We start from the raw sequence: 72,089 nt of genomic DNA, 5'->3' as shown, positions 1-72,089 counted from the left end.
ACATTTTAACATCTCCACGAAGAAAGCAAAATTTATCAACAAGCAAGAGATGGTCCAATAGTTAAATGGGGTATTCTCAAAAACACCTAAGTCCAAAATATTTTTTACAAAAACACTATATCTTTTTCAAATATTTTACAAAATACCAAATATTTAAAAATATTTGCAAAAATATTGTATACAACCACTTGCGAGGCCAATTAACTAAACTTAAATCTGGTTGAATCTATTTGCAGATCGTTTTTTTGCAAATATTATCTAAAAAGTTACTCACTCTGTCCCATTTTTGTTTGAGCTCGTTTGAGCAGCGTGATTTTTAAGTAAGGAATGATTGACTCATTTTCAACCACACAAAGAGAGTTAGTGGATATATATTAAATGAGTGTAGTTTATGAATGTGTGGTTGTAATAATCTTAAAAAGATGTTGTAAAATAGAAGGTTCATTATTTTTATTTTTGGGACATCCAGAAAAGGAAAGTGGTTCAAATAAAATGGGACGGAGGGCATAATATTTATGCATATATTTTTAAAAGAAAGTAAAATCGCAAAAAACCCCTAGAAAAAGTGGTAGTTTTGGTAAATTCCCTAATTATTAAATTTATTATTATTTAAAGTATGAATATGGATTTGACTAATAATATTAATATGAACTCCTTATTTTTTGAATCCTGAAACATACTAGCAATTTTATATAAGTGTTTCGTAAATTAAATTGTTCGAGTTTCAAAAAAGAAAATGAATAATTTTATTAATAATTTAATTTTGTTGGTGGGAAAATCGTTACATTATAAAAGTTTAGTCAATTTGGAAGTCAAATAAAATTTTTAGGATAAATAACTTCAATTCAAAACTAATTTATTATCAATTTTTTTACAATATGATACAAGAGTCAAGACTACAACTATTTTAAATGCCCATTAACTTTTTTATCCTTTACTTAATCTTCCTCTCAAAATCATCTTTCTCTCTATTTTCTGTCTACAAGTGTGACTATGAATATTCAATATACAAACAAAATCTGATAATATAAAGTGTTTTTAATAATTTACATGAAAAAATAATCGTATGTATTGAAACAAGTTGGACTGCAAATAGAAATTTGAAATGAGTTCTGGAGGACATTTTACATGCTGCTCCATCTAGAACATTATCTTATTCACAGAATGTAAAGTTTCCTCAAAAAAAAATGGGGGAGGTGAAATTCTTTGACCGGTCACACAGAATGTAAAGTTTCTTTGACCACCGACATGCATGCGATGCAGGAGATGAAGTGAAATTTTACCTAGTTGAGTTCCCACATTTAGTTTGCCTTTTGGAAGCAATCCAGCTAATCATAATATGAGTACAATTTCCACAGAATGACTTGTTCCATCGTTAAATAGATGTATTTTATTAGCATAGAATTTCAACTAATTTGTCAATTTATATCGGAAGATTTTTTCTGACAATGTTTACAATGTAGTTGACTTTCCATGTTATGGTTACAGATCTTAAAGCCTCCTAAAAATTAGTTTATTCACTAAGAGCTCTCTCACCATGATTAAAGAAGCCTCATTTTCTCATGTTTTCTTGAGCTTCGGAGGGGAAACTCGCAACAAGTTCACATGCTTTCTACATGAGCCTTTAAAGGCTGAACCGAAGGCTTTGTAGCTTTCATGGACAAGAGTGACATACGTGTCGGAGATGAGGTGTATTCGACAATCAAAGAGTGGATCAAGAACTCTATAAGCGCCCATAATTGTGTTTTCCCAGAATTATGCTTACTCTACGTGATGTCTTGATGAACTTGTTCTCATCTTTGAACGCAACAAGAACTCCAGGTATTTTATCATACCACTTTTTTTTTAGGTTTAAATTCGCGAAACACCAGCGAAATTAGGGACTCGCACTAGAAAAGCATAAAGCGAGGCACAATGCAAGGTGGAGAAGTGGAGAGAAGCCCTTGTAGAAGTTGGCAATATTCTTAGAGAACATGTAGAGGGGTAATCTTATTATCCAGTTTTTCTCAATTATTCAACGTTTCATGCTATATAATACCATGGTTTTCTCGGGTTGCGCTCAAGAGAGACCTCATCCTTGAAGCTCAAATTTTAAATAGATTTTCAGGATCTAAATCTGAATACATGTTTTTTGCATTGGTTGTGTATGTTCAAAAATAATTTTAAAATATTATACATAAACACGAAACATTTTACATGTGCAGTTTGCTGCATAACCCTTATTAATACCAGAAGTTTCTAAGGATTCTTAGGCCAAGGGTTCTAAGAGGAACACGACCCTAGTTTTCTGATATTAGCTTTCTTGATTGTATAATACCATGGTTTCTTTTGGTAATTAGTTCAGGAATCCTATACTTCTCGACATGTCAAGACATATTATTGTATTTATGGATTTATGGATGATAATGTATTTGGTTTTCCGGTAGGCAACAGAGCACTTTCATCCAGAATACTCTGAAATTGTTTAGGGAAACACTGGCTGCCAAGTTCCTAGAATGCTGGCTCCCAGAGCCTAAAAGACTAGTTTTACGAGGCAGTTCTTCATCCAACGTCAAGGTGAATCGCAGAACCAAACTCCATTGGGCATTAAGCTTTTCAATTTTAGGCGACGAGTTTGAGCTGCAACAGAAATGTTTAACATATTAAAGTTGTTAAAGAAGTTTATGGCAATGACATATATACAGTTCTAGTACAACATTCTTATATTCTAGGTTACTTACCTATACGCTCACGCTGGTTATACTTACAGATCACTTTGGTTAAAGTCTTCCGTGTCTCTTTTCATTTGGCCCCTTCCACAAATCATGCAGCGCCAGGATGTATTGATTGGCGATGAACATGAGTACGATGAACTTTATGGTGATCTTAATATTGGAGAGGGTTTTCTTCAGCCTCAGCCGTCTGAAGCGCCTGGTCCAAATGGGGCGGTGAATCTACTATCTACGCCAGTAAATCTGGTGCCAAAAGATCGAGTTAAACTTTCCTCGAGGACTAACGGATTGAGAAGTATACAGATTCTGGAGTTCCATTGCCAGACCCAGCGGATCAGATAGCAGATGGAGTTCCACAAATCATGCAGCACTGCCAAAATGAATCCTCTTTCGGCTATTACCTTCTCCATTTCCCCTGCTAGCAGGATGGACAAAACCAGTTACCATAAAGAACACTCTATATAATTGCAAAAATGAGACTTATCAAAATGTAACTTAATATGAAATGAGGGGTGCAGATGAGACCAAAAATTTGTAGGTGATCCACCTATATATTCAAATGAAGCTAAATGATCTAATTAGTGCGTTAACCCTTTATACATATACATGGTTGAGCGTTACGTACCATTGACTTTGATATTACTTTTTCTTGGCCAACGCATTCTGAACTGATCAACATCATTAAGAAAAATGCATGCAGACCTGATTACAAAACGAGTGCTTCAATTTTTCAGTCACGTGATATTCGGGTTAGAAGACAAGTGTACACATGAGAATCAGTTAAATGCTTACCTTGAACTTCATAACCCTTGCATTCAATTAGATGCATAACTTCTTTAACCATTTCGAGTTTTGTAAAGAAAATCACATCTTGGTTGACTCTGTAAAAGATATTCACAGATCACTTCTATGTGCCAAACAAGAAAGTATTACAAAGTGAAAGGGTCTGCCAACATTCCTTAACTGTAATATTTATTTGTAGTTATGCTATAATATATTTTAATGAAAACATTGTGGTTTAAAGATGAAACGGTGAAATAAAAAAATTTAAAAAACATTAATGCTTAAATAAAAATAGGGAAAATTAATTCTAAAGTCCCTGAACTATAGGAACTTTTTTTTCTAGGTCCCTGAACTATAAATGTTAATTCATAAGTAATTCAACTCTTGATTGTTTCCTATCTAGGTCCTTCCGTTAGATCTGGTTTGACGCCGTTAGTTCTTCTTAAGTTCATGAGAATCAAAGATAACTTTGAAGGTGATTCCGGTATCCAAATTTGAAGCTTGAGTAATCAAATTGCTCGTTTTTCAATCCCCTATCCATCTATACCATCAAAATTTAGTTTGGTAATTTCCGAATTTTGAGTTGAATATTAGTTTTCATTTTAATAGCCTTTATTCGAATTATAATGATGTAGATTGATAGATCGTGTGATTATGAGCATGTTTATATAATTTTCGTGATTTTTAGTGTTCAAATTAGCCTCGTTGGAAAATTCGAGCTCACCGGATTTGAGTTTTTCCGACCAAGTTCGCCGGAAAAACTAACGGCGTCAAACCAGATCTAACGGGAAAGACCCGGGTAGGAAAAAATCAAGAGTTGAATTACTTATGAATTGACATTTATAGTTCAGGGACCTAGAAAAAAAAGTGCCTAAAGTTCAGGGACTTTAGAATTAATTTTCCCAATAAAAATATATATATTTCTTTACCAATTAAAAACATAATTATTGCCGAAATAAATTCATTGATTTAAATTTTTATGATAAAATTTGTAACAAGATAATGTACTAAATTTGAAATGAATAACTAGTACAAAACATTAGCTACCATTAAAAATATTACCTATTTAGTACATATGTCAAGGATAAGGACGCGGCTTTCAAGTCATACTGGAGCATTTTCTTCATTATTTCGGATAATTCTTCCCACAAATACTGAAATAAGATGAACATCACATTAAAGTGTGTCACATCGAGTTTTTCATGTAATTACATTCATCATGATGATTGTAAAGTCTAGGTAACTTACATATACGTTCGCGCTGTTTGCACTTACAGATCACTTTTGTTAAAGTCTTCCGTGTCTCTTTTCATTTGGCCCCTTCCACAAATCATGCAGCGCCAGGATGAATTGATTGGCGATGATGATGAGTACGGTGAACTTTAATTATTCTGAGCTTTAGCTGCATCTGGAAGACCTACCATCCAACAAATATGTATTGGCTGAAGGGTTTGGAGGAAACTGGTACCATTTCAGGATGCACTCTTCTGAGTGATCGCTAGACATGCCCGGAAACAGCATTGCTTTTCTTGTTTGTTGGTTTGAGCCTTGAAGCAGAAACAACAGAAGAAATCTTGCTTTTAATTCTAAGTTTTTCGATTCCTTGGGCTTGGATTTGACTGACGTCAGAGATGCAACTCGACAATGCTGAACTACTAATGTTGCCTACAGACAGCTTAAAATTGTCACTGATAGCATCCCAGTCCTGAGTAATTCCTAGATCACTTCACTGTGCCAAGCAACAAAGTATTACCAAAGTGAGGATCTGCCAACATTACTTAATTGTAAAATTTAAATATATTATAACATATTTTAGTGAAAGCATGTGGTTTAAAGATGAAATATTGAAATTAAAAAATAAAATTTCAAAAAACACATTAATGCTTAAATGAAAATGTCCACTTGTAAAAAGGAGTAAATTTATCATGTGACATATGTTCTATTTGATGGATTTAGAGTAACATTTAATACTCATGAAATAATAACAATATTTATACATACACTAAATATTTATAAGTCAGCACAATGTAAAGATATAAATTTCTTAATTTTAAATCTTATAAGCCAAAATTTGTTTTGATAGATAATTATAGTCAAAATAGTATAAATATTATGACCTCATGATACATCCTCCCGGCACATAATATTTGGAAAAGTCATAAATATTTTGTACCTAAACGCATAGTAACTAAAAATCTCTTACAATACAAGAAGAAAACGATGTGGTTGATAAGATATGAAAAGAAGAGGTGGTTGCATGCACAATGTCACATTTTTCACATCACAATGTTACTTTAAAGTATATAATATACTTGTAAACTATAATATAAAAATAACAATATAAAATGATAGAACTTACATCAATATTGTAATTGGAAAGTATGAAACATATTATAAAAAAGAGTGATTGACACTTTGCACCCCTTAGGCGCTTTTTCGATTTGGTCTCAAACAATTATTTTGGGCAGTATGCACCCTAAAGTTTGAAAAGCGCTTCGCTTTGTACCCCTTTGACCACTCTCCGTTTAATTTACCGTTAAAGTTAACAGATGTGGGGTTTACACTTTGCAACCCACAATTTTAATTTTTTTTCATGAGTATTTGAAATATATTTATTCATAAATGTAAGTCCTCACCCTTTGAAGCTGATGGCGCAGCTGTAACAGAATGCCTCTGTTGTGAAGCAGGCAAGCTCATCTACACAGTTACCTCAGCCTGAACCTGTTTTTCATGATGCTATAGGAGAAAACATAATTGGTCTAAAGCCACTTCCATCAGCAACAGAAGCAATTCAGCCAGTACCTGGTCTACACAATATCCGTGGAAATAATGGAGAGGACTTAACATCAATTTCTGCAGCTACAAATTCAATACAGCCGACGCCTGATGTGGACAATGTACCGAAAAATAAAGAATGTGGAGCGAGGTCGATCAGTTTCCACAGTTATACCGTTAGTCCAGCAGGCTTCAGGTATCCAAAATGTATTAGGAAACAATGGAAGATGCTTAATCAATTCAGCCAGCTCCCAGTAAGTATGATATGAAAAATCTTTTAATGGAGAAAGCTAGGAATATGATTCTTGTTAGAATTCAAACTCGTATTAATTATAATAACTAGGTGATCCTGAAATTATGGTAGGCTGCAAGAATATATGCAGAATAAATGGTTGGCTATTAAGTGAGTTATGGAGTTCAGCTTGTGTGTACCGGATAACATGGAAGACCATATTAGCAGCTGATATAAATGCAAATGTTATCCTGTTAAGCAAGTAGGACTTAAGTCATAAATAACAGCTGGGTGTTTATAAGATGTACGATGTAGTAGTATCAACGGAAGAAAATAAAGCAGCTAGTTACAATGAAGACTTGAATGTATGGACTACAGGAGAGATCAAAGAAAGAAACATAGCTCCTGGATATAAGGTGGGCTCTCTTTAACACAGGCTGGTGACAATCTGCAGCATTCTCCAGGTCAAAGATGGCAGGCTGATAAAAGTCTAGAGCAGCAATAAATATGTGTTACAAGTTGTAATCTGTAACCTATATATAAGGCTGCTAGAGGAGGAAGAAATAGAACACACTGAGAAAAACTACAACAGCAGTTGTAGAGAGAAATTATATGAGCCGAAGCTTTTGAGAGAAAAGTAAGGCTGAAGCCTAGTGTGTGTAGCAAAATTATAAGTATTGTAGCTGCGTGTTACATTAATATACAAGTTGTTTGTTTGCATCTTAATATTATCGAAGTTTTTGGTTTAAGGCCCATACACGTTTCCAACAATTCTCAACAAGCTCCATCAACTTAATGATGCTGCTAGGGATAAAAATGAACACAGCTCTGCAGATGCTATAGATGATGCAGCAACAGAAGGTCCCAATGATGATATAACGAAGACTATGGAGGTTCCAGAATCACATTTTCATGACTTTGACAATGATAGAACCAAAGAATCATTTGCAGAGAACCAATTAAGTCTGGGCAGTTTACGACGAAGATGATGGAATGCCTTAACTATATGCTCTAATCCGGAAAGCATCAAAGAGGTCATCTAAGCTGCAAGTCAGTTGGCCCTACTCTGAAAGCAACATGGAGCCGGAATCATTAAAATGGATCGACTCTCGATTTCACAAAACCTGCGGAGACTTCAAAGGGAAAGTGAGGGCTTACATTTATGAAAAATTATATTTCAAAATACTCATGAAAAAAAATTAAAAAACTATGGACGGAGAGTGGTCAAAGGGGTGCAAATCGAAGCGCTTTTCAAACTTTAGGGTGCATACTGCCAAAAACAATTGTTTGAGACGAACTCGAAAAAGTGCCTAAACATAAGGGGTGCAAAGTGTCAATCACTCTATAAAAAATTATAATATGTTTATTGATGTATTTATCTCAAAAATAGTTGGCATGTTAATTGAAATTAAGATTCTCACCAATTGAGTTTTTATATGATATCAAATTTTTTTTTACCAATTAAAAACATAATCATTTGTCGAAATAAATCTATTAATTCAAAATTTTTATAATAAAATTTGTAACAAGATAATTTACTAAACTTAATGAATAACTAGTGCAAAATATTAGTTACCATAAAAGATATTACCGTAGTACATGTCCCAAGGACATGGATTTCAAGTCATACTGGATCATTTTCTTCATTATTTTCGAATAATTCTTTCACAAAACTGAAATAAGATGAACATCAAATTATTTTTGCAATATAAAATTTTATGGACTAATTCAAAAATACAAAGATGAATACAATCTATGATTTTAAGAAAAAGATTATACTAAAAGATTAAATATGATTAAACTGTGAGACACCGAGGCTTTTCATGTAATTACATTACATCATGATCAATTTATGCTTCATCGGAAACTTTATATCTTATATCAGAATTCAAAGATCAAAACTCAAAAATTAATTAAATCCAACTTTCAATTTAATCCAAATATGTACAAACAAAATTAAATCCAAAATAAGAAGTAAATATATGATAATGGCTTACTGATTAGGCATGAATTGTACAGGAAATCAACAGATATATGATATATCGAAAAGATCAAAACGATGATTGTTGTGGATGGTGGTGATATAATTTTACACTAAAAAGATGATAAGTTAAGAAGAGAAGCGGGTGCGGAAGGTAAATTAGGAAGGAGAGACTGATGCGGAAGGTAGAGTTTCAAGCGGAGATAACAAGGAGAGGAAGGATGATCGGATGAAACTAAGAATGTAGTATAAATTTTTGTTCTAATAAGATTTTATCCCAGAAATTGTCATGGGTCGTGGCAGACCCGCCATTTATAAACCATCAATATGGGCTCATTTAGTGGATATCACAAATTCGTTGGGTTTACACTTATGATGGATTGCCCTACATAGATGGGCTGCTAGTATGAGAAATTATCTAGCCTTCCCAAGGAGAGGGGTGGTTGCTAGAAATGATGTGGCATCCAGGGATCGCTAGCAATTGGGGTCGCTAACCCAGGCCTTGCTGAGGGCACTACATACTTGGGCTCTTTGGGACCGTCTAGCTTCCTCACTTCAAGATGACCACGATTGGAGAAAGTATGCTTTATACACTAAGTTCTTTGTCGGCTCTCCTAAAAACTACTCCCTATATTCTTCGATCCCCTCACTCCTTAAGAGGATGAGGCAGGATTGAAGACTCACGACCAGTCCTAAGGTTAGATCACAACCGAACTGAAACTGAAAAATAAAACCGGATCATTTAAATTCTGTCCGATTCGATCCTAATTTTTGAAAATTCAGTCTATTCGATCCGGACTAAATACACCTATATAAAATTCGGTTCGTTTTGGTTCTTAAAAAAATATTTCGGTCTCGTCCGAATAGAAGAATAACCCAAACAATATATAATATTAATTTATATTATATAAATTATATATATCTTACTTACAAGTTATAATGATAATTTTTAATTTGTAAATTTAATTATATCTATTTTTGGTGAAATGGAGGTGATTAATTAATATTAATTTATTTATTAAATCACATATTTTAGCTTTATTTATAATATAAATTTTTGTTTTTTAAAATGATTTTGTTTCTTCTCGGACATACCAAACAAAATTATTTCGGTTCAGTCTATAATAATATTTCGTTCCGGTCTAGTCCGGAAAAATCGAAGTTCGGTTCTCGGTCTATTAAGTCCGGTTCAATTTTGGACCGAAATGACCAAATGCTCACCACTAGTCCCAGCTTGGACCACATGAGTATAGCTTTCGAGGTCTATACCTTCTTTTACTAATAGATCGCTATCCACTATCTAACCCGCTCCATGTCAGCCTTCTTAACCATTAAGACCTGGGTCATGCGAGAGTTATGGGCTTTGTTATTTTACACCAACTATGAGAATGATTGTAGAGGGGGGGATTGAATACAATCTTTTACAAATTAAAAGATTCAAGAACAAGAACACTTAAAACAATAAAATAGAAAAACACCAAGTATTAAAAATACGGGTGGATTGAATGATCCACTCGTGAGATTTTATATTGAGGAATCTGTGGATTGATTACAATTCGCACAGCTGCTAGTTCATCACTTGAATGGTTTCTAACTCTCAGATTTTTCTCTCAAGTATTCGAACACTTTCAACTGATACTACTAACTTGGTTATATACTCCAAGTTTCACAAGGCTTTTAACTAGAATACAAATTATGCACTCTAATCTAAACCATGCTGCACATCTTTGTCTTATGCAAGCTTTCTGTGATGTCTTCATCTTTGACCATCATCTTGATTTGATCCAGATTGCATTGCATGAGATAAGAATGTTTCTGCTTCTTTATTGTCCTAATCAGCCTTCCATGTCTATTTTAGTGTAATTCGATCCATGTGATTTGTCAGACTTAAGCTCTAGTCACTTTCAACTGCTCTTTGTTTCATTAGTTGAAAGCTCCTTCATTAGTTGAACGAATTACAGACTTCATCAGTTGAATGCTGTTCCAGTCTCATTAGTTGGATTCCTCAGCTTCATCAGTTGAACACTTTGTCTTGAGTTGAAAGCTTGGTTTTCATCAGTTGAAACATGATCCAGTCTTCATCAGTTTAATAGTTACATCTTATCAGTCGAATATCCTTCACTTAGATAGAATTACATGGCATTGGATATTTACAATTAGCCACCCTATTCTATCCATCCGTTGATAATTCTCAAGGACAAGAAATATAACAATTACAACTGAAATTTTGATAAAGATTCTAAATAAAATATGTTACAGAGTTTTTATGTTATCATCAAAATTATTGATTCCTAACAGGCTTCTCGACGATAGCTTTCATGGTCTAATGGACCTCGGCCGTAATGGACCAAACAAAATCTAGCCTATCTAGATATTTGTTTTCAAAGAACTATGTGATAACTTGAACCCGTACGTAGGAAGTAGCTAGCCCTCTTGTATAACTTCTATGATTTCTTGTCTAGTAGCTAGAGATCAATCTCGTACTTTCTCAAGGATCAAATACAAGATCAACTATACTTTACATCCCTTTCAGTCCCGTGTTCTCCATGATATTCTTTTTACATTCAATTAAGTTTCCTAATTTGTTGTTAATCACTTTCTCCCGTTAAAATAAGAGATTGAGAAAAATGTGCGAAAATAAGAAAAGATGCCCCAGAAATAAAAATGCGGTGTTTCGATAAACTTTGTATAAAGTATATACTTATATATACATACTTTTATATGATTTTATTCCTATAATTTAGTATTTTGTTAATAAAGAGGTATTATTAATTAATTTTAAGTGTTTAATCATAGTAAAAAATATTTCTAAAGTTCGAATAAATTGAGCTAATTTGGCTTTCTTTTTTTTGTGCGGGAGCTAATATGGGTTAATATATATTTTCTTACTGAATTACAAATAACTTATCCTCAATTAGGGGATTAGGTGGTATTCAATAATTTCATATGTTTGTCTCATAATATGGTGATTCTTCTTGTTTCTCATACTTTATCATTGAGTTTTGAACATAATTGAAAGAGACACGAACTTTTAACTGTATCCACAGAAATTATAATGAATAGAGGTACGTTAATTATGAAACTATAAATTCTTGAATCTTAATAGTAAGTACTGCATTGTATTTTGTGAAAGGAAAATAAACACAGCAAGAAGAATTATTTTTACCAAGATAAATGAACAAGATATAACATAAGTAGCTAGACATTCATAAAAATCAATTGAATAATCCTTACAATTAGATTGCTACGTAGTTTTAAATTCATGTCAAGTAGTACTCATTTCCTACCAATTTATAATAAATATTTTTATAATTATTTAGGTGCAAAAAAATAAGTATTTCCTACCATTAGGAATTATTTTTACCAAGATAAATGAACAAGATATAACATAAGTAGCTAGACATTCATAAAAATCAATTGAATAATCCTTACTATTAGATTGCTTCACATTATCAGTACTATTAGATTGCTTCACATTATCAGTATATCATACGTAGTTTTAAATTCATGTCAAGTAGTACTCATTTCCTACCAATTTATAATAAATATTTTTATAATTATTTAGGTGCAAAAAAATAAGTATTTCCTACCATTAGGGTTTTTCGGTACCAAGTTTGGTAGGAAATATATAATGTGTCTTTTATATCAAAATATATGTGGCGGTTTTTAATTCCTACCATGCACTGCCCATTTCCTCCCCGTTTATGGTAAATATTTTTTTAATAATTATTTAGGTAAAGTATAATAGACAGTTTGTGAGGAATTGCAACATTCATTAGTTAAATAGACACTTGTTACTTTTCCTACCTTAGTTTACAAATATTATATCTGAACTTATAATTTAATACTATAACTGTTATATATTTTAAAAAATTATAAATAATATTGTTAATTTTCCAATATAGAAGAGCTGGTTGGTAATGACAAGGTAAGGTTCCCGAAGGTGATTGTGAATGGGAAGGACTTGTGCAAAGCAGAAGAGGTGGACGGTTTAGATGATTTTGAGAACAGGCAAAAGCTTATATCAGTACTGAATCATCTCTATCTTTCTGCAAAAATAATAGAAAACCTTCATGACATGTTTAGTAGGAGTTTAACATTTCAAAGTAGTATTCAGGACCATTGGATCAATCGGAGATACTCTTAGTGGTTGTGATACTTCTTTTTCTGTTTCTTTACCATGATTTTTTTAAATAAATGTGACTAGCTCTCATTCTTTGCCTCTTCACTGTAGTGGAATATCAATGTGTTATAGCAGAGAATTAAGTTACTACATATATAGCAGCTTTATGTACATTAAGAGCAAAGATATAAACAGTTAATGTTTTTTTTTTTTTTTTTTGCTAAATAGTTAATGTTAGTAGTTTTGACACAAATCTACAGCTCCAAAACACCTCCTTTGTCCATGCCGACCCATCAAACTTCGTGCTATGGTCAAAAAACTAACGAGAGCCACAGCTGATCCACGAGAAGCTGCCCATCACAGTTCCTACCGTCCATCCATTTCTAAACAGAACTCCGTTGAAGTTGGTCCCTTAAGTTGATCATTCAAGCTTCAAGAACGAAGACAAAGCAATAGAAACCTCACAACACAACTTAACCAAAATTCACAAAGTAGCATCTTGTTACTAGCTAGGATTCTGTAGCTTGTTTCTTCGGATGTATGCCCACACCTAATTTACAGTCTGAAGGCACAAAGTAGAAATTAGCTATATTCAAGCATGACTGCAGGTTATTTTAAGTTACATCTCTGCAGGCACAAAAATATGAACTCTAATAGAACTGGAATTTATAGCTAGCCACAGATCTCAGGAATGCTGGTTGACCAAAAATAACCTGGAGTTCAGGTGTTACACCACATACTCTGTTTAATTCCCTCAATCGTTACAGAAATGTTTAGCATATTGAATTTACCTGTTCACAAGTTGAATCTCAGCACCAACCTCCATTGGGCATCAGGCTTTTCAATTTTAGGTGACGAGTTTGAGCTACAACAGAAATGTTTAACATATTAAAGTTGTTAAAGAAGTTTATGGCAATGACATATATACAGTTGTAGTACAGCATTCTTATATTCTAGGTAACTTACATATACGCTCACGCTGGTTACACTTACAGATCATTTTTGTTAAAGTCTTCCGTGTCTCTTTTCATTTGGCCCCTTCCACAAATCATGCAGCGCCAGGATGAATTAATTGGCGATGATGATGAGTACGATGAACTTTATGGTGATCTTAATATTGGAGAGGGTTTTCTTCAGCCTCAACCGTCTGAGGCGCCTGGTCCAAATGGTGCGGTGAATGTGGGATATGGCCAGACACCAGAAACTGTTGTTCCTGAATCTACACCAGTAAATCTGGTGGCATCAAATTTTGAAGAAATTAAGACTTGACAGAAAGCAATAGCTCCATATGTGAGTCATGATTCTCAAGCATTGAAATTGGGGTCAACACCTGTGGCTCAGAATGGTGCAAGCAGGCTCTTCGTGGGAGAGCTACACTGGTGGACTACTGATGCGGAAGTTGAGAGTGTTCTATCTAAATATGGGAGGGTCAAGGAGTTTAAGTTTTATGATGAAAAACGTAGTGGAAAATCTAAAGGATATTGTCTGGTTGAGTTTTATGACTCAGCTTCTGCTGCTGCTTGCAAAGAAGGAATGAATGGTTACAATTTTAATGCTTGACCACACATAATTATGCTACCTCCTTCGTGACAGGCTGAACAATTGTCATTATTAGCAATATTCTATCCATTGTTCCCATCGTCGATTCTGAGCTTTAGCTGCATCTGGCACTTAAAGGGACCATTTTAGGATGCACTCTTCTGAGTGATCGCTAGACACGCCTGGAAACAGTATTGCTTTTCTTGTTTGTTGGTTTGAGCCTTGAAACAGAAACAACAGAAGCAATCTTGCTTTTTCTTCTTCGTTTTACGATTCCTTGAGCTTCGATTTGACTGACGTCAGAGATACCACTTGACAATGCTGATGAACTACCAATGTTGGCTACAGACAGCCAGATCACTTCACTGTGCCAAGCAACAAATTATTACAAAAGTGAGGATCTGCTAACATTACTTAATTGTCATATTTAATTTTAATATATTATAACATATTTTAATAAAGGCGTGAGGGTTTAAAGATGAAATAGTGAAATTAAAAAATAAAATTTCAAAAAACATTAGTGCTTAAATGAAGATGTGCCCTTGTAAAAAAGGAGTAAATTTATCATGTCACATATGTTCTATTTGGTGGACTTAGAGTAACATTTAAAGATATAAATTTTTTTATTTAAAATCTTATAAGCCAAAATTTGTTTTCATAGATAATTATAGTCAAAAATAGTATAAATGTTATGACCTCATGATACATCCTCCCTGCATATAATATTTGGAAAAGTCATAAATATTTTGTACCTAAACGCATAGTAACTAAAAATCTCTTACAATACAAGAAGAAAACAATACTAGAAGAAAACGATGTGGTTGATAAGATATGAAAAGAAGAGGTGGTTGCATGCACAATGTCACACTTTTCACATCACAATGTTACTTTAAAGTATATGATCCACTTGTAAAATATTATATAAATATAACAATATAAAATTATAGAACTTACATCAATATTGTAATTGGAAATTATGAAACTAGTTGGCATGTTAATTGAAATGAAGATTCTCACCAACTGAGTTTTTATATCATATCAAATATATATTTGTTTACAAATTAAAAAGTAAACATTTTGTCGAAATAAATCCATTAATATAAAACATTTATAATAAAATTTGTAACAAGACAATTTACTAAACTTAAAATGAATAACTAGTGCAAAATATTAGCTACCATATAAGATATTACCTGCGCAGTCAATATCCCAAGGACGCGAATTTCAAGTGATACTGGAGCATTTTCTTCATTATTTCGCATAATTCTTTCATAAAACTGAAATAAGATGAACATCAAATTATTTTTGCAATATAAAATTCTATGGACTAATTCAAAAATACAAAGATAAATACAATCTATGATTTTAAGAAAATAATTATACTAAAATATTAAAGATGATTAAAGTGTGCCATACCGAGGCTCTCATGTAATTACATTACATCATGATCAATTTATGCTTTATTGGAAATTTTATATCTTAGATCAGAACTCAAAGATCGAAACTCAAAAATCAATTAAATCCAACATTCAATTTAATCCAAATATGTACAAACAAGATTAAATCCAAAATAAGAAGTAAATATATGATAATGGCTTACCGATTAGGCATTAATTGTACACGAATCATCAGATATATGATATATCGAAAATTTCAAAACGATGATCGCTGTGGTTGGTGGTGATATAATTTTTACACTAAAAAGATGATAAGTTAAGAAGAGAAGCGGGTGCGGAAGGTAATTTAGGAAGGAGAGACTGATGCGGAAGGTAGAGTTTCAAGCGGAGATAACGAGGAGAGGAAGGGATGATCGGATGAAACTAAGAATGTAGTATAAGTTTTTGTTCTAATAAGATTTTTTCTAGTCATGGGTCGTGGCAGACCCGCAATTTAAAAACCATCAAGATGGGCTCATTGCCTCATTTAGTGGATATCACAAGTCCGTTGGGTTCACACTTATGTTGGACTGTCCTACATAAATGGGATGCTAGTATGAGAAATTATCTTGCCTTCCCAAGGAGAGGGGTGGTTGCTAGAAATGATGTGGCCTTGTAGAGATCGCTAACAATCGGGCTCGCTAACCTAGGCCTTGCTCAGGGTACTCCATACTTAATTGGCCTCTTTGGGACGGTCTAGCTTCCTCACTTCAAGATGACCACAGTTGGAGAAAATATGCTTTATACACTAAGTCCTTTTTCGGCTCTCCTAAAGAATACTGCTTATATTCTTCAATCCCCTCACTCCTTAAGAGGATGAGTCAGGAATGAAGACTCACGACTAGTCCCAGTTAGGTGTGAGCAAAACCGAACTCAAACTGGAAAATCAAACTAAATCATTCAAATTCGGTCTGCTTCAATCCTAATTTTTTACTGAATAAACTGAAATAAAATTCGGTTCGGTCCGGTTCTTAAAAAAATATTTCGATCTGGACCGAATAGACGAATAGCCCAAACAATATAAAATATTAATTAATATTTATATTATATATATTATACATATCTTACTTGTAAGTTATAATGATAATATTTGATTTGTAATTTAATTATATCTATTTTTGGTGAAATGGTGGTGATTAATTAATAATAACTAGCATTAGTGCCCGTGCAAGGCACGGGCCTAGTATGAAACTCGTATTGGTCTAAATATACACAAATTCGATTAAAAAAATATTGCATGAAGGAAGAGACAATATATTCAATATAAAAGTGTCCTCAACAAAAAGGATGTATTGTCAGGAAGAAGTTACTGATTATTTTCTTCATATGTTAACTTTTTTACATATTTTTTTGAGCTATATACTCGAACAAAGTCCCAGAGGGTGTATTCATACATTTAATTTCCAGCAGCAAATTGAATTACATAGATGTAAAGGTTTTGCACTATTGGACATATTTTTTGACCTATATACTCGAACAAAGTCCGAGAGGGTGTATAGGGTATGAATAAAAAGAATATAATATATGGCGAGAAATCATGGTGGCTTTATTTTGAAGGTGGAAATCGTTATGGATAGATATCAAGAATTATATATGACTCATGTTTGCCTTCGCTACAATAAAAGGTATTGTATGTCATGGAAGTCCAAATAAAATTGCCTATAGTGGTTTATTTGTTTTTGTGGATAATTGTAATTTTTTTTTCCGGAAGTCGGAGGTATGAGATAATTCATCTAAGGTATGATGTATTGAATGAAAATTTAAGTTTATCGTTTCAAAACCAGTCTTTATTATTGAGTAATGAAGGGTAGAATTAATTTAATCATATATGACAATTTTATAATTTCTAATAAGTAATACCTAGGACAAGAACTTTTACCAATTTGAAGCTTTCTATCTAGTATGATATGAATTTTTTGAATGTTAAAGCTAATAACATTTCATTTATTTATTTCAAATAGATGATGACCGAACCATAAATTATGTAAAATAAATTATTTTTACTATTAGATACTTCTACTAAATTGGCCAAGTTGTAAATAAATTTGCAAAACTGGATCTGGTTATCTTTAAAAATCTGCCTACCATTTATAATTTCAAGAATGAGCTAATCATATATTATCTCTCAATATTTGTTATAAAATAACGTAATTGTATCGGAATTAATTCGTTTGTGAGTTTTTTGTATTGTGTAACATATTATAATATAATGGCAAACACATAGCTGAAGTGATATATACTTGAATGTTTTAGTTATATAGAATTTTTTTAAGCAATTTTTTTTAATATACGCGTTACTCAAATATTATTTTTTTAATTATTGTGATGTTTTTATTTTAATTTATATTTTTTTCAAGATAAGAGTGACTTTATTTATGAATTTGTTTTAATTATTTGATCTAAATATGCTTCTTTAATTTGAAATTTTCAAATTATTAATTACTTGATTATATTTTTTAAATACGAAAAAGTTTACTTTTCAAAGGAAAAAGATAATACAATAAACAAAATTATTAAATCAAAACATAATAAACATAGACATATAGTTTAGACGAATAACAAAAATTAATCTATTATAATAGGCCGGAATAAAAGAAATCACACTACATATAATTTTAATTATAAAAAATATTATACATTTAATTTTCTAACTGTAATTCATAACAAAACCCTCACTCGTCTGAGTGTCTCTAGTTAAGCACAAGGAGAAATCTTTAGTAGCAATACACTTCAAGTATACTATTAATCTATGAAAATGAGCGTCTTTCTCACGAGGCCTCCGCAAATACCCTGCAAGGCGATTATTTTATGTGGCACTGATGATGAGGACCTTTAATCCAAAGAAAGAGCCATAAAGTCACTTTTATACTAAAATCAAACTTTAGCGAGCCAAAATACAACTTCTTTCTTATATACTGAAAGAACCGAGGCTGAGGAAACCAGCTGCCTTTACCAACAGCTTCACCGATGATAATAATCAATTTATAAAAAAGATTACTGGAAAAATATGTTTTACAAAGCCCATATAGTTAGATGTCTGAACATGTAGGGAAAAAATTGTCTAAAAAATGATAGCAAGTAAAACCCTAAGAAAGTTCAAAACTACAGACCAGGGGGCGTCTCCTCCGTCTCTCCCTTTTGTAATTTAAGGGCTCCATGTCCATGGTCCTCACAAACACTGCTTCAAAGGTGTTTGCCCATGATACCATGTTCTACAGAAATCATGATCCAAAGAAGCTAAACAAGTATTTATATTAAGTTATAGCGCCTCAGCTAAGTTAATGTATGATACTGCCAGGAGGCAAAACTTGTCACATGCAACTGAGGTATGTCTAAACAAAAAACATCATGCAAGTGATACACCTCATTTAGTGTTTATCATTTACATAAAGATATGCATCACAAATAATTGCTTGACCAACGATAGAACAAAGAAGATCATATATATATATATATTCATTAGAAAAATGCAAACATACAGGGAACCTCATAAACCAATAAGCATAAGCAACATCCCCTGATTCATATATTTCCAACAGGTTACCTGATTGCAAATGAAATTGTTTCTTACAATTTCACCTCTTTTATGATTTAGCATCATCTTAAATTACATATAATTCATATTGAATTTAACATATACGTACCGATTCTAAATTTTGTATTGGTAAGGTACAAACTGCCATTTAGTGCCACCAAAACATATGACATGTATCTCGACCACGTGCACAACTAAGCAATGATTATTCTTTATGAAAGACATATTAGCACTGGATTAATTGATCCTTTTCTGACTAACCACTATGATGAATTGATGATGATGATGCAGCTCGATCTACTTCTATCATGGACTTGATGTAATATTCACCAGCCTTGTACGATGACCGGACCATTGGTCCAGATGCCACATAGCAGAATCCCTGAAAGAATTCGAGCAAGATCAAATGCAGCAACAGACGCTAAGAGTAAATTTTGTGGAATTCAAAAAACTTGGGCAATAACTAAATATCACATCAACGCCTGCTTCCCTCTTCTTGGTTCTCACTACTTGTTCTGGTGTTTCACCACATCCCAACATCACTGATGCTTTAGTCAGGGTCCCAGCCGGAGCATATTCTTTGGCTTTTATTAGAACATCAATAGATTTCTTAAAAGTAGCACGGTGGTCTCGGACCGCATTTTGTAGCTCTTCAATTGTGTCAATATTATGAGCTAAGACCTCTAATCCGGATTTTTCAACTTTCTCTACACAGATTGGGTCTCCACGAAAATCAGGAACTGCATAATTTTAAAAAATCAGTTATCATCTATAAGTTATTCTTTCAATTGAACTGTCCATTTCTCGACTAAACCTTAAGTACATCAACTCCTTATTTCCTTATTTTTGCCAAGCCTGTTGCCCCTTCCATAATTGAAAATTCTAATTAGCGTGACTGACAGTTCTTACCTCCAAGCCCCAGCATTTCACTCGAGACAGATATTACGAAGTACTGAAAATAAAATAATTCTTACCCAAAGCTTCAATCAACAATGAAAAATAATCACCAGTTCCCTAAGTTTGCTGAAAGAAATCACCTCAAGTTTGCTGAAAGAAATCACCTCAGCTATTCCTAAGGCTTGGTAGATTTATAAGGCGGCAAAAGATTAACCACCGATGCTTTCCAATACTAAAAAAATAGATGTTAAAATACCTGGTATAGAGCAGTCTGTGGAGCTGTGCCGGATGGACCGGTTGATATAGTGTATACAGAGGGAAAATTGCCTAGGTAAATCAAGAAAATTAATCAGCATTTATCAATTTGTTCGTAAAGGCAATCATAGAGAAACATTAGTTATGCTTACCTATTCTACGTGCAATGTTGCTACATTGTTTAGCCAGTCTCCGTTGTTCAAGAATATCCCCTGTAACAACAATATTAGGCTGCATCTTCTCTTAGGAGGTTGCTCCATTTACCTGCTCAGAAAAAGACCATTATGACTTGTGAGCATAAGTACTTAATTAAATATTTATTTAATAACCGATACACCAACCTTTTTTTTTGACAGAAAAGGAAAATATTACTCAAACAAATCAGCCAACAAAATAGACTCCAATTCAACGGGAACAGACCTCCTATCGAATACTCGACCTGGAAAAGAACATGACTCTCTCACGATACAGTGAGCTGCCATGTTAGCAGATCGTCTAATAAAACATAAATCTATGTTTAGTTCAGAAATCATCAAACGACACTCCATAATTAAGCTGCCAAAAGGAGACCTCATGTCGACATTACTCCTGATAGCTTGTACCACAGCCAAACAGTCTGATTCAACTACTACCTCCCTCCATTCTCTTCCCTTTACCCAACTTAGAGCTTCCTTTACTGCAATGGCCTCTGCAAATTCTTGAAGCACTACTCCTTGAAACACCTCTGATCGGCCTTGAATCACGTCTCCTTTATCATCCCGAGCTAATAACCCAATGCCATACTTAGAGCTTTCAGCAAATAACGCAGCGTCGATGGTTATCTTGACCACATCTTTTTTAGGTCTCACCCAGGAAATTGCTCCATCACCATGTTTCACATCCTGGTAAAGAGCCTGTGTTGACATTACTTGAGTGTTTTTCCATTCTGCAAGATACTGCTTTGTCGAGAAAACTACAAAATTCACTTCACACTTTTTCTGATTCCAAACCAAGTTGTTTCTAGATTGCCAAATACTCCAGCATAAGGCAACAATTTCTCCGTGCTCTTCTTTATCTGTTTGACTACGCATTCGTTTCAACTTTAGAGGCAAATGAGTGTGCCTACAGGACACATTTCTCAGAGGTCAAGCAAGTGCTATAGTTTTATGGATGTTTTTTATATTTACAAATTCCCTTGCAAGTCATTGGAGTAATATTATTACTCAGCAGTCTTATTAAGCTCTCACCTCAAGATCATTAATAATTCAAAAAAGTTGCGCTGCACATTGCCCAGTATAGGTATTATATTTAAAGATGTCGTTTCTAGGCACACCAGTCAATTTGCGTGTCAACACTTTTATATTCTCAGTTGCCGACTCTAGAACATAACAAATGATCTTCGAAACCTAGTATTTTGAGCTAACATATCATCAATACATTAAAAAAACAAAAACCAAAAAGACTAAGATTGGTAAGCATGCACATGCACTTTACCAATTAACATATCATTAATCTCATGGACTTAATTAAGCTTCCTTTATATCTAAGCAAAAGAAGCTAACCAGCTGATTTAGTTTAAGATGAGCATGACATGGACTGTTTGCTATCCAACACCCACTGGGAAAGGCCTGCACTACTGAAATAGCAAAATTGTATAATTTCACTACTAGAAAAAGTGGATATAACATCGCGGCTTTAACATCGGTTGTAAAAACCACCGATGTTAAAAGCTTTTCTAACATCAAATATGAAAAAACCGATGTAAAAGAGTACTTTAGACATCGGTAATTAAAATAACCGATATCTTATATGCAGTTTAAAAACGAAAAAAATACGCGCGCCTTGTTCCCCCCTTTTATCAGACAACACAAAACACTTCTTTTGTACTGTTAGGTCCTATTAATTCACTATATATAATAATATAGTGATCACAATATGTAATACAGTATGACAATATAAGAGATCAAAAGCAGTAAACTCTTATATTCACAAAACTTGATGGTTACAAAAACTCTCTCAGTGATTTATATTCTATCACCAAGAGCTGCTAGGGTTCTTAATAATGTACTCGATAACTCAACTCCTATAGAGTAACCCTAATCTGTGTTTATATAGACACAGTTACAAAATCAATCTCTGATTTGATATCCTATAAATCAGCTAATAAATCTATCAATCAAAGATTGCTCCAGTTTTCTGTTTAGTTTCCATAGTCAGCAAATCACTCCTCAGCTTCTATCCTTCCTTGAAGTATATCCGCTTCTGAGCTCTTTCCACGTGTAAACTCTGTCGAGTGTTGACTATGTAAACTCTGATCAGACTTTATTAAACTCTGTCAGACTTTGCTAAACTCTGATCAGCTTCTAGTTTAAACTCTGATGATTCCTGTTCTAAAACAAACCTTAAGAACATCAGTAATCATCAATTATATCTAACAATCTCCCCCAACTTGTGCATAAATAAATTATGTGCAAGTTAACAGATAATTGATGATGTCAAAACATTTAAGTCAAATGCAACAGAGTTTAACTATATAACAGAAAACTTTTAAAACTTACAGATACTTTACTCCTTAGCTGCATAGACACCATTTGCTGTCTTTAGATACTCTCTGAGGAGTTCTTTTTCAGCATCTTCAAGCACTGTAATCATTTGTCTCTTGATCTCTCTCAACTCTGGATCTGAAACTCCAGTTTGGTAAATTGCAGCTCTGAGATCATAGATCTTGTTCTTCTTCAAGTCTCTATCCAGCCTGATATTGTAAGCTTTATTAGACTCTTCATTAAATGCAAGAGTTCTAATTCCACCTATTGTTTCAATCTTTGCTGAATTTTTCTTCATCTCCACCAGCTGTCCTTTATGATTGAGATATTTAGGAATGAAAGGTCCAGCATTTTTGTTTCCTGTAATCCCCATCTTTCTTCTGATTTGATCTTTTAGCAGGTTGGAGATGTGTTGTCCTGACTTGTTCTTCACTTGAAATATGTATGATACATATCTCAATTCTTCCCAGTGTTTAGCATAGAGATCTGCTTCAAGTACTCTAAACACTGTTCCATCAGACATGAAGTAGATAAGGATATTATCTCCTCTGTCATTCTTTACCAACTGGACTGAATCAAGTTTGTCCATTTTGTCTTGCAATACCCCAGTCTTGGGAGCACATAGAGATGAGGGGTCATCTGGTCTTGATCCTATACTCTGATCAAATTTTTCATACTTGGATCCCAGCCCTCCTTTATCTCTTCCTGCCTTTTGATGAGAAAATGGTTTAATTGAGCCTTTTTCAAAACTTATTTCAGTCATCAGAGTAGGCTTTGCAAATCCAGCCAGTGGTGTAGTTGTTGGTTTGAACACAGCTTGAGCTTTGTCAGAGACTGTGTCTTTCTTTGCTTCTTTATTGACTTGAGCGGTGTCAGAGGTCAATCTTTCTTTTTGAGGTTCTGCAACATGAGCTTTGTCAGAGATTGCAGCTTCTGTTTTCTTTTCCTTCACAACTTGATCCTTGTCAGAGGTTGTAGACTTCTTCTTTTCCCAGCCTTTCTCCAGATGTTCATCTACTTTGCTTTTACCCTTGGAGGTGTATTCATCTTCAGAGTATACCTTCTTGATTGGTAAACTCTGATCAGCAACAGTAGCTTCTTTGATCAGTATCCCTTTTTCTTTTGGTCTGGCAGTTGATTTTGCAGGCTTTTGGATTTTTCCTGACTTTATTGCTTCAGCATGTTCTTTCTTTAGTTCTTCTTCTTCTGCAGCAATCAACTCCAAATCCAAATTTGCTTCTGGATTTTCTTGTTCAAAAATCAATCTAGCAAGCTCTTCATCAGTCATGGGTTTGTCTGATCCAGTCACTGGTCTTTGCTTAGATCCAGATGTGATGTTGTGAGTTGGACCAGACTTTGTGCTTTGCTTAGATTGTTTCTGACTGTCAGAGTTTGAAACTCTTCCACCAGTCCCTGCTTGAAATCTTTTGTGCTTTGTAAAATCATCAGCATCATCATCATCATCCTTTTTCTTCCTTTTCAGAGGTTGAGTAGTAGACTTGCATTTGACTTGAGCTACTCTCTCCCCCTTTTTGACATCATCCTCATCAGGAATCAGAATAGATGTGATCAGAGAAAGTGAAGTTTGGATAGCTTCAAGCTGTTTGGACATCTTTTCTTGATTGGATTCAATCAAGGTCATCCTTTGGTCCAGAGATTCATTTGCAGTGACCAGCTTCTGTACACTTTCTTTCATAGGATTGATGGTCCTCTTCTTTTCCAGTTCATTTGTCTCCTTGACCTTTGCCACCTCAGTTCTTAGACTATCAATGGATTTAGATGTCTGGGCATGAGCAGGATGAAATGTCTTCAGATATAGAATTGTGCCCTTGAGGCTTGACATAACATCAGAGTTTGTAATTTTCTTCTCTGCCATAGCTAAGAACTCTTCAGCTTTAGGTGTTTCCAAGGAGTGCTGGTGGCTCAACCAGAGTTTATCCCAGACTTCATTTGGTGGATCAACCTGAAGATCCCTTGGGAGTGGCTCAGAGGCTGTATTCAGAGTTTGTAGCCTTGCATTGAACTGGCTAGTAGACTCCCATTTCTGTTGTGTCAAAGGGACTTCAGCATTGTCATCCTTGTCAGTATCTGAACTGGTATCATCCTCAGTATCAGAGTTTGCTTTTTCATCTTCAGGAACAGGATCAGCAACTTTCTCCACATTTTCCTGAGCAGATTTTCCTTTATCTTCAGACTGTGACTTGATGGGCTCTTCACCAGTCTGAGCAAGAGATTGTAAAGCTTCCACAGCTACCTTGTCAGTTTCCTCAACTACATCAGACCTGTAGTTCTCTGGAGCTGTATCATGAACAATGGCATCCTCTGGAATTTTCATTGGAGATTGAGGAATTTGACCATGATCAGATAATGGAGTTTGACAATCAGACTGAGTTGCTCCAGCTTCAGATGTAGCTTGTGCATCACACTCTATTTCTTTATCTACTGCAGATGCTGTAGGAGTTGCTTTAGGAGATGTTGTAGGAGATACTGTAGGAGATACTGTAGGAGATATCAGAGGAACAGCTTGAATGGGAAGCACCATCAGAGGTTGAGAAGTTTCTGGTAGTGTGGTAGATGGTGGTTGATCTTCCTCAACAGTGAAGTCTGTGATGTCAGATTCTGGAATTTTTTGCCTTTGCAGGTTTTTGAGCCCTTAACTTGAATCTGGCTGTCTTCTGAGGACTGGTGTGAACAGGTTCAGAGACTGTTGTTGGAGTAGGTTCAGAGTTTGTTGCTTGTGAAGTTTCTAGATCATCATATTCATATGCTGCAACAAGTCTTCTTCTTTTCTTCTGCTTTGGAGGAGAAGCAGCTTCAGAGTTTATTTGGACATCAGAGTTTGGAGCTTCAGAGTTTGTTGGTTTATCAGACTTTGTCTGTAGAACTTGTGTACCAACAGAGGTTCTGGTTTTTGTTGTAGAGGGTTGGTCATCAGACTTTGTTGATTTGGATGGTTTTGTAGTTGATGATCTGTGTTTTCTGGTGACTGTGGGAGAGGTTGGATGTTGTGGTTGAGGTTGTTGAGGCTGTGGTTGTGGTTCCTGAGGAAGATTCAGCCTTGCTCTGAATGGAGCTGGGATTTGCAGAGGCCTGAGAACTGGTCTCTTCTCATCTTTAGATATGAGATCCTTAAAAGCCCTTTTATGAAGTTTAAAAGGCTTGATCTCATCTGCAGCATCAAAATCCACTTCTCCAACAGTGGCATTAAACAACAATTGACAAAATCTTGAGAAATATATGACTTTTCTGTTCTCAAGCATTCTTTCACCAATATTTCTAAGAACTAATCTACCAAAATCAAAAGCAGTAGAATAGATCAGAGAATACCCGATTTGGAGCATGTCCATTGGAATAGCATCCCAGTTTGTAGATTTCTTCTGGAAAGCTCTGGTTATGCAATCAAAGAAAAAGCTCCACTCCTTATTGAGCCATGGACGCTTCAACTGACCCAGTTTATCCAGAGATTCGTAGTACCCCAAATCAAGCATCATTGTTCTGAGATTTGCATCTCCATTTGTAATGTATGCAGGATGTTCTGGCAAGTTGAGTGCCTGACGAACTGTTGCTGGAGTAACTGCATACTGCTCCCCGTTATAGGAAAACACAATTGATGGTGATCCATCTGCACCACCATTGTCATATGTACCCGACCTCCAAAAGCTGATGATTTGGCTTCCTGAAAGTCTTGCAGGAGCGGTGAGAGCTGTACCGATGACACTCTGTGCCAAGAATCGCTGAAAGGGATGATAATCTCTTGGGGCCTCAGCAGTGTCAAGGATGGCTGCATAGTTATTAGGAACAAATTCAACACCTGCCAAGATAAAAGCTGTAGTGGCCATTAGAACAGAGATTATGAGAAGAAGATGTTTGAGGAAGTGTGTAGACGAAGGTTTGAATTTCAGAGATCAGAGTGTAAGAGTTTTGTTTAGAAAGTGAATGTAGAGAGTAAGTGTAAAATTGAATAATAAGCAATAAAATCTGATCTGAAAAACTCTTCAGATTTTGTTGAACTGAGCACGCATGGGCTTTTTGTTCAATTAGACACCTGTCAAAATGTAACTGGTAGATGAATGTTAGTGGGATGGAGAAACGAGAGTGATAATCATGAGTGCAGTAAAACATGCGCAGTAATAAATGCTGATTACACGTTCTCCTATTAAAATGTTTTGCATGTAAACCCACTAATAATACATCCGTTTGAAACACATTCTCTTCACATTCTCTGAATATTTGAAAAAATCAAGATCAAATCTCTCGAATTTTAAACTCTGAGATTTAAGTCAAAGAAAATAAATTTCTATGTACCTCAGAATAAAGACATAATTTTCAGAATATTCATCAATAAATCAGAGTTTGTTCTAAAATCCATAGCTCAATAATGTGCTTGTGAAATGTGTGTGTGGTCATGTTGAATCAGAGAATATAAAATTTCACAATTTCGTAATTATAAGGTAGACAAAAATAAGTTATGCAAACTCTCAAAATTTAGACTGAGACATACTCTGATGATAACGATAAAATAATATAACCCCTTTTTTTTTTTTTTTTTTTTTTTTTTTTTTTTTTTTCATCAAGGACGCTTCTCAGTGTAAGTGAGGCACGACCTTTAAATATACTATTGCATCAGTATTTCTCCAGTAATCAGAGATTGTGACTGGTCACCATAGATTATAAAATCTTAGCAATTACTTAATACCAGCAAATGTTTGGTTCTTCCCAGTCACTGTCATATTAACATCTAAGATCTCAAAGGAGTACCATGCTTATTTTTCAGGGGGGTTTTGTCTCAGGTAACAAAAACATCAGAGTTTATAATCACTGTCTAGTATATGAGAGAAAATTTAAATTAATCAGTCTCACTTATAATTAAGATATGTGAAGTAGTAGAGTCTCAATGATATCAACATGCATAGTGAACTAATGTAGCACAAAATTGAGATCAGGATTAAGGAACTTAGCTGAGATTCATGATTGCTCATTCAGAACATGCTTCATGGTATCTTCATAGGTGATTTGTCTCAGAGAAGATAAAAATGAGATCATGTATCAAGATTCAGAATTTTATAAGCATCAGAGAATATTATCAGAGAGTAAAGCAAACAGAGTATATCATCAGAGAATGTCATCAGAGTATATCATCAGAGTATATCATGGCAGATGTGTGAATAATACATATGGTAAAATTTGACAATTTAAATTTTAAAGATCTAACCAATATGTTTACTCAGTTCCTGATATCATTCCTAGCTCATTCACCAGCCTAGTAAAAGTTGCTTCACTTAATGGCTTGGTGAAAATGTCTGCTAGCTGCTGTTCAGTAGGAACAAAGTGAAGTTCAATGGTTCCTTCCTCCACATGCTCCCTTATAAAATGATATCTTATACTGATGTGCTTTGTCAGAGAATGTTGAACTGGATTTCCTATCATAGCAATAGCACTTTGGTTATCACAATAAATAGGAATTTTAGAGAAGGATAACCCATAGTCCAACAGCTGATTCTTCATCCAAAGAATTTGAGCACAACAGCTGCCTGCAGCAATATACTCTGATTCTGCTGTTGATGTTGAGATGGACTTCTGCTTCTTACTGTACCAAGAAACTAGTCTTCCACCCAGAAATTGACAACTCCCACTTGTGCTTTTCCTGTCAATTTTGCAACCTGCAAAATCTGCATCAGAGTATCCAATTAGACTAAAATCTGATTCTCTAGGATACCATAGTCCCAATGATGTGGTTCCCTTGAGATATCTGAATATCCTCTTTACTGCAATCAGATGAGGTTCTCTTGGATCTGCCTGAAATCTTGCACATAGACATGTGGCATACATAATGTCTGGTCTACTTGCAGTCAGATAAAGCAATGATCCAATCATTCCTCTATAGTTTGTGATATCCACTGATGCACCAGTATCTTTGTCTAGTTTTGTTGCTGTTGCCATAGGAGTAGTTGCAGCAGAACTGTCTTGCATACCAAATTTCTTTAAAAGATTTCTGGTATACTTGGCTTGATTTATAAAAATCCCATCTTCAGTCTGTTCAACTTGTAAACCCAGAAAATAACTGAGTTCCCCCATCATGCTCATTTGGTACCTAGACTGCATGAGCTTGGCAAATCTTTGACAGAGTTTAGCATTAGTGGAGCCAAAAATAATGTCATCAACATAGATTTGAACTAAAAGCAGATCATTACCATGATTCAAATAAAACAGGGTTTTATCTATGGTACCTCTAGTAAATCCACTTTCAAGGAGAAATTGAGCTAGAGTTTCATACCATGCCCTTGGAGCCTGCTTTAGTCCATAAAGTGCTTTGTCCAATCTGTAGACATAGTCTGGATGTTTTGGATCCACAAAGCCTGGAGGTTGTTCAACATATACCTCTTCATCCAGTTTCCCATTTAGAAAAGCACTTTTGACATCCATCTGAAATACTTTGAATTTCTTGTGTGCAGCATAGGCCAGAAAGATTCTAATTGCCTCCAATCTAGCAACTGGAGCAAATGTCTCATCATAATCAATACCTTCCTGTTGTGAATACCCTTTTGCCACAAGCCTTGCTTTATTTCTTGTAATGACACCCTCACTGTCAGTTTTGTTTCTGAACACCCATTTTGCACCAACTATGGATCTGTCTTTAGGTCTTGGTACTAGGGTCCAGACTTTATTTCTCTCAAATTCATTTAACTCTTCTTGCATTGCTTGAATCCAATCAGGATCTTGAAGAGCTTCCTCCACCTTTTTGGGTTCTGTTTGTGACAGAAAGCAATGATGTAAACACTCATTGGCTGTAGCTGTCCTTGTTTGTACACCTGCTTCTGGATTTCCAATAATCAAATCAGGTGTATGAGATTTTGTCCACTTCCTTGCATGTGGAAGTTGACCATTTTCATCATTGGATCCTCCCCCTTGATCCATGCTCTCCTGATTCTGCTGATTATTCTCTGTAGCTCCCCCTGCAATTGTGCTATCAGAGTTTGAATCAGTATTCTCTGATGAGTTTGAGTTAGCATTCTCTGATGAGTCTTGAGTAGAGTCTGAAACATTCTGATGCTCCCCCTCAGCAAGTGCTTCATCATCATGAACTTGTGAATTTTCACCAGAGTTTGCTGTGTTTTGTTCACAGTCAGAGTTTGACTGTTCATCAGAGTTTGTTGAATCAGAGAATATTTCTTCATTTTCAAAATGCAGTTCTTCATGATCATCCATATTTGCTAAGCCCATAATTCTTTTGTCATCAAATGACACATGTATGGATTCCATGATGACCTTGGTTCTCAGATTATAGACTCTGAAGGCTTTTGTTATCAGAGGATAACCTACAAAAATACCTTCATCAGCTTTTAAATCAAACTTGGTAAGCTGTTCTGGATGAGTCTTCAATACAAAGCATTTGCACCCAAATATATGAAAATACTTCAGATTTGGCTTCTTTTTCTTCACCATCTCATATGGAGTCTTGCCATGCTTATTAATCAAGGTTGCATTTTGAGTGAAACATGCTGTTTGAACAGCTTCTGCCCAGAAATAAGTAGGCAATTTAGCCTCATCAAGCATAGTTCTGGCAGCTTCTATAAGAGTTCTGTTTTTCCTTTCAACTACACCATTTTGCTGTGGTGTTCCAGGTGCAGAGAATTGTTGCACTACACCTCTTTCTTTGCAGAACTCTTCCATTGTTGAATTTCTAAACTCAGTTCCATTATCACTTCTAATGATCTTCACTTTGTCTTCAGATCCATGATCCAGTTGTGTCACATGATCCATCAGATGCAAGGCTGTTTCATCTTTAGAGTGAAGAAAATATACCCAAGTGTATCTAGTATACTCATCAACAATGACAAGAGCATATTTCTTCCTTGCAATGGATGGTACATTGACTGGTCCAAATAGATCAACATGTAGAAGATGATATGGTTTGTTTATTGAGAATTCAGTCTTACTCTTGAAAGATGTCTTTCTCTGCTTGGCTTTTTGACATGAATCACACAATCCATCAGATGTCAGTAGTGATTCAGGGAGTCCTCTCACAAGCTTTTTCTTTATAAGCTCATTTATTGAATTGAAATTTAGATGTGAAAGCTTCTTATGCCATTTCCAACTTTCTTCTGCAGAGATCCTTGTAGACAAGCAAATTGCTTTTCCTTCAGAGTTTGTAGGCAAGTGGATTTCATAAATATTCCCATGTCTGTGAGCAGTTACTGCCACTTTGCCTGTTGACTTGCTTACTATCTCACTGTGTTCTTCATAGAAATCAACATGATATCCTCTGTCACAGATCTGACTGACAGAGAGTAAATTGTGTTTCAGCCCTTGAACAAGAGCTACATTTGATATGATGACATTTCCAAGATTGATGTTGCCATATCCCAGAGTCCTTCCTATGTTGCCATCTCCATAAGAAACACTTGGGCCAGCCTTCTCCACAAACTCTGACAGCAGGGTCTTATTTCCAGTCATGTGTCCTGAACATCCACTGTCCAAGACTAGGATATTCTTCCTGTTGCCCTGCAATCACAAAGACCACTAGTTGTTAGTTTTAAGGACCCAGACTTGCTTGGATCCCTTGGCCTTATTAAGTTTGTTAGCTTTTGCAGCGGTATTATTATCAGAGTTTGAGCTAACAGACTTTGCAACAGAGTTTGTACTGGAAACAGAGTTTGTACTTGCAGAGATTTTATTAACCTTTAAAGAAGGTTTCAATTGATAATAATCATAATACAGACTATGATATTCTTTGCAAGTATAAATAGAATGCCATAAACTACCACAATGAAAACATGGATCTTGTGGTTTATATCTAATACTACTTTTTCTAACTCCAGACTTTGTAGGTAAAGAGTTAATGTCCTTGTTCTTCCTGCAAAAATTAGCAAGATGATTAGTATTACCACAGTTATGGCATGTCTTCCTAGGTGCATTTGGAACAGGCATGTAGTTGTTACTCTTGTCTATGCCAATTTTGCCATTTCTATTTTTCCTAGACTCCTTGTTTCTGTCATCAGACTTTACCTCTTTAAGCTTATGTTTAAGCTGTTTCTGAGTCATCAGTCCTATGTTAACCTGTTTGGGCTTTTCAGATTTTAAATTGTTGTTAATCTCTGATTTTGGTCTACATTGTTTAGGCTTAGAGGATTCAACAACAAATTTAACAGGTTTAACCTTAGGTTTTTGAGTTTTAACAAACTCTGTTTTAGATGACTCAGCTTCTGAGTTATCAGTGTAACCTAGTCCCTTCTTCCAGTTTCCACTACCTAAGATATCCTGAGTGGTTTTGCCTGAATTAGTCCATGTTTTAATGATTTCTCTTTCCTTGGCAAGTTCTGATTGAAGAGATGCATACCTCTTTGATAATTCATCTTTGACAATGACAGCATCATCTCTTTCTTTTTGAACTTCCAACATTTGAACTAATTCTTTTTCTAGAAAATCATTCCTTTTCTTTACACTCAGAGTTTCAGATTTTAATCTTTCATTTTCTAAAGTCTGATCTCTAAAGCTGATATGTAAAGTTTTAAGAAACAATCTTAACTCAGTTATATCTTCAGTATCAAAGGCAAGAGTAGAGTGAGGTACCTTAGCAGGAGATTCAGTGTTGTTGTCAGTGTTTGCCATTAGAGCATAATTGACTTCTTCTTCTGAATCAGATGTATCTGTCCAGTTTCCTTTCTTGGTGATAAAGGCTTTTTCTTTTTCCTTCTTGGCTTTCTTGCATTCAGATGCAAAGTGTCCCTTTTCACCACAGTTGAAACAGGTATACTTGTCAGCTTTTCCAGCTTTCCCTTCTTTGCCCTCATTCTTCTTAAAGTTTTTCTTGTCATAAACTCTGTCAGAGTTTCTGTCTTTCTTTGAAAAACTTTTGCCTTTGTTAAACTTTTTGTAGGCCAACTTCTTGAAGCTCTTCACCATCAATGCTGCTAACTGCATCATCTCATCATTACTTTCTTCAGAGTCTGAGGGAACATCAGAGTTTGAGTCATCAGAGTCTGATGTCTCAATGTCAGACTTTGTGACATGAGCTTTTCCTTTGCTCTTAGCAGCTTCCTCTTGAACTTTCAGAGCAACAGACTTTGATTTTCCTCCATGTCGTTTGCTCCTCTGTTCCATCTCAAGTTCATGAGTCTTCAGTCTTCCATAAACATCATCAAGAGACATTTCTCCAAGATCAAGATTGTCTCTTATTGTAGTGACTTTCAAATCCCATTTTTCAGGAAGAGCTAGAAGGAATTTGAGGTTTGAGTCTTCAAGATCATATTCCTTGTCCACCAGAGATAAGTCATTCAGCAGTTTGACAAATCTGTCATACAGATCTGTCAGGGACTCACCAGATTTTGAGTCAAAGTGTTCATACTCCTGTGTAAGGATTGTTTTTCTGTTTTTCTTAATGGCCTGAGTTCCTTGACATCTGGTTTCCAGAGCATCCCAGATTTGTTTAGCAGTTTTGCACCCAATCACCCTATTAGACATTGCATTATCAAGGGCACTATGCAACAGATGCTTCACCTTTGCATCTTTGCTGATTGATGAGATGTCCTCTGGAGTATGGTCTTTCTTTTCTTTTGGAACCATCTTTTGAGGTTCATCTGCAATCCCAACAGAGAGCTTGGTGGGCATATGTGGTCCATCAAAGATCCTGTCAAGGTATTCTGGATCAACAGAGTCTAAGAATATGATCATTCTTTCTTTCCAGACTGGATATTCAGATGCCTTAAGGATTGGAACTCTAAAGGATGAAGCTTGTGATTTTTCAGACATGATTGTGTTTAAGATCTCACTGTAGTAATCTTAACAGACCTGGCTCTGATACCACTTGTTAGGTCCTATTAATTCACTATATATAATAATATAGTGATCACAATATGTAATACAGTATGACAATATAAGAGATCAAAAGCAGTAAACTCTTATATTCACAAAACTTGATGGTTACAAAAACTCTCTCAGTGATTTATATTCTATCACCAAGAGCTGCTAGGGTTCTTAATAATGTACTCGATAACTCAACTCCTATAGAGTAACCCTAATCTGTGTTTATATAGACACAGTTACAAAATCAATCTCTGATTTGATATCCTATAAATCAGCTAATAAATCTATCAATCAAAGATTGCTCCAGTTTTCTGTTTAGTTTCCATAGTCAGCAAATCACTCCTCAGCTTCTATCCTTCCTTGAAGTATATCCGCTTCTGAGCTCTTTCCACGTGTAAACTCTGTCGAGTGTTGACTATGTAAACTCTGATCAGACTTTATTAAACTCTGTCAGACTTTGCTAAACTCTGATCAGCTTCTAGTTTAAACTCTGATGATTCCTGTTCTAAAACAAACCTTAAGAACATCAGTAATCATCAATTATATCTAACATGTACTTAACAAAAAAAACCCAAATAATACATATTTCTTTTATTCCCTCTCTCCCCGCTCTCCCTCTCTTCAGACAGCCTCTCCCTCTCTCGGTCACCATCTCTCTCGCCATCTCTCACTCTCACAACCTCACGACCTCAGCTCTCTCACCATCTCACCAACTCTCACATTTCACCTAGCTCTCTCATCATCATCTCTCGCCATTCACTTCGCTGTCGAACTTGTAGATTCAAATTTGGAGCACATCTTGAAGACCTGGTTGTTACCCATCTTGGAGGAGCACATCTTGAAGACTCTTGCTGAAGAAATTAGGGTTTGCAGCTTGGTTCGTAGCTCAGTTTGCATTTTGGAGTTTAGGGTTTTGAATCAAATTTGGGGATTTCATCTACAACCTCATTTCTCAGTTGCTCTAAGGTATATATCCTCTTTTCTCACTTTTATTGTGGTACAAATTGGGATTGTAGGTTATTATAATTTTTTTCAATTCGTATTACATGCATTTTTTGTTTATTTTTGATTTGAATTCGAATTTGTTGTATAATATAGTCTCATTGGTGTTACAAGTGTGATAATATGCTCTGTTATTTGCAAGCTTATACAGAGTTTATAAAGTATATTGTGCTCTGTTATTGTTTTTGAAATTTGGGGATTTTATAATGTTTAGTGTGCTCTGCTATTGTTTAGTGTGCTCTGTTATTGTTTTTGAGATTTGGTAATTGCTATATTTTATTAATGAACTGATGTTTAATTATCTTTTAATTATGTAATATATGTGAATCTTATAATTAAGTAATATATGTGTAATACTCTATGTTACTATATATACTAATTATCTGTTATGTTACTTATGTATATATATGCTGTTATGTTACTTATGTATATGCTGATGCTTGAAATGACAATTAGGTAGGTTGTACTTGGTCCATTGGATACATGGAAGAACATATAGATAAAAACTGGATTTTGAAAGACAGGGATACATTGGATTATGAAATCGGGGTCGAAAAGTTTTTAATGTATGCAGAGGAACATTGTGAAAACCCAAAGAGTATACCTTGCCCATGTGCACGTTGCGTGAATTTTAAAAAATTCTCTGTGAAAATAGTTAGGGGTCATATCTATGAAAATGGTTTTAGTCATGGATATGTTGAATGGATTTGGCATGGAGAGAATTCTTCTAGGACTAGCAGGCCATCTAGTAAATGCCCTAGTACTGACCCCGAGTTCAAAGCTACATGTGAAACCTTAGGTGTTTGTGAAGCCGCATATAAGTCAGGGGATTATGATAATGATTCCGAGGATTTCAGGATGTTTGTGGCTGATGCTGAGAAACCATTATTCGAGGGCAGCGAATCAACCAAATTAGAAACAATTTTGAAGTTACAAAATTGGAAATCTAGGTTTGGTATTAGTGATAGTGCCTTCACTGATCTGTTATCTTCAATAGGGTCATTTCTTCCTCAAGATCATGTATTGCCAGTCAATACATATGAAGCAAAAAAATCCTTATCTGATTTAGGGCTCGAGTACATCAAAATTCATTCTTGTCCGAATGATTGTGTGCTATACAGGGGTATAAATGCAGATGCCTCTAGATGCCCAAAATGTAAACTATCTCGTTGGAAGGTGGGGAAAGATGGTAAATGTAGGGTTAATATTCCGGCCAAAGTTATGTGGTATTTCCCAATAATACCTAGATTTAAACGGATGTTTAAATCTCAGTCAACTGCTGAGCAGATGACTTGGCATGCAAACCAACGAACAAAGGATGGCAAGATGCGTCATCCGGCAGATTCTCCTTCATGGAGAAATATCGATTATAGGTGGCCAGAATTCGGTACCGAAGCAAGAAACATTCGTTTGGCTTTGGCGGCTGATGGTATAAACCCTCATAACAATGGCCTCACCAATAGGTATACTTGTTGGCCCGTAGTGTTAGTAACTTACAATTTACCTCCTTGGTTATGCATGAAGAGGAAATTTTTGATGTTAACAACTTTGGTTTCTGGTCCGCATGAGCCTGGTAACAACCTTGATGTATATTTACAACCAATGATTGAAGATTTGAAGAAGCTTTGGGAAGAAGGTGAACCAAATGTATATGACGCTGCCACCAAATCTTATTTTACTTTAAAAGCAGTTTTAATGTGGACGATAAACGACTTTCCTGCATACGGGAACTTGTCTGGGTGCGTCAACAAGGGTTATTTGGCTTGTCCTGTATGTGTTTAATTAGTACATATATGTACTTGTAATTAGTATTTTGTGCTGATAATATTGCCAGTTTTTAATATATTTTTGTACATATATATCTTTAGGGGCAATGTGTCCTCGCAGTGGACACTATACAACGAAGGGTTGCGTTTGGGATCGTTTTTGATGATCCAGAAATGAATGCAACAGTGCATGGAGTGCCTGTGCCTCCTGGATGCATGCGTGTGTCTGTTGACGGAATCATTGAGCCAAATGCAATGGTTCCTATACCAGTTCCTGGTGAAATAGAGAAAGTTTGTGAAGCGGTTGGATCTCAACTTGCTTGGCCTGAGGAGTTGATTATCTTTGGAAGAGCCTCTCCGAAGGTATGCATAGCTACTTAATTACTCATTTTTGTGTCCTATGAAATGTGTCCTTGCTGATTTTTGCATATTAATTACTTAATTATTTGTAGAAAAAGAAAAATGAAGAGGGAAAACCAAAGACACTTGATAGTGAGCTGAAGAAACTACAACAATCATTTCATAAAGTGAAGTTAAGAAAAAAAGTGCCGAGCAAATATAAAGTTCTGTACAAACATGCGTCCACATTTATGAAAGCGACCGGGGCTTCTGTACAAATTCCATGTGACGCTGATGTATTTGGAGCTGTGAAAACAATATTTGTTTTGCAAGAGAATTTGATCTCGTTGTTGGAGTTTGACATGATCGGACAATCTGTGGTTGGTGCATATATGGCGTAAGTAATTTTTTCATATTTGTTTATTCTTTGCACTTTGCATATTCGACAACCATATTGTCCAATCTGAATTATTTTCATTTTCGATATGATGTAGGTACTTGCATCATTTATGTTATAAGGACCGGAAGAAGGATGACGCGCTCTTGTTTGGCTTTTTGGATCCTGCATCCACATATACCCTCAATAAAGAATTTCAAAATGCTGTTGTCAAACGGTTGATGGATAATTATTATCGACTATATCTCATGCCACATAATCAAATGTACGTATATTTGTTGTTGTTATATTTTAATTTTTAGTCTAAATATTTAAATTCTGACTTAGTTTGTATTTTATAATAAAAACAGGGCCCATTGGATTTTGGTTGTAATTTGGGATGGCGATCTCTATATTCTGAATCCTTTGCCACACAACACCCGTTTTCCAGATTTGGAACGAGGACTAATAGAGTAATTTTAGATTTTTCTGCTTGCTAGTTGAGCAATTCAATATGTATTGGCAAGTTATCATGCTCAAAGTGGATACTCATACAGTGCATGATATCTTTTTGTAGTGCATTGGCAAGTTACCATGCTCAAAGTGGAAGGGCAAAGAGAACTCCCAAAGTAGTCTATCTTATGGTAAGTCATGCATCTGCATTATAATATTTCATTTTCTTTATTTTAATTTCTATGGATGACCTTATTAATATATTTGTATCACTACGATTGCTCAAATTAAGGGATCGCCTAAGCAACCAGGGGGAACTGAATGTGGGTATACGGTCCTTAGATATATGAGAGACATTGTTATGGACAAAGAAATGTCTTTCATGACCAAGGTGCATATTTATTTTAATAGCCTTGCATGCAGGTTGATTTATTTAAAATGAAAATATATTATTAAACTTCTAATTAAAATTATATTATTTCTTTTCAGTGGGCAGTCAGGTCTCGAAACTGTTACACAGAGGAGGAGCTGGATGAGGTCCGTATGGAGGCTCTCGAATTTATTGAGGACAAGATGTAGTTTGAATTTCTTTTGTTGAATGGTAATTAATTAAACTGGTATATATAGGAGCTGTTATGTGGATGTTGCATGTCAGCTCTAGCACTTTGTAGTTCGGGAATTGCTTTAACGTTGTTGGTTGGGGATCGAGTTGGTATATATTTTGGATGCGTACGTACTGCTGAATTTTACTTGTTGGTTGGGAAGTTAGTAATTGGCAATGAAAGTGAATTTCAGTACGTACATTGGTTATATTTTTTGTGTCTGCAATTTTAGATTTATTGTTCTTCTGGTTAGTTTTGTTTGTTGTGGTATTGGCAAGAAGATTGTGCTTTCAGTTTTGGCAAGAGTGTGCTTTTAGTTTTTGGCAAGAGTGTGCTTTTAGTTTTTGGCAAGAGTGTAGAAGCTGCATATATGCATGGTATAATTTTTGTTTCAAAAATGTATATGACAATTACATCAGTAAGTTCACATATAACCGATGTCAAATGAGTTTATAGACATCACATTTTTCCTTGTATCTGATGTTGAAACGAACACTTACATTACAATATCAAATTAAACCGATGTTTTTTAAACTAAAGACATTATGTGTATGTTACAAACCGATGTTAAAAAAATGTTTAATATTAAAAAAATTAAAAAAATCGATGTCTGAAAATTTTATTAAATCAGTTTTAATCTTTAAGACGATGTCTTATAAACCTTTAATATCAAAGAGTTGTAACAAACCGATGTTAGAAAATTCTTTTACATCAGCTCCTTAACTTAATGACGGTGTTAAAACTCTATTTTCTAGTACTAAAGATGCCATTTTACATCCATTTTTATACTAAAAACGGTGTTAAAAAGTACTTTTACACCGGTTAATATACAAAAATCGAAATTGAATACACCATTAACATCGTATAGTATACAAAGTGCGGTGTTGAATACCTTATCTACATCAGTCCTTAAATAAGAATCGATGTTAAAACAGTCGTTAACATCGTCTAATATACAAAGGGCGATGTTGAATAGAGGATTTACATCATTCCTTAAACAAGAATCGATGTGAAAAACATCATTGACATCGGTCCGGTTTTCCTTATGATGTCTAATCTAGTTTTTACATCAATTTTTTTAAAAAAACGATGCATATGGTTTATATTGCCCTCTGATGTATGTGTTCAAAGGGTGCCAAATCTTGTAATAAATCATTATTCATGTTGTAATCAAGCAATATATTGGTAATATTTCAGCAAAAGACATCAAATTTTTTTAGAAAACTGATGTCTGAACATGATTTTTACATCGGGTTAGGACTGATGTCTATATACCATACATATAACATCGCACGCGAAGACATCGGTCGGATTTTTAAAAGACATCGGCGTTTGACCGGTGTCTAATGCATTATTTGTAGTAGTGTTTACCAGCATTTTTTTACACAACGAAGCACCACACCAGCAAAAAAAAGTGACAAGAATCATGATATCATATTAATCAACACCACAGTACAATCATGTATCTCAAACAGCAAATAGGTGAAAACTTTGAGTATTTCAAAGCAAGGTACAAGTGACCAACACAGTCTTTCTATAAATTAGAAGGAAAATTCTTTTCAAGCAAAATCAATTAAGTCTAACTCTGGGTACTATAAAATTCAATAACACACCCTAGATGATTACATGATCACCGTCAAAACAAAACAAGTAAAAAAATTGACCTTTTTCACCCAAAATTTCAGAGCTAAATGCATAGAGCTTCAAATCTCAATTCATGGCCAACTCGTCTGACTAAAGGAAAAAATATATCTGCAAAAATTAACAGAAGAGGATTACATATCAAAGAATATTAGACGAAAGATATGCCTAAAATTTATTCTCGGAAACTAACGATATACACATGGTGAAAGCCACAAATAACTAAAGCTAATTATGCGCACTTACAAAAAATAATATGCACCTTTGTAGCCTGAGCGAAGGTTGTCGACGACTGACGGACTGAGATAATTAAAATTGGAAAATCCCTAATTTGCTGGAAAAAATCTTACTCCCTCCGTCCCAACAGATTCTTTACGGTTTCCTTTTTGGGATGTCCCATCCAATTCTTTACATTCCAAAACTTACCAAAAATAGATTATGGGTCCCACCATTTCCCAACTTTTCCTCCCTTTTCACAATACTTTTACTCCTTTTCACACAACTTTTACTCCACCATCTCCCTTTTATACATTAAAAATTGATGGGTCCCACCACTTTTCCCACTTTTCCTTCTCTTTCCCACTACTTTATACATATTTCTTAACCTCCGTGCCCAAACCAAATGTAAACAAATGGCTGGGACGGAGGGAGTAATTCGCTATGAGGCACAATAGGTGAAGAGTATCTGTAGTGATATAATTCCATGCTAATTCGTTGCTCAAGCGGAAGGAGCTGTATAGGGCATCGGGCAAATGAAACGGGAGAGAAGTATGTGTGTATGTATATGGGTAATACATAAAGACGCACGGTTTAATTTGCAAAGGAAAGTAGGCTCGGCAGGCTTGGGATTACCGAACCTAAGAATTAATTTGCTCAGGTGAACAACCTGTTCTCGTATAATAGATATAGTAGATTAATTTAATAAATCATTTATTTTAGCTTTATTTATAATATAATATTTTTAAAAAAATAATTTCGTTTCTTCTAGGACGGACCAAACCAAATTATTTCCAGTTCGGACTATAATAATATTTCGATCTGGTTCGGTCCGGAAAAAATCAAAGTTCGGTTCTTGGTCTATTGAGTCCGGTCCGGTTTTGGACCGAAACGACCAAATGCTCACCCCTAGTCCTAGCTTAGACCACATGAGTATAGTTTTCGAGGTCTCTACCTCCTTTCACTAATATATCGCTATCCACTATCTAGCTTAGACCACAAGAGTATAGTTTTCGAGGTCTCTACATCCTTTCACTAATAGATAGCGACCTCCTTTCACTAATAGATCGCTATCCACTATCTAACCCGCTCCATGTCAGCCTTCTTAACCACTTAAACCTGGGTCATGCGAGTTATGGGCTTTTCGACCATAACTTTTCATGGTCTAATGGACCTGTGCCCTGATGGACCGAACAAATTAATCTAGCCTTTCTAGATATATGTTTCCAAAGAACTATGTGATAACTTGACTCCGTACGTAGCTAGCCCTCTTGTATAACTTTTATGATTTCTTGTCTAGTAGCTAGAGATCAATCTCGTACTTTCTCAAGGATCAAATACAAGATGAACTAAACTTTACATCCCTTTCAGTCCCGTGTTCGTCATGATATTCTTCTTACATTCACGTAAGTTCCGTAATTTGTTGTTAACCACATTCTCGCATTAACATAAGAGATTGAGAAAACTGTGCGAAAACAAGAAAAGATGCCCGAGAAATAAAAATCCGGTATTTGGATAAACTTATGAATAAAGTATATACTTATATGATTTTATTCCTATAATTTAGTATTTGTTAATAAAGAGGTATTATTAATTAATTTTAAGTGTTTAATTGTAGAAAAATACATATTTCTAAAGTTCGAATAAATTGAGCTAATTTGGCTACTTCTTATTCTGCGAGAGCTAATATGGGTTAATATATATATATATATATATATATATATATATATATGTATGTATGTATATTTGCTTATTGGATTAAGAATAACTGATATATCCCCAATGAGGGGATTAGGTAGTATTCAATAGTTTCATATGTTTGTTGATTATATGGTGACTCTTACTTTATCATTGAGTTCTAAACACAATCAAAAGAGTCATGAACCTTTAGTTGTATTCATAGAAATTATAATGAATAGAGGCTTGTTATGAAACTATAAATTCTCGGATCTTTTTAATTTATTTCTGATATTTTTATTGATCATGGAAATGAAGTTGAAGATATAATTTTAAGTACTACATTGTATTTTGTGAAATAAAAACTAAACACGGCTAGAATAATTATTTTTACCAAGACATCACATAAGTTAGACATTCATAAAAATCAATTGAATAATCTTTATTGTTAGATTGTTTCACATTGTCGTTATATATATCTTATATAGTTTTAAATTCCTTCCAAGTAGGGGTGTAAACGAGTCGAGCCGAGTCGAACACTGCCAGGCTCGGCTCGAGCTCGAGTTCGACCGAGTCTTTAATTTCAAGTTCGAAGCTCGGCTCGTAAATAGTTCGATAGGCTCGAGTTCGGCTCGAAAGCTCGAATCGAGTCACCAGATATTGACAAAAACTCGAAATATGATCGGTTCGACTCGAGTTCGATTCGATCAAATATATAAATTATAAATAAAATATTAAATATATTTGTAAAAATATATTTATAATAAAAAAATTAAAAAATAATAGAGGCTCGCAAACCTTACGAGCCGAGTAATTTGAAGCTCGAGCTCGGCTCGGTAAAACATCCAAATAGCTCGAGCTCGAGCTCGGCTCGATTATTACCAAATCAAATTTGAATATTTTTCGATCCGAACTCGAGTAGCTCACGAATAGTTTGGCTTGTTTACGCCCCTACTTCCAAGTAGTACTCAATTCCTACCAATTTATAATAAATATTTTTTATAACTATTTAGGCGCCAAAAAATTTCCTGCCAATTGTGGTAGGAAATATATACTATGAAAATGTCTTTTATGTCAAAAACTAGCATAAAAACCCGTGCAAGGCACGGGCCGCTAATCTATAATGTATTTTATATCCTTATTTTGTGTAATTATCTTATTTAGAACATGCGTATTATTTATCTGTTTTTCTATAAAATATGTGAGTTTGATTCCTTTGTTTAAGCGAGTGAAAATATAATATTTACTATTTAGCAATAATAATATTAATCATCATATTTTAAAAATTTATTACGGATCATAAACATATTTGGACATATTAGCTCATGTTGTCAAATCACGATTAAGTTTCAAGATATTACAAGAATTCTTGTAATGCATATATAATTTTCGATAGTTTGATTGTGATTAGAGAACAATGTATCACTGCCACTATCTCACGCTCCTATTTTCATTTTATTATAAGCAGTTTTATATGTGTCATAATATACTTAAGAGTAAATTTCAAAAATGTGGCTGAACTTTACACCGATTTGCATATTTGTGGCCGAATTTTAAAAATTACAAAAGCGTGGCTGGAGTTCGCCTCCGCCTTTTAAAACTTTGGCTGCCGTCAAATGTCCTCTAACGGAGCTAACGGAGTTGAGGGTATTTTTGGATTTTTTGAAATTCTCTCTTTTTCTCCATTATTTTCTCACCCACTCTGCCATTGTCCTCCGTTCTAACTTCTCCCTCTCTCCTTCTCCTCTCTCCCTCTCTTTTTTTCTCTCTATCCACACCACACTCTCCTCTACCACTTCATCCTCTCATGTATCTCACGGATTCTCCTTGTCCTGGAGACTCGAGCACTGATGGTTGGGACTTCCTCTGTGCAGTGATTAACAAAATGCTCTTGATTATCGATAGCGGCGTTGGAATGACTAAAGGAGGTCTGTATGCTTAACAATTGTTCCTGTGTACATTAACGACGACAACAACATGATGTTTATTGATTTGATTGTGGTTTGATTGGTTTTAGTTTTGATGAATAATTTGGGGACGATTGCGAGATCGGGGACGAAGGAGCTTATGGCGCATTGCAGGCTGGGGCTGATGTGAGCATGATTAGGCAATTCGGTGTGGGATGTTACTCTGCCTATCTGGTGGCGGAGAAGGTTATTGTGAACCCGGTGATTGTGAACCCTAGCCCCCTGTTTCTTCCCCCCTTTTCCACAAACAATTTTATTTTTACATATCTACCCCTTTATTTTTTTAATTTCTGAATGAGTTAACAGCTAAAATCTAACGGACTTAACGGCAGCCAAAGTTTTAAAAGGCGGAGGTGAACTCCAGCCACACTTTTGTAGTTTTTAAAGTTTAGCAACAAACTTGCAAATCGGTATAAACTTCAGCCACACCCTTGAAATTTACTCTATACTTAAAGTGTACGGAGGATTCGAATATTTTGATAATACTTAAGATTATTTGGACTCAACGTGTAATTTTTAATGTTTAAGACTGAATCAACCTGAAAGTGTGTAGAATTAGCAATGTTTAAGATCGAATCAACATGAAAGTGTGTAGATAAATGAAATTTATGGGATTCACTCAAGCGATTATGATTGCGAAATTTAAATAAAAAGTCAAAAATCAAAACACGTGAATATTTTTTGTGTTAGTTGATTAAAATTTACATGAATTAATTGCTTGATTAATGACTTCTAATTTTTTGTAGCCACAAATTTGTTAGTGATACTTTTATAAATGAAATTTTAATGTAAGATGATGAGCGTAATTAATGTCATTATTTTATGTGTAATTAGAGCATTCAATAACATTAGATAATTTTAGTGAATTAAATGAATTTTTTGGCTGGTATTCTTGTAATTATATGATGAATAAGGGTATATCAGACATTTCACAGCTATTTTCTTGATACTTTTTGCCCTTAGTTGCCTTATTATATATATAAGTAGATATGTTTGGCCTGTTTTAATTCCTACCGAGCACTACCCATTTCCTACCGGTTTATAATAAATATTTTTGTAATAATTATTTAGGTAAATAATAATAATACGTTTTTTTAGGAATTTCAATATTCATTAGTTAAATAGACAATTGTTACTTTTCTCCCCCCTTAATTAGTTTAAAAATATTATATCTGAACTTATAATTTAAAACTATAACATGGTTGTAATTTTAAAAAATTATGAATATTATTGTTTGTTTTCAAAGCTGCCCCTTTGTTTTTTGAGAAAAGCATGAAACCTTGTTTCCAATGGTATTAGTATCCAAGGGTATTAGTACACATACAGCAAGCAACCTATTTAAAAAAAGTTAGTAATAATATAAATGTTGATCATGTCAATTGGTAGAATTGTTAAGCTGCAATGCAATGACCTGATCTCAACAAAACAAAGTATCTAGTTTAAACTTTAAGTTGTTAACTCCAGTACTGTTGTTGTAATTAAATAGTACATTCTCTAATTTATGCTTTTAACCTACTTTTCGCCTACAATATATGTATATTACTACAAGTCCACTTTTGCACATGCTAATTTGTAGGATGTTGAGGATGATCATGGCAGTGATACCACTACAGAAATAGGCTACACTGATGAGAGTGATGTGGACAGTGATGCAGAAGCCATTGAAATTGAAGGTTCTGGTATAAATGGAGCAGCTTTCGGTGAAGCAGCATCTGATGAGAAAGATGGAGAAGACGATTGTGATGCTAGTGGCCAAGACGAGCACTATGATGAGGAAGCCTTGAAGTAGTTCTGATAACTAAGTTAATGCCTTGATCGGGAGAATATCTAACTTTTTTATGGTATACGTTTGGCTAACTTTTAGTTGTGTTTTATTTGGTAGGACTTATGGTTATCTAAATTGACTTAATATATAACCTTTTGTATGTTCAGACAATTTAATAGTATGTTCCAAAATGGTGGTAGGTGTTCTGGTACGAACATGTTGGAGGAGCTGATGGACAAACATTCATGTAATGGTGTTATAAGGCGGTGATGTTGGATTAGTTATATTGTAATGTTTATTTTAGACGGTAAATGGCATGATTGATTGATTTATTTTATTATAGGATGTGAATGAAAGCGTGTTTTGGATTTTGTAATGTTTGAAATAATATTGTGGTTTTTTATGAATAGAGGATATAAAAAATTCAAAAAAATTATGATAATTTCTACCAACTTGGACATTTCCCACCATACTCAAACATTTTTAAGACTATTATTTCCTACCAATAACTTGGCAGGATATGAAATGGGTAGTAAATAGTATATGATAGAAAATGACGTCTCACATAATACTTTTATAATGATGAAGCACGTGAATTGGCAAGTGATGTGGCAACTGATGTGTATGAGACCCTTAACACATAGACTGACACGTATGCTTGTGGGTCTAAGACTGGTAGCAGTCCTTGTCAGCAAATGTGTCCTGGATTGACTATGGGTGTCTCATTTTCCATCGATGACATTTCTGATTCAACCAATTACCACCAGCACAACTGGTTGGATTCCAACATTTCTTACAGTTATGGATACATTTTTTTTCCAATTTGATGGTAGGTTATACCCATTTTCTTGTAGTATGGTATGTAAATCAATATCTGAGGGATGGAGAAAAACCCAGTGAAAGTCGGATTTTAAAATAATCTCATCGATTAATGGAAGAAATCAAACTAAAAACGAAGGGATTATATGGGAGCTAAGAGTGTATTTTAATCGTGTATGGTGACTCTCTGAGGGCCGTTAGATTAAATTGATCAATTCAATGTCTTAATTAATTTAGTTTCTGGTATCTATTTAACATTTTTGCTTAACATGCAGAACATATATAATAATATATAGTATAAGGAGAGATGTTTTGCATAATAACATATATTTTGCTTTACCTGGGAAACATGTCCATGCAAGCAGATATGTATTTTGTTGAGCCGCGCAACACCCATAGGATTTCTTTTTGGGCTCCTCCCAAAAAGTCTCATACTATTAAAGTTGTTCTTGTTGCTTATATTTTAGTTTTATGCTCTTCCCGCAACTATGTGGTATAACCCCTAACATACTTAACTGTGAAAATATTAATAACCGGTTAATATATCTGAAGTGCCAAATTAATAATTGTATATTTGTTATGAGCAGAAACTATGCTTTCTACTTTTAAGGATTCAAAATTTTACATATTGTGACTTCACTTAGCACCATACTTTTATATAACATCGTTCTAAAAATTCATAATTTATTTAAAATTATTTAAAGAGTCTTTGATCTGATTGAAAAATCTTTTATTGAAAAAAATTTCGGATAAATCGTAAAGATCCGGATTAGTTCAAATTCCCGATTTTATTATTTTATGCTAATATAATTAGGGAAATGTTAGCCTTTAGCTATCTATGACTTGTAATAAGAGGTAAAAAATGTTGAGAATTTTTTAACACTTGTGAGAAAATGTTTTGCAGCCAACATCAGCCTTTGCATTGTCGGGCGTGTCAGTGTGGAGTGCCTTCGTGTTCGAGATCGTGATGACATTCGGACTGGTTTACACCGTCTACGCTGTCGCCGTCGACCCAAAGAAGGGAGACCTCGGAATCATCGCACCCATTGCCATCGGTTTCATCGTGGGAGCCAACATTCTAGCCGGCGGTGCCTTCACCGGGGCATCCATGAACCCTGCCGTCTCATTTGGGCCTGCTCTGGTCAGCTGGGACTGGACTAACCACTGGGTCTACTGGGCCGGACCTCTCGTTGGTGGCGGCCAGCTGGCTGGAATCATCTACGAGCTTATCTTCATCGGTGGCAGTCACGAGCCATTGCCCACCACTGATTACTAGATAGTTGTTTTTATTTGTGTTGATTAATCTCGTTCTCGTTTGTATTTATTTAGTCCGTTTTCATTTCGATTTCCTGCTTATGTTTTCGCCTGATCAATGTTGAGCTCTATCCTGTGTCATTTATTTGTTCAATTTGCAGCTATCAACTTTTCCCTAAGCATTATTGTCTTTCAATTAATAAATTTTTCACCGCTTAATTAATCAACTTGCTAAAAATACTTGAACAGAATAGGAGCATATAAATAATGCTGCTGTAGTGCTGTTTACCAAAATGAACATTGTAAAACTTGCGAATATACTTTGATCTCGATATGAATATGACCACACATACTTGTGGAACATCACATTATTTACATATGTAACAAAATTTTGAGACTTTGGGGCAAGGACGGAACCACAATAAGTGTAGAAAGACTGAGAGTACTTGTACCCAGTAAATATTATAGAACATTTATATTTAATTTGTTGAAATTTACGGAACGACTACATTTTCCCATAGTTGAGGTATGTGTTCTCCAACTCTCTCCTGCCCATTTTTCTCGCCCCATAAATTTAAAACTTAGATCCGTCCCTGTTTCTGGGATAGATGTGTCCGGAAATATTTACTGGAAGAAGAATGCTACATGCGGAGTTCAGTGGTAGCACCATCATTGGACATAACAATTTTTTTTCTCCTTGGTTTAGAATTTAGAATGTTCGATAACTCCTGCCATAAAAAATGGGATCAAAACCACTGTGTTTCTATGCAAATATAGAAAATTGTTCTGCTTGGCTGTTGAATTCATTTTTACAGTATGTTCGCGAGTGTTGAAAGATATTGGTACTGAACTGTTTATTTTAGTGAAGGACCAGGGATGTCACACCCTTCTCTTGTTGTAGGGGACTCTCGCAAACTGTGCTTGTCATTAGCGGTGATACTGATTGTTTTTCATCTTACCATAGGAACAATGCTAACGACGGATATCACAGCTTCTTCTGCCTCTTCTTCTAGTTGGCAATTCATGAAAGCTGAAATCTTTTTTTTTCTTGGGAAAGAGGCAAAGAGCCAATATTTATGAGAAATATTGGTCGAGTTGGTGAATGTTATTGAAAGGGGCTGGCTACTTTATCTTAAATCAGAATTTTTTGACAACATATTACTACAAGCAGATATAATAAAACTGGCAAATGAGGTGTACTACACAAGCCGTAGGCAACATTTAAAAGTAGAGCAGTCAACCAAATATGCTATGGCATACACAGATTGTGCTAAATTAGTCCGATGGTGTATGGCATGACGAGTTTGATGGCCAAATTAATAAGCTTGGCCAAATGGTCGACAGTGCACAGGACACCTGCATACTTGTAATGTCGAGTCCAGAGCTAGACCTACAGAGGTTGTTTCAAATCAAATCCTTGGTTAAGAAATGCTGCAGCTACCCATAGCTTCATATTTGGTGCATTCGTGTCAGATTCGACTTCTCTAACCTGGTTTTTCAACATACACAGTTTTTCAAGTAAGAGCATGTATGGTAAATTGTGCTGTATAAAATGTTTTAATAGAGGGGCCTTACGTTCAGATTGAATGTGGAAAGAAAAGTATCATTTTGAGTAGCCAAGTTGGAAGAGTGAAGAATGAAGGTGGATAAAGGATCAAGAGCTTTGTAAAGCGAGGCTGCGACTCCATGACCTTTGTTGGACACTACTCTTACATAATATCCATTCTCTTCCACTTGACACACACGTATCTGCATTTCGATTCAGAGTAGAGTTTTAGAAATGTGCCCCATTTTTATGCGGCTTTAATAGCTTAAAGAGATACACAGTAATAATCAGAAATAACCTGTAATATCATTTTTACTGTTTGATAGAAGTCTGCAATTTGAATCTTGTTTTCATTGTCATGTATGCCTCCTTGTTGCCTCTCCATTCTTGTCAGTGATGACTCCAGGCTCGCAACTTCAGCCTTTAACTTCTTAGCCTGCTTTTGCAAATCTTGAACATATAGTGCAGCATCCCCAACTATAGAGGCTTTATCCATCTGCATGTATCATTTTACACATTAAGTTTCAGATGATTTGGACTAATAATAGTATCAATTTTCTGATGCAAGACTTAAGCACTTACCTTGGTTATATTGGGAACTAAAGCACGTAACGCATATAGCTTGTCCTTCATTCGGCTTCTTCTCCTCTGTTCTTGAACTAATGTTCTTGTCCGGTCTCCCTTTTTGCTCCTCTTGGGCGCAGACGTGGTTGTAGTTGTCATTGTCCCAGAAGAATATTCACATGCATCTTCTTGCGCTTCTTTCAGTTCATTGTAACTGTTGGGCAAATTATTGAAAAGAGAATGTGGATCAGAAAATGGTGTTATAGGAGGGTTATCGAAATGATCATATGGAAGTCCAATAAAAGGTTCGAACTGATTATGAACTAAACAGCCATTAATGGTATCACAATCAAGGAAATTGTGACAAAAATGACCATCTGGCTGAGCAGTTTCGCCTCTACTTAATGAAATGAAACGCGCTAAATTTGCATCATCTACTAAATCAGCTAAGCAATAGGCCTCTTGAACATTCCCCATTGGATTTCCAGATGAGCCTGTTTTCTCCATTCGTGTATGTCGAATGGCGAATGATCTGCCTGGCCACTATTACCACTACTGCTACTTATAATATATGCATCTGGTGAATGTAGTTTCAAATGATTATTTTAGGTGTGAAAGGAACCTTCTTTCTGGGCATCCCATAAACAATGTAAGAGGGTTAACATTATGTTTCATAAAAACAAATTTGTCGATTAAATAAACAAGATGTCGGTCTCATCATATTAACTTACATAGCAGCCTTGTTACTTTAGTCCTGTAAATTAAGTGAGAGGATATCCTGTTGCATCACTGATTGATTTGCAGATATCCGCATATATTGCTTAGATGGAGAATGAATTAGACTTATCTATATGGTGCTTAAACAAATGCAATACCTATCCTCCTTTTAAGTATATGAAAATTTTACTTCATTTCTGGACCTGTTAGTTCAAACAAATTGGCTCCGAGATTTTTTCTGGACTCTGTTAAACAAGTTCGAGCTCGAGATTTTGTTGGAAATTGACCCTGAGATTTTTCTGGACTCGTTAAACAAGTTCGAGCTCGAGATGTTGTTGGCACTGGAGCATGATGTGCATCTAGTTCTCGGACTCGTTGACTTGTGACTTGTGAGTTATAGAGACTGTAAAATTGATCTATGATACCAGAATCCAATATTATAACAGTTGATTAGTTTTCTATGGTTTTACTTCTGAATTCTCAATGCTCAGCAAAGTCAATCAGTGATTCCGATTCCAGTTAGATTGGTACTAAGTTGGTCATCTTCATTAAGATTAGGACAGAACCAACCTAGCTCCACCAACTGTTTTTTAATATTAACGTCAATGATTTGTTTTTCGATATTCCAAACAGCTTCCTGCTCAGTTTTTTTTACTATATCAAATGTGACTATGTGAGCCAAAAGACTGCGTGTGAATGACACCCGCAGGATAACGCTAACACGTTCCCTATTCTCCTAATCAGCATACTAGTCCATAATTAGCACTACTTGTCTCGAATGTAACTCAGGCTATGCAACCACATTGATGCACGTGATTAGTGTTAGGAGTTAGTCCCATGTCGATTGTAAGAGGAAGAAGAAGCAGAAGCAAGATTCGAGAATATAAGCAACCAGAACAATTTTAATAACACAAGGTCTTTTGAGAGGTGCCTAAAAGAAAGTCGCAAGGACTCAAGGCTAAATTGGAGACGATATTGTATAGAGTAAACTTCAGAGTTGTGGCCAAAGTTTACACCGATTTTTAAAAAGTTGGCCAGAGTTTCAAATTTCCAAAAAGATGGCCAAGTTTTGGCTCCGCTTTTTAAAAGTGTGGCTCCCATTAAATGTCACTAACGGGAGCCTAACGGGGGCCACATTTTTGAAAAGCGGACCAAAGTTTGGCCACTTTTCTGAGAATTTGAAACTCATTTTTACCCTCATGTCCGTTACTCTGTTAGTGATATTTAACGGGAGCCGCACTTTTAAAAAGTGGAGTCAAAAATTGGCCATCTTTATGAGAATTTGGAACTCTAGCTAACTTTTTGAAAATCGGTGTAAATTTTGGCCACAACTTTAAAGTTTACTCTCTATCGTATATTATGGAGTTCTTACTTGCTTGGCTGGCCAATTCCGAGATGAGGCGGGTGAGCCTATGAGCCGGAGAGAAGTTAAAGATTCTCTATTTTAGACCCTTCCAGACAGTTTAAATTTAACTATTTTTAAATTGTGATGAGTTTGATGACAATTTTCCCCCCTTTTTGCAAGTGATTTTTTTCATTCATGAAATCCGAGGTTATTCAATTGAGATTGCTTGAAATCCATTAAAATCTCGTGGCATTCAACTGATATTTTAAATTATGCTACAAAATGTGGTGGTATTTAATTACAATTTTAAATTATGCTTTAGAATCCGATAGTATTCAATTGGGATTGTTTAAAATCCATTATAATCTAATAGTATTCAAATGCTGATGGATTTTTTTGGACTTCATAAAATGATGGATTTTGTGGGATTCTTCATTGTATTTTAAGTTTTTTAAAATCCCACCAAAATCCATCAGATTTTGAAGCATTATGTTTAAATCCTGAAAATTTTTATATCAACTCTGCTACATTTTACAAAGAATCCGCACAAAATCAAAATCAAGTACAATCCTTTAAAATCCATAGATTAAAAACATCCATTAAAATCTCAATCGAATACAGCCCCTAGATAGTACAAGAACCATGGATTGTAATTTTAATTTTTTTATCCAGAATTATGACTTATGTGATTATATCTTAGTAGTCTAGCTCTTTGTGATTGATTTAGTGAAAACAAGACGTTGTAAGAGCATCTCCAACGGCGTTGTCTATAATCGTTGGCTAAATTGGACCTGTAAGACATTATGTAAAATTTGCTGAACCTGTAAGACATTTTGTTTCAATGGTATTGGCTATATCGGTTGGCTATAATTTAAAAATAGTATGTTATTAATATTTTAAATTGTTAAAATAGAATATATCAGTTCAATATGGTAATAAATGATGTACAATCTTCCTACAGATTTTCTTACAGACCTGTAGAGGTTCGACAAATTTAGCCATCCATAGGAGGTTGGCTAAATTTATAGACAACAGCTGAGCATGGTTGGAGTTGGGTTTTTGGAGCTGTTGGCTAAATTTTTTTATTTTAAGTATGCCACCTCACTTTTTAGCCAAGGGCTTTAGATGGTTGGAGATGCTCTAAAATGATAACATAAGAGTACTTTATAAGATGCAGATATGAATGATCAAACATGAAGCCCCCGGCTCAACAGAAATCTTCCCATACTTGCCTTTGAATTTCGAGTCCAAATTTTCGAGTTTCGGGTAAAATCTGATCCAATCCGAAATCTTTTGGATCGGATTCAGGTCCCAGTTTTTGAATTTTTTCAGGTCTTTGTCAGGATCTTGTCAAAGAATTTGGATTTGGATATTGAAAAATCTAGTCCCATCCTAACTGTTGCCGTCCTACCATGCATTTTCAAAAATATAATACGTGTGTGAGTGTGTTTAATATAATTCTGTAATAAACTGTTGATATCCCTCTCAGGCAAATATCATTATACTCCTCCTTTGTTAAAGAATCAACAGACTTCCACTCGAAGCCTGAGTTTTGCCGAGGACGTTCAGCCATTGAGGTACTGAATTGGTCAAGCCAGATGACATTTTTGATTTATTGCTACTCTGTCCCCCAACAAGAGTCTGATGTTATTTTAACATAACTCAGCTTTAAAGCTTTAAACTCAAAAGAAAACTTGAGGTACGATTTCACACAGAAGATGTATTAGCTAGGTAAGTGTGATTTCACCAAAAGAAAAAAAAAGTCTAGAGCCAAATCAAACAAGAGAACAAACAAGAATGATGAGGATGTTTTAGACTTTAGTCACTTCCGTGAAACAACTTACTAAGTTTCATTAGGATTGCGTCTTAAAACATGTATTTCACTTTAAATTTTGGATTTCAATTGGTATGATTTGAGGTGTCATTTTAAATTAAAAGCTTTATACTAGTTTTTGAATGTCCTCGATTTAAATTCAAATCCAACTTTCTTGTGTGTATCCAAAATTGTCATTTGATCGTATCAAGAAGTTCAAATGAAATTTAAGTTCCTAAACAGGGCATAGATGAATCAATAGAAAAATCAGGTGGTACTGGCCCTCTATTACCCAAGCTTTTGCATAAATTTATCAGTAACAAAAAAAGTTGGCAATTTAGCACTGCTATGGCGTTTTGAACATACACGTTTGATAACTGCAGTCTGCAGCAAATGGGAGAAAGAAAATAAACATATCTATTCGTTTTAAAAAACTTTTGGTGAGAAGAACAAGATATCCATAGTGTATGCTTTGTGCTTACCTACGACTCTGTTGTTCGGTATATGTCTAGTTTTGGACATTTGTGCAGGCCCTCGTTTATATTTTTTCTATCAACCAAAGTACTCCTTAAATGTGGTGGCGAAGATTTTGTACTAATTTGGCGATTTGTGTTGAGCATCTTATGACAGAGTTCAGCTATAAAGTGAAAGCCAAATCTTCAACCCCTCCTAATAATATAACTGTAAATGAGCTAAATCTCCATGGCTAACGAAGCTTCATTTTGTCATGTCTTCTTGAGCTTTAGAGGGGAAACTCGCAACAAGTTCACATGTTTTCTCTACGAGGCTTTAAGAGCCGAAGGGTTTGTAGCCTTCATGGACAAAACTGATATACGTGTTGGAGATGAAGTAAGTTTGACAATTAAGGAGGGGATCAGAAACTCTATGAGCGCCATAATTATATTCTCCAAAAATTATGCCGCCTCTACATGGTGTCTTGATGAACTTGTACTCGTCCTTGAACGCAACAGAAACTCTAGGTATTTTATACTTCCCATTTTTTATGAGGTCGAAATACGTGATATTAGGCACCAGTTGGGTAATTACGGACTCGCGCTGGAAAAGCATAAGGCAAGGCACAACGACAAGGTTGAGAAGTGGAGAGAAGCTCTGGTAGAAGTTTGTAATATATTTGGCGAGCATGTAGAGGGGTAAATTTTTCTCTTCCATTTTCTGCAACTGATCCTCTGTTCTATACTATATTAAAATGTTCTGCTCTTATTACTAATTTCTTACACAAGTGGTGATTGTTACTACTATCAGATTACAAAGCACATTCATCCAAAACACTGTCAAATTGTTCAGAGAAAGATTGGCCGCTAAGTTCCCAGAATGTCGCCTCCCAACTCCACGAGTTCCGGTTTTACAAGGCAGTTCTTCATCGTCCTCATCTGAAGATAAGATTATTCTGTACACGACTACTAGTGTTACTGATGCCGTAGGTGCATTAAAAAAGATTTTGAGAAGCGGAAATGTTGTATATGAGGAGAGAAACTGTTCAATTGAGCCAAGGTATTTGAGGGAGCTAAAAGATCTGGTTGGAAATGACAAGGTAAGGTTTCCTATGGTGATTGTGAATGGGAAGGACCTGTGCGGAGAAGAAGAGGTCGAGGGCTTTTATGATGCCGAAGTTAAACGAAAGCTTGTCGGATCACTGATGTATCACTACTATTCACAAAGATTTGCGAACCACGTTCAAGTTACGATGTCAAATGCAATGCTTGGTAGATATCGGTAATGTTAAAACATTGTGTTTGTGTATGAAAATTGCATGATCTTCACTTTGACGAGATCGTGGTTGTGGTATTTTATCTGTAAATCGAGGTTAATTTTTGAATTTATGACATTTTCAACTTGGAAAACTTGGAATTTGCTTTGCTCCTGCTGTTTAACTCAAGCTTGTGCAAAAATAGGCCAGTGACATGTTAATACGTTGTTGAAGCAGATATATCCGATTAAGCTCATAATCAAGCACTTTTTAAAATCTTCAAGTAAATTTTAAAATGTAATATAAAAATCTCATAAATAAATACCAAATAATATCCAGTATTATCCGATTTGGCTTTCTGAATCCCTGATTAGTCACTTTTATTAATTAGTTGCGTTGTTTATTATTCTGATTGTATTTTTCCTAATAAATGTATCAATATGACATGTGCTAGTTTTTTCTTACGAAATTTATACTTGTGACTCTGTTATGTGCCTACATCTCATTCTTACTTGGTGAAATTACCATCATCTGAGCAAATCTTTGATTTTATTCCTGTAAGAATTGGGATCAGAATGATATTCTTCAAGAGTGAACCAAAATCATATACTGCATTCTCTACATTGAAAGGAATTATGTTTGCTTGTCAAATAAATGGCAAGTAAATGTGAGAGGGGCAGTGGAGTTTTTATGCTGAAACTGGAGCAGCTTCTGAACTTCAGAAGTTTTGTCGATACAGTACTTGGCTTTGCTAGGCTTTTGCTCTACAGTAAAGAAAAAACGATTTCCAGAACAATAGGGACTACGGCTGATGAAACAATCATCGAAGTACACTCTTACATGTCTTCTTCTCATCAGTCATCACCGATGCAGAGGAAAAAATATGGGGCTTTCCGCAATTGTCTTCCATTCAAGATCTACAACTAAACTGAGTTGCCTACCAAAAGTTTTTCCCACCTGCAAAGACAAGGTGATTACTTTAGAATCCACTAAAGAGGTACATAAGAAGTTTGTAAAAAGGAATATCTTTTAAGTAGTAATAACATCATGACAGGAATGAAAAAAGAGAGTATTATTAGGGATTATGCTTTCAGGATACAATTTTGGAAACCTAAGGAGATTGCAGCAACCTTGAATCTGAAATTGAAACCCGTGTTAGTACATTATAGTGATCAAGACATGCTCTCTCCATACTCTGCTAGTACATTGTAGTGATCAAGACATGCTCTCTCCATACTCTGCACAAACCTGCAAGCCAACATGCCATATCATGAGAATCATTCATGGTGATCACACAATGCATAACCTCTGTTACCGAAATAATGTCACATGAATTATTTCTGACTGCTCCACTCAGATAAGGAGATTAGCCTAAAAATTCAGAACTAATTAGCAGAACTTGCAGGTAACAATTACGTTTTCTATTTGGGTTTGCCAATATAAGGTAATAATTGTGTTAATGTGCATAAAATTTTCAAGGGACTGAAGAGTAACACAAGTAAAGCTCGTTTCTCATTTTGGAGATCTTCATCCAGAGTTAGATTAAGGTCAGAGCACAAATCCATTTTTTAGGCAGGGAGAAGGACTTGTATTCAAATGCTGTGTGTACTTTTTTTGTATATAATCTGTCACCTAGAAAATTTTAAACTTAATACCCTCTAATCGTGTATAATTTCATTTTTCACATTCTTAGAATTGATAATGTTTAAGGTGCTGCTAAGTTACTTTGTGCTTTTGTGCACTTGGCCATGACATAATCAATTTTTTCCAGTCAAGTTTGGAGTTGTTTATATCCTAGAAACTAAAAACCAAACTGAAATATCACTGAATCCTAAAGCAAATACCACTAAATTCTTAAACAACTCCATCTCCACCCCCATCTTCACCAAACCCACCTCCATCTTCACCACATCCATCGTCGCCTCCTTCATAACCACTACCACCTCTATGCCGCCCGTCCCCTCCATAAGCACCACCTCCACCTCCACCTCCACCTCCATTATTTCTCTAACAACACAACCTCCACCTCCATCTTCACCAGCCCCATCTTAACCGCTGCTTTAACCTCCTTCAGCCCCGTTCATACTTCTTTCTCCGGCTCGAATCATTCTCAGATGCCCACCTCGACTAAACTTCAAACACGGAGCCGCCACTATTCCGGCAACGCTCCAACCCCCTACTTCAAGCCACCCAAACCTCCGCTACAATCATCCTTCCTCCATCTCCACCTTCACCTCCACCATCTCCACCAATATCACCACCATCTGAATCGAAAACGTGAACAGATCTGGAGATTCTAAGCTGGAACATATCTGGAGATTAAGTTTTCACTAATTCCTACAACACAGATCACCAAATCCTAAAGACAATACTAAGAATATCACTAACTTGTATTGGTTTCTAGTTTTTATTTTAAGATTAGTTTTAATTTGATCATGAGCCTATATATATATGTGTGTGTGTTTTTTTTTGTTCATATGCCACATTTTTCTTGAGTAGAGTAGGTAATATGATTAATGTGGTGGTTCGTGGCCTCGTGGGTCAAAAGATGAAACTTGAAAGCATATGTATATACAATTTTCTTGTTACTTTCAACAACAAAAGGATGGGAATATATGTGGTGTAAGGTAGTGCTCACATAACATCACTTATTTTTTTAAATAATATAAATGAAATTATAAATAATATCAAAATGATTATCTATTTATATACAATAAAAATTAAAGACATGTTAAACAAAGTCTAAGTTCTCATACTTAAACTTTACAAACTCTCCAAAAATTATACTATACTACATATATATATTTTTTTTCCAATTTTTAAAGCATTAGAAATAGAATTCATTTAAATAAAATTCATTAATTCAAATCCGCATGACAAATTATAACAAAATCAATTCAACAAATTTGGTATTAATACCAAACAGAACATGTATTGAAAGTAATTAAGCAAAAATAAGAAAATTACCCGGATTTCAGACACCAGAAGAAGGTGGTTAACTGTGCATAAAAAATCTTCCTGAAGCATTTTCTTCATTGTTTATAATAACTTCCATTGATGCAAGAATCGAAAAAAGAAAGAGAACGTAATAAGTAAATTTTTCAATATAAAATCTAGAGGATCAATTTTACAATCATTAGATCTAATTTTAATTTTATAAAAATACCTGTATAAAAAAAGATTGAAACTAAGTCATAACAATGAGGTAATTAAATCACAAAAGGCTCGATCCCACATGTGACTCTGCATCTATTCAAACGAAATAAATAAAAAACATAAATAGTTATTTTCTAATGCTTACCGATACGAATCAGAAAAAGTCGGATTTGTCAAATGCTTTGTAATTAGTTTAACAAGTACAATCAAGTAGATCAGAAATGAATCGGATAAAATTGGACAAGAGTGAGGAGGCTCGAGGGCTTTGTAAGCGAAAGGAGAAAAATTAGACATATATCAAGCACCAATTCGCAAATTAAAAATATATCAAAAACATCTTAACACTTTTTTGATGTTACAAGGTAGTGGTGGTGGTTGGGCTATAGGTTTTATAATCAAAACATGGTAATGGAATGAAATTTGAAGATGAAATGAATGTTTTTAGAAAGAATTTAGAAGAAGAGGTTGATCGGGAAAATAGGGTTTCCGATGATGAGGAAAAGGCAAGAAAGAGATTATGTTATGAAAAGTCTAATAACAGTTGTTATACCCAAAATTCACTATGGGTCATTAACATGGGCCGGATTCGTATATAAAGTTAAAGACACTACTTTGCATTCTAGTGGGCCATCCTCATTGGAAAGTAGTGGACGAAGACCAGAGAAGTCTTCCTCCGTAGTCTAGCGAGTAGTCCTCGTTGGTGAGCTTGTGGAAACTTCTTGTTTTCATAGGAGGTAAGGATGGGCCTTAACATTTAGGCATTCCTTAACGGGCTTCTATAGCTGTTGTTGATCCATCGACAAGAAACCCTAGCCCATCTAGTTATTTTTGGCAAAATCGGTACTTTTAAATTCATTCATAGACTAATACAATGTAATTTTAAATTCATTCATAGACTAATACAATGACTACAAGGATATGTAAGTGGAAATGAAAAGTCTATGCTCTTTTTAAGAGTGATATAATTTGTATACAGAAAATATATGCGTCGATATATACAACAACAAACATTTTTGAACTCAATGTCATTGTCACCCCTCAATGTTTTATATATACACACACACAACAAACATTTTTTTGATTTGTATATATGAGTGTTAAATTTTATATATAAATGACTGTAAATATAATGACGAAGATCTAGATAGATTGTGTGATTAAGACTATCAGTAGTATTACTTACATGTTATATATAATAACTTGACAATTTATATGTATGCATGTCAGCACTGAGTGAATCAGTTCAATATAGTTTATTGTTGCACTCTATAGAAATGACTTTCTAATGTTTATGAATATTTTTCATGAAATTTTATATTAATTATTAAAATTGTTAAAAAATTCAAAAATTTTGTTGGACCACTATCTCCATCACACGTAAGTCCCCTCGTGACATAAGAAACAAGGACATTCTTTCTTTGTTATTGTAATTTTCCTTGTGAACAATGTTGGTTAAAGTAAGAGTTGAACTATTGCGACAATAATATTCCAATAACTAGTAAATGTAATTAATTATCGTCTGGAAACCTATACAACTATGTGAGCGTAACACAAAGAATTATCTAAACAGCTGCAAGATAACAATGAACAATACAATAATACAATAGCAATGATTTATAGCTCATACAGAATGGTTAGTTTTAAACAAAAATCGTTTCTTGAATACCCTCATGACAAGGGTACTTGCTAAAATTGTTGTGTACAACAAGCTACAATAGAGTTTTTTTTATAAAATTATTGATGTTATGCTTTCAGACCATAAGCATATAGAGTTACTGTTATTTAAAAAAAATATCTAAAAAATTTTGAATCCCTTACTTAACATGAATTCCTTGTTATCTGTCACTTGAAAACCATTGTTTTACAATATTTGCAACAAAGGCTTTTTTTTTTTTAAACTCTTGTCTCTACTTAGTTTAGTAAGAGTGTCCAAATTGTTGCGCTATCTTGTTCTAACAAAAGTTAAAAGAACGTGAACGTGCTCAATAGGTTAATAAAAAAATTTAGGTTAGAAAAATGCTGAAAAGCTGCTGTGTGAGAGAACCTGTTTTGCGTCAAAATGAGTAAATGAATAAAAAAACTAAGCAAAAGAATCTTACCACATCAAATATGTTTAATATTAATAACATAAAAATAATATAATCATAAAGACTTTTAACTAAAAAGAGTTTAAACTATATAGTAGAGTTTGAGTACATATAATAAGTAATATAATTAAAAATATATTTAGATTCCCTGTTTGAGATCCTATTAGTTTACAAATTTTTTATTCATGTGCTGGCAATTGTACTCCATCAAATAAACATTGTTGATTTTAGCATTTACAGTATTTCTTTGTTACAAAACTGTTTGAGGAGACTTGAGGTTTTATAGTTGACTCTGGCTGCATTTAACTAGTCCACTTGAATTATTCTACGTGGTGTCTGGATGAACTCGTCCTCATTTTAGAACGCAGTAAGAACTCCAAGTATTTTATCATACCGATTTTGTATGAGGTTGAAATCAGAGATATTAAATACCAACTTGGAAATTACGGCCTTGCGCTTAAAAAGCATAGGGCAAGACACAGCGACACAGTGGAGAAGTGGAGAGAAGCTCTGGTAGAAGTTGGTAAAATTCTTGGAGACCATGTGGAGGGGTAATATTAATCTTCCATATTTTTAAATATTTTCTTCCTAAAATTTTAATTTCTAAACAATTTCTCTAGTACAAAATGCTGTTTACTTGAATATACAGAGTTTCTATAATAATAATGTGTTTAACACTTCCAGTCTACAGAGCACTTTCATCCAGAACACTGTCAAGATGCTTCGGGAAAAATTAGCTGTTAAGTACCCAGAATGTTGCCTCCCTACGCCAAAGCTTATGGCTCCTTTCGGTAGTGTGGTTGATAACTCCTGCCAAGAAATGTGTTGTCGAGAAAAGTGCTCCCCTGAAAGGTGCCCTCCGAAAAAGTGTAGTCCGGAAAAGTGCTCTCCCGATCAGTGTTGCCCGGAAAAATGCTCTCCTCGGCCAGAAAAATGCTCTCCTGAACCGAAAAACGCTTTCATGAAAACAATTGTCAGTAAAAGTGTTCAAAAGAAAAAACATTTGCTAAAATCAATAAATAAGCTGTTGAAATAGAAACAGGTCAAAAGTGTTTTTTACACAATTTGTGAGAGTTAATTTATTAGTTAGAGCATCCGTACAAGTACTAACTAAGATAATTAGCTTGTTCACGTCCTGCACCTATAACTTGTTAGGAGAAATTGCTATCTTGTTAGTTCAATTTTTTTATAACCCACCTACCTCAGATATTCTAACATGGTGGGCAGCCTGGATAACTCCATTAATTTAACTCAAATGACCCCTCTGCACCATTCATTCTCATTAATTTCAGCAATTACCCCTGAACTATCTCTCCTGCAAAACCAAGATCCATTCAGTTCCCTTTGGCCATGATTTACTCAAGTTTGTTGACGATACCGAAGCAGCATTGACGACAGGTGCTCTCTTCCGATATCTCATATTGGTTCATTATCTTCCTTCTCCAGTTCTCCTTACCTCTTTACCCACCTTTAAATTTACTAATGTTCTGCATGTTCCTTTTATTTCTCATAACAAGTTATCTATTTTACAATTCTTTGAAGAGAATCGTGTGTTGGTTAAATTCTTACCATAGTTCATTGTGCAGAGGATCTCTCAACAGGCATGATTCTCCTCCAAGGATCTTTTAAAGCAGTATCTATGAATAGCATGCGAGTCCCCAGTCATTTAAGGTATACATGTGATGAATTATAGAAATGAGAATATTATTGTTGATAAATATTCCGAAAAATGATCAAGAAGGTGACCTTAACTGGACTATGTGATTAATTTGAAGGATTAGTATGACAAAATGAGGAATCATTGTATGATTGATAAGAGTTAGACTATTTATACAACAACAGAAGGATGTCAGTAACACTTGAATCTATATTATCCATATATATTAAATTATAACGTAATCACGCTCTGCAAGATGGACTTTCTTTTGGCAAGGCCAGTCTCTGTAAGAAGAAGATAAAATCGTGTCTTAGCGATCGGCTCAATTCAAGTGTCTGTCAGCTGATCATCTCAAGATATGTGTGTTGAGCATGAACGGGTATCTCATGAAATGTGCGTTGAGCGCAAATGGTAAATGGTAGGACTTGCTCCTGTTAAGTCCATGCTTCCTAACAATGTTTTCCTGGAGGCGGGCGGGTTAGCTAGGTACATGGTTATTCGTGTCCTCGGCTCCGAGGCTCCCAAGTTCTCCTCTCCTCATAGGGCATTTTTCTCTTGTGACGCCTAGAGTTTTATGATCCCTCGGAGTCCTCTCTGCAGGTATACTCACTGTACACGGAAGTTTTTCAAGAGGGCTCATGGTCCTCCATTTGATATTCCTTAGACAAATTTTCAGCTCGGTCCTGAGACACATTATGTCTTTCATTTGGCAGACCTTAGCTTCAAGTAGGTGGCGCTCAATCTCTAGGATATCAAGTCCTTTAGTTGTGCTTTCCAGAGCTTAGTCTTGGCTTTGATTTTTCATGGTAAAGACGATCGGTCACTATTCAGAACTCTTTTCAAGTTTGTACTGTCATTCAAAAGACCTTGTCTTTTGCTTCTACCTATTGGATTTGACCTGACCGGGCGGGCTCCCCTTCGAAGCTAGCCCGAGGCTCTTTCCCGAAGAGTCTGCTTGGACCGAGCTCTCGCCTTAAATTTATGGGCTTTTCTCATATATACCTAAGTCTAAAAGGATTTTTGCAAAAATACTATCATTTCTTTATAACAAATTGCAAAAATACCATCTTTCAAAAAAAATTGCAAAAATACGGTGGTTGCATATGCAACCTTATCTGCAACTGCTAGCAACCATAAATGCAACTTTGAAAAAAAACTTTTGAAAATTACGTTTAGTTGCATAATAAGTTGCAACCGGTTGCAAAAGTAGAAAAAAAAATACCCCTGCGGGGCCAAAACTAATATCACAAGAGCAACCATGAAATTAACTAAAAACAAATCAAAAATCACCTAAAAAGCAACCTATTCGATTTATCTCTCCAATCAAAATCCTCAGAGAAATTATTCATCGGAAGAATCAGAGCATTCTGAGCACTTTCTCTTTGTTTGTGGGTATGGCTCGATCTGTGCACTTTCTGGCGAGCTTCTCGCCGGATTCGGACGACGATTGACAGCGCGGGGCTTTTGGCATCAGATCGGAAAACTACATCACGTCGTGCTCCTCTTCCTCCATTAAGGAGATCAACGGATTATTCCTCCTCCAACGAGGAGAAAGAGATAGAGAGAGAGCGAAGAGATGAGAGATGGAGGCGGAGAGAAAGTGCGAGGAGAAAGGAGAGAGAAGAGTGGAAGAAAGCCGATCTTGATAAAAAGAACGAAAAATGCAAGAGAGAAGATGTAGATGTGAAGCCCCGTAAGTATGCAAACTTTCTGGTTAAAGTTAAAGAAGAACCGTATATATGCAATCCTTTTGGGTAGGTAGTAGTACTGCAAATAATATAATAAAAAGCGGTACTGTTGCTAATTTCCCTAAATTTATTTCCTGCGACTACACAGCCAGGATCTCGTTTGTTTCGGGATCTAGCGCCTTCGTCTCCGTCCATCCTTGAGGTGATTCTGTTGTTGTATTGGCTAGAGACCCCCTCCTTCTGGCGCCAAATATTGGATGAATACAGGAAATTCTATATTTCTCACTAATATCTTTTTCTATTACAAGCAAGAGGTTCTGCCTCTAATTTTTCAACCCCTTCCTCTGTCTTCTTTCCTTCTCTTTATAGCTGGTTTCCTGGGGTATTCTCCTTGGGCTTGGGCCTGTTACTGGGCTGAGGTTGTCACTGAATTGCTGAGTAAGTTTTACTCCGTAATCTCCCTTTCAACTTGTTTTTAACCTTGTAAATAATTTTCCTCTCTGATGAGAGTGATCTTCCTTGATTGTGGTAGGAGTTTGTTTTCCCAGCTCTAAATGCCAAACAAAAAGTGAATGTTACTAATGTTATTTTGATAAGAATAATAGAAGATAGTACCAATCCACATACAGTTCCAGTCCATATACTTCATCGACATAATACGTTTTCCCTTCATCTTACACTGGTTTTCATTCAATTAGCACCGGTGTCATTCAATCTGATCTGTTCTCTCAATGGCACTGCTTCACTGCCGTTGTTCTGTCTCGTTGTTGTTAACACTTTTAATTGCTGTTTTTCGCCGTAAATTGGTGTTAATTCTTGGATTTGGCATTTCCAAGCCTAATTCATGGATTTGGTATTTCATATCTCAACAAATCTTGCCAGGCGATTCACTGCAAATTCTGTACATCTAAGATCTGGATATTCAACTTTAGATGTTTATATTTAGGTTTGAAAAAAACCTGTTAACTTCAATATTGCTTCAATTTTGTACATCATCGTATTCAGCTTTCAATAGCATTAGCTTTTTAATTAATTTCAATTTTAAACCAATTTGGGGTTTCAATCCTGTAGCTGGTTTCATAATTGAATACGAGCTCTTATAGTGATTCTATATTGGTGATATTCTGGTGAATTAATTAGCTTTATTGTTCATTGTTCTAATTGTATTTTCCTAGTATTGCATCAATGTGATGACACGTGTTGTTCTTCACGCGACATTAAAATTGTTTATCTTTAAATGAACCAAAATCATACACTGCATTCTCTAAGTGGAAATGAATTACATTTGCGTATAAAAAATAAAATGGAAAGTAAATGTCAGAACTGGAGTTGAATTTTTATGCTAGTTATGGCACTACAACAAAAACAGTATCAGACAACACTAGTCAGACAACGGACGCTCAAAAAACTGTTGGCCGAAACAAAGACACAACACTTTATTTTCATCCTCGATCGAAAAACTATTGTCTAACACCTACGACCTACAACGGTTAAAAAACTATTGTCTACTAAATTTAATCAGACAACGGTATCTTAACAGTGATATTGTTTGTAATGATGCACGTTAGACAACTGTTTTTAGCGTCGATGTGTGAAGAAACTTCAGACAATATTCCAAGAAACCGTTGTTGCAATTAGACAAGTGTTTTATTTGTTGTGTTGTTTACGAGTAGTTCAAACAAGGGTTCCATATAGTGTTGTGTGACGGAGAAGTTAACATACAAGTGTTTTTGTTAGCATCGTATCATGGCCTTATAGACAAGCCTTTAACTATAAAACGAAAATAAACGTACATAAGAGAGTGCAAACATTTAAATGTCCTAACCAATTAAAATTATAACAAAATAGTCAAGTTCTTCATAGTCATAGGTTTTTCCTGCATTAGATCAAGAATTGATCCAGTAAATGCGAATTTTTAACTCTTAAAAATGAATATTTATTATACAAGGGTTTTCTTCCCATATCCCGTTGTCTACACTACTTTTATACAACCGATTTTCCCTAAAGCGTTGTTGGAGCCTAATTAATACAATAGATTCTCTTAGGGTATAACTTTCTAACAGTTGTGTCATTTTCAATGATACAACATAGGTGCATATAAAAACCGTTGTTTGTTAGACACTTCGGGACAAAAAATACATTTATAATAAGACAAAATTTACGTTTGATTAGTATTGTGAAAAAAATATACAAAATAAACATAATTTTTTTTGATTTTTTTATACATGGCTAATATTGTTAGTTCTCGACATCCGTACGGTTGGATCATAAAAAAAATATTTATAAATTAATATAGAGCTAATCTTATACATCACAAAGATTCTATATCCAGTACTCTCTAAATTGTAAACATAAAACACATACTAATACTTACGTTTGAACTACCAAATTATTTTGGTATTACAAATGAACAATACATATTTGCATACTATAAATATATTTGTAAGGATAAAGAGTACAAAAACAAGAATTCATTAAGGAAATGCAAATTTTTAACGCATAAAAATGAAAACTTATTATACAATTGTTTCCTTCCAATAAGAAATTATTCTAATGAAAATATAATTTGACAATATAAGCAATTAATCTTTTTCTGCACTGTAGAGCAAAAGCCTAGCAAAGCCAAGTACTATGTCGACGAAACTTCTAAATATTCGAAGTTGCTCCATATTTGTCATGTTCTGATTTTCACTTCCAGCAATCAAAACATTATTTGTATTTTCATAATTGTCACCAGGACCACTCTCATTAAGCCAACTGGAAAAATCTTCCAATTCAAAGTCAGTGTAATCAATTGGAGGTTGATGCTAAGAAAGAAACTCTAAAAAGGGTATTCTTAGATCTGATCTTCTGATGTATGGTTAGAGGACAAAGAAGATTGATAATGATTTTTTGGAGAATCAACTCCGTCAGGAAGGACTTCACCTCCATCACCTTGTTTTTCCATTGGTAAGATATTATTTAAAGTGATAACAGAGAAAACTTGTTAATGTGTGTATATATATGGGGTTTTGTGTGTATATGAAATCAAGAATTTGAACAAAAGGAGATTATGTAGACCTTTTTGTTAATCTAATCACAGTATTGTAAGAGGGTGAAGATGGTGTATGAGATGGGTAGCTAACTCCTCCGATGCAACGCTACTTGTAAAGTGGAGCCTAAATTACTAGCTATTGATTTTTTTTTCGTCTAACGATCCATATCTTAAGATGTTATCTTTTCTCGTGTAATGCTCCTTATCTTATATTACCTTAGGTCAGTGTAATACTTCTTATGAGTGAATACTTAATTAGCCTCCAACTTATTGAATTAATTAAGTTGGTGGATAATTAAGTCATAAGAAGTATTACACTGACATAAGGTAATATAAGATAAGGAGCATTACACGAGAAAAGATAACATCTTAAGATATGGATCGTTAATTAGATGAAAAAAAATCAATGGCTAGTAATTTAGGCTCCACTTTATAACTAGCGTTGCATCGGAGGAGCTAGCTACCCATCTCATACACCATCTTCACCCTCTTGCAATACTGTGATTAGATTAACAAAAAGGTCTACATAATCTCCTTTTGTTGAAATTCTTGATTTCATATACACACAAACCCTGATATATATACACACATTAATAAGTTTTCTCTATTATCACTTTGATTCATATATTACCAATTGAAAAACAAGGTGATGGAGGTGAAGTCCTTACTAACTAAGTTGATTCTCCAAAAAATCATTATCAATCTTTTTTGGGTCCTAACCATACATCAGAAGATCATATTTGGGAAATACCCTTTTCTGAGTTTCCTTCTGAGCATCAACCTCCAATTGATTACACTGACTTTGAATTGGAAGATTTTTCCAGTTGGCTCAATGATACGGGTCCTGGTGACAATTATGAAAATACGAATAATGTTTTGATTGCTGGAAGTGAAAATCAAAACATGACAAATATAGAGCAGCTTCGGAACTTCAGAAGTTTCGTCGACATAGTACTTGGCTTTGCTAGGCTTTTGCTTACAGTGCAGGAAAAGATTTCCGGAACAGCAAGGACCACTGCAGATGAAACAATCTTCCAAATACACTCTACATGTCTTCATCTAACCAATCATCTCCAATGCAGCAGAGGATGAATCAGGGCCCTCGCCGTTACCAACCATTGTCGAGATTACCTTTTCTGTGACCAAGCCTTTGCTTACATCCTACATATTACAGGTGTTGCTAGTTAAGTAAATTATTAGACAATATAGAGGAAAGTGGGAGATGAGAGACACATACCTGTGGCTTAACCTCAACAATATCATTTCCCCTTTTAACAATCTGTTGGCGATTGACAATGACATGTGTTAAATGAAGATCAAACAACTCCTTTGCCGGTAAGGATTCAAAATCGTGATCAATATTTTAAACTTAATAACCTGTAAACTAAAAGATTCACACAAAGAAAGAAGACATACAGTTCGGAGGCCGCTTTTTCCAATTCTCATCTGCACTTTCATGGAACAAGCTAAATCAGCCAATTTTTAACATATCTCATATGTGTTTGAGGAGTAATTAAAAATTTCTTGCACCTACTCCAACAAGATGGGTGTGATAACGTACTTGGTGTGTCGTGGTGATCACTTATTTTTCAAAATAATAAAACTTATATTTAATATTAATAATATAAATAAAAATTATGAAAAGATTACTAAATTGATTATCTATTATTCTTATATAATACAAAGCAAACACATGTTAATAAAAGTCTAAGTTCTCGTCACTCGAGATATAACAACACTCCAAATATGATAGTATACTAAATATATGTTTATTTGTCATTTTTAAAAGCATTATAATTTGTCTAAACAAATTTATTAATTTAAATCCTTATGACAAAATATGAAAAAAAAATCAGTTCAACAAATTTGGTATTAATAATTTGTAATACATATATAAAAAAGTAGTTAAGCCAATATAATAAAAAATTACCTCGATTCCCCACATCTAAAGAAGGTGATGAGAATGAAATGTTCTTGAAGCATTTTCTTCATTGTTTATGATAACTATTCCATATATGCAAGAGCTGGAAAAACCAAAGAACATAATAATTAATTTTGCGATCTAAAATTTAAGAGATCCGTTTTACAAACGTCAGATCTACATAGAAACTCAAAAGCATCAACCCCAAATATAAATATCTGCATCTATCCAAACAAAATTGATAAAAAAAATATAAATGAATTCTAATTTAATGAGCTCACCGATTGCATCTGAAAAAAGTCAGATCGCTCAGATGCTTTCAGATGCTTTGTAATTAGTATAACAACTAGATCGGAAATAGATCGGATAAAACTAGACAAAAGTGAAGAGGATCGGAGGTTTCGTAAACGTAATAAGAAAAATTAGGCTATATTAGGCGCCGATTCACAAATTAGCTATAAATCGGTCGACAACAAACGCATAGAGGTTTAACTGAAAATAAAAAGGCAAGGAAGAGATTATGTGAAAGGCGATTTTTACAAGAGTTTCTTCATAAAGATATTTAAAAGGTTGTGAAAAGGAAAAGAGAAGATGTTAATGAAATAATCATAGCGCTAGCATTGAATTTATGTATACATTTGTGTAGTGGCGGATACATACGGGGCTAAGGGGTCTTGAGAGCCCACCCTGAGTCCATAGCAATTGCAATTTTCTTTCTAAAATTGGTGTATTTTATAAACGAGCCCACCCAAATTACTTTGAACCCGTTCATTTTTATTGCAAGCCCAGTCCATTGACTAAATAATCTACTATATTATACCTAATATTCTCTCGCTATCGCAGGTGAAGTGAATGAATTAAAAGAAAAAAAATGCTTTGCTGCTCTTGCTCAACTTCAATAGTCAATACTTCGTTGCGTCTCCCTTTCCGCAAGATTCAACTTCACTCATTTGTTTTTAATATTAATGAAACCCCCTCCTTGGTAAAATCCTAGATCCGACACTTCATTTGCGTGTGTATATAACCCTCTATATATAGGCACTTGCTCAAATGAGAACTTTCTTAAAATGAGAACCGTGAGAACTTTTTTAATTTATCAAAATCTCATTCATTTGAAGGGCCCCGCCAGGGGCACCTTCACAAAAAATGTATATCATTAAGGTCTCCACCTAGATAGCCAAAAAAAAAATAAAAATAAAAATAAAATTAAATCAATGATGACGTGGCAGTGGACTTTTTTTTTTTGACTAGCTAGGGAGAGATTAGTTTTATATACATTTTTTATATTGGTTTTCCACTAGTTTGATGTTTAGATTAGCCAAAATATGATAAATTAAGGAAGTTCTCACAGTTCTCATTTTAAGAAGTTCCCACCGGAGTAACCCCTCTCTCTCTCTCTCTCTCTATATATATATATATATATATATATATATATATATATGAGTTGAAATCATGTATTCATATATGTGTGTGTATATATACATATATTATTACAAATTATATTTTCATTAGAATAATCGCTTATTTCATAAAGTTAATATTATTTATAAATTTATTATTATTAATTTTTGTGTATGAGAAATCTATTCTAAGGCAAGTCGAGTCGGTATTAGTGAATTTTCATACATATTTGAACTTGTAGTTTAAAATAGTTTCCAACTACCCTTTATATATAGATATGACTTTTTATTTTTTATAAAATATTATTCATGAAATTTTATATTAATTGATAAAACTGTTCGAAAATTCAAACATTTTGTTGATTCAATAGCTCCATCAAATCCGAGGCCTTCACGCCATTAGAAAGAAGGACATTACGTCTTCCTTAGTGTTATTTTCCTAGCAAGACATTATTAAAGAAAGAGTTTTGATCGAGTATCTTCAATACCTTGACATGGGATGTTACAACCGTTTCTCTTTCTTATTAATTTTCTAACTTTATTAAAACTAATATATGACTTGATTTTCTATATGTTATGTAATTTAAAGGAACTATCACAAGGTATTTTACGGATCAGGTATTTTGGGGTCAATTCTTAGACTAGACCAATGGCTACTAAGATACGTAAGTTCGAGTAAATAGCTAGAATTTTTCAATAGTGATATACTTTATATAAAAACAATATAGGTATCATTACGTACAAGAGAGAGCGGCTCGTTTGTTGATAAAATACTTGTATCTTATTTTTGTCCATTTATTAATTTGATTATTTTTTGTTTTAATTTTATACCCTATGTTAGAATTTATTCGAAGTTATACCTAATTAGCCTTCTCTTTAGGCGTGAGTTTCACTCATTTATAATTTAGTATTTAATTAATAAAAATAAGTTTTTTTAAATTATGTAATACAAAATATTCAAAATCTAGAATTCTTGTGAAAATGTTCTTGAATGGTCGAATTAGTCATATTTTGGAACTGGAATTAATAAAAGAATTCAAATTCTTACAAGTTTTGTGCGCAAATTTCTTTAGTTCGATTAAATATAACGATTTTTAGTCTTTTGTACTATTGGTATTGCTCTAACTTAGAACTAAATCAATTATTCTCGTTTTACTTTCACTCAAAATATTTTATGATTTATATCTGGATTGATCATGAGAGTTACGGTGAAGATATAGTTTGAAGTAATGTATTATATCTTGGAAGAGAACAATACAATTGTTGGGTTTCGGGGCAACAAAACGCAGCGGATAATCGACGTAAAATAAAAAAAATCCGAAACCCTAACCCGAGGATCCATCTATAAAGTATGGCTGATCATGGAGATACGAAATAATACCTTGTTGAAGCTTTACGTTAGCGAAAGATGGAGGTCCGGAACAAGCAATCACCACGCAGCCCTCGTCTAAGGATCGCGTCTTTAAGCAGTCCACACGAATTATTTTTGATGGGAGCACTTTATATAAATTATATTTTATAAAAAGTGATTCATTTTGGGAATCAAGATGAATTGTGACATCTAATTCTCCAACTATGTAGTCACATTTTCATATATTACGATGAATGATGTTTTAAAATTATAATGACATCTTATGTACAATTTTGAAGGCAATATAAAAATCATTACTCCCTCCGTCCCATAATAAACGTCCTCTTTTTTTTCAAGTTTTTTTCATGCATTTCCAAGCTTATAAAAAGCATACTTGTAGATATTATTTTTTCGTTTTTTTTGTATAAAAACTGGAAGTTCAAATTTTAATACAAAATAAAAAATACAAGAAAATAATGTCTACAAGTATACTTTTTATAAGCTTGGAAATGCGTGAAAAAAATTTGAAAAAAAAGAGGACGTTTATTATGAGACGGAGGGAGTATATAACTTACTACTTACACTACAAAATCATCGACAAAACCGATCGACATATATGATCGGTTACGACTC

General features: G+C 34.6%; 4 protein-coding genes and 2 long non-coding RNA genes across 19 annotated transcripts; 4 read left to right on the top strand and 2 right to left on the bottom strand.

The window, feature by feature from the left end:
- Positions 1–19,070: 19,070 nt before the first annotated feature.
- Positions 19,071–40,120, bottom strand: LOC108208212 (uncharacterized). 14 transcript variants are annotated; one of them, XR_010288858.1, is made up of 5 exons: positions 40,018–40,120; positions 39,795–39,882; positions 21,809–21,882; positions 20,420–21,368; positions 19,071–20,339 (listed from the first exon to the last, which is right to left on the bottom strand). XR_010288858.1 is itself a non-coding variant. In XM_064087370.1 (5 exons), exons 3-4 carry the CDS (start codon positions 21,335–21,337, stop codon positions 20,528–20,530), a joined length of 654 nt encoding a protein of 217 aa, XP_063943440.1. In that variant the 5' UTR covers positions 21,338–21,368; positions 39,795–39,882; positions 40,018–40,120; the 3' UTR covers positions 19,071–20,339; positions 20,420–20,527. The 14 variants fall into 14 exon arrangements, 1 of the variants encoding a protein (XP_063943440.1); XR_010288865.1 differs by having other exon boundaries at positions 20,420–20,531; XR_010288861.1 differs by having other exon boundaries at positions 21,809–21,874.
- Positions 37,448–38,428, top strand: LOC135150206 (uncharacterized). Its single transcript, XR_010288489.1, has 4 exons — positions 37,448–37,548; positions 37,653–37,719; positions 37,821–37,919; positions 38,018–38,428. It is a non-coding gene; the product is annotated as an uncharacterized LOC135150206 (long non-coding RNA).
- A 3,138-nt stretch (positions 40,121–43,258) lies between the features above and the next one.
- LOC108208013 (uncharacterized) lies at positions 43,259–45,728 on the top strand. The gene is made up of 2 exons (XR_001804257.2): positions 43,259–43,592; positions 43,682–45,728. It is a non-coding gene; the product is annotated as an uncharacterized LOC108208013 (long non-coding RNA).
- A 403-nt stretch (positions 45,729–46,131) lies between these two features.
- Positions 46,132–47,491, top strand: LOC108207500 (probable aquaporin TIP1-1). Its single transcript, XM_064086874.1, has 2 exons — positions 46,132–46,254; positions 47,120–47,491. The coding sequence occupies exons 1-2, from the start codon at positions 46,132–46,134 to the stop codon at positions 47,489–47,491; spliced, it is 495 nt and encodes a 164-aa protein (XP_063942944.1).
- Positions 47,492–48,620: 1,129 nt separating this feature from the next.
- On the bottom strand, positions 48,621–50,121 carry LOC108208556 (transcription factor FER-LIKE IRON DEFICIENCY-INDUCED TRANSCRIPTION FACTOR). Its single transcript, XM_017379084.2, has 4 exons — positions 49,598–50,121; positions 49,314–49,511; positions 49,045–49,218; positions 48,621–48,958 (listed from the first exon to the last, which is right to left on the bottom strand). Exons 1-4 carry the CDS (start codon positions 50,084–50,086, stop codon positions 48,860–48,862), a joined length of 960 nt encoding a protein of 319 aa, XP_017234573.1. The 5' UTR covers positions 50,087–50,121; the 3' UTR covers positions 48,621–48,859.
- Positions 50,122–53,948: 3,827 nt separating this feature from the next.
- On the top strand, positions 53,949–55,308 carry LOC135150183 (disease resistance protein RPP2B-like). The gene is made up of 2 exons (XM_064086329.1): positions 53,949–54,605; positions 54,718–55,308. Exons 1-2 carry the CDS (start codon positions 54,157–54,159, stop codon positions 55,190–55,192), a joined length of 924 nt encoding a protein of 307 aa, XP_063942399.1. The 5' UTR covers positions 53,949–54,156; the 3' UTR covers positions 55,193–55,308.
- Positions 55,309–72,089: the final 16,781 nt, after the last annotated feature.

The sequence above is a fragment of the Daucus carota genome, chromosome 2 (genome assembly GCF_001625215.2).
Source record: "Daucus carota subsp. sativus chromosome 2, DH1 v3.0, whole genome shotgun sequence".
Lineage (NCBI taxonomy): Eukaryota > Viridiplantae > Streptophyta > Magnoliopsida > Apiales > Apiaceae > Daucus > Daucus carota.
The sequence above is the reverse complement of the archived record's forward strand: the minus strand, read 5'-3'. Positions and strand labels throughout refer to the sequence as shown.

Coding starts and splice junctions, on each gene's coding strand:
- LOC108208556 (XM_017379084.2), bottom strand. CDS start 50,086: ATGGAGAAAACAGGCTCATCTGGAAATCCAATGGGGAATGTTCAAGAG. Junction 49,512..49,597: donor TAGTTCCCAATATAACCAAG/GTAAGTGCTTAA, acceptor TGATACATGCAG/ATGGATAAAGCCTCTATAGT. Junction 49,219..49,313: donor CAGTAAAAATGATATTACAG/GTTATTTCTGAT, acceptor ATCGAAATGCAG/ATACGTGTGTGTCAAGTGGA.
- LOC135150183 (XM_064086329.1), top strand. CDS start 54,157: ATGGCTAACGAAGCTTCATTTTGTCATGTCTTCTTGAGCTTTAGAGGG. Junction 54,606..54,717: donor TTTGGCGAGCATGTAGAGGG/GTAAATTTTTCT, acceptor TACTACTATCAG/ATTACAAAGCACATTCATCC.
- LOC108207500 (XM_064086874.1), top strand. CDS start 46,132: ATGACATTTCTGATTCAACCAATTACCACCAGCACAACTGGTTGGATT. Junction 46,255..47,119: donor ACCCATTTTCTTGTAGTATG/GTATGTAAATCA, acceptor AATGTTTTGCAG/CCAACATCAGCCTTTGCATT.
- LOC108208212 (XM_064087370.1), bottom strand. CDS start 21,337: ATGCGTAGTCAAACAGATAAAGAAGAGCACGGAGAAATTGTTGCCTTA.